This window comes from Mytilus trossulus, chromosome 7, assembly GCF_036588685.1.
Source record: "Mytilus trossulus isolate FHL-02 chromosome 7, PNRI_Mtr1.1.1.hap1, whole genome shotgun sequence".
NCBI classification, from domain to species: Eukaryota; Metazoa; Mollusca; class Bivalvia; order Mytilida; family Mytilidae; genus Mytilus; species Mytilus trossulus.
In genome coordinates this window covers 64,947,427-65,019,515 of record NC_086379.1, presented here as the reverse complement: position 1 = coordinate 65,019,515, position 72,089 = coordinate 64,947,427, and the positions used below count along the sequence as shown (strand labels likewise).

Sequence of the window (72,089 nt, the reverse complement as noted above, 5' to 3'; positions counted from 1 at the left end):
ATGACCTTTTTTTGCACAGTAAATATTTGAAATTATCAGGAATCTGAAATGTCTTTGCGATAATTGATATTTGTTAGTCTTTCAAAGGAGACGTGTTTCGCCTTCTGTCTCCAATAACTTTTTATGCATGTTTGTTTTTAGTCAATTTTGTTATTAGTTGTCCTGCATATTTTCGCTGTAAATCACTTGTTTTGATACAAATTCAGTCTTTGAGTTGACCGAATGGAATGACAGAGTCATAGTTGTATTTGTTTCATGCATGTGAAACATACCAGTTAACAGAGGAATATAAAAACAAAACAAGCAGGACTGACTGGTTCTTTTTTGGTTTTTTTTTTATGTGCCTGTCACTAGTCAGTAGCCTGTTATTTAGTGGTTGTCATGGAAGAGTATTCACGTACTTCATCTAAAGAGGGGGGATTCTGGAAAGTTTGGTGTCATTTATGATACAATGTATCTCCTAGAAGCATTCGTGTACTCCATAAGTCCATTTATTTATATAGTTAATACTTTCATATATTCATACTATATTTTACTTTGCCAGATAGTTGCAAATGAGGTTTTGTCACATCATTATCTAATCTGTTTAATAATGAATGAAATTATCTGCAATTTAACAAAAAATAAAATATACACATCAAGACCAGACAAAACATCAAATATACATCTATAAATTCGTTTGAATAAATAAATTCGTAATTATAAATTATTTGACACTTGATCAGTGTCAAGGAAATAAACTCATCATAAATACCAGGATTTAATTTTGTATTTACACCAGACGCGCATGTCATCTACAAAAGACGCTATATCAGTGACGCTCGAATTCAAAAATGTTAAAACAAAAAATCCAAATAAAGTACGAAGTTGAACAGCATTGAGGACCAAAATTCCTAAAAGTTTTGCCAAATACAGCTTCGATTATCTATTCCTGAGGAAATTTAACATACCCTATCTCTTTTTATCTTTATTTGGTATGTGTTCTGTCGATCCCATTTTGACCGACTTTTTGTTAGGGCATTCGGTATTAAATCATCTAGTTGCTATTTTTAGTTTAACTAATTGACAGAAAATGCTAAAAACTGCGTTATAAATCGGGATGGAATTCAAGTTCGGAAAATAAAGACAAATAAAAAATGTAATGAATTTAAAACAAAAAGGCTTGACAATATCGTACATTCTAAGAACTATTGTATTCTACTCTTTTGTCTATTCAGTATAATTCAAATATAATCACCCAGATCCACCGTTCTTGGACAATAATTTGTTATAATCATGACAATATTATGACAAGGAGAATAATATTATGGCAGTTGTGGGTGTAATATGCATGTTACTTTCATTGCTATAAAGCTCTTCTGTCAATTCATGAATTATTTTAATCTGTAACTCCAACTCAGTATGTTTATTGCTTTATATAAATTGATATTTAAAATGAGTAGTGGTCCGCACTTGAGTCTATTTTTAACATTGAAAAAATTCAACTCTATGAATTAACTTTCTGCAATTTTTTTAAATTATGTTTTATGTTTGATCAATCTAATTAACATTAAATCATTGAAATGATCCTGTTCTGTTATGATGCCCGACATATCAGAACAGAAACAATTCAGTGATTTAATTTTAATAAGTTAATTAGATATTTGATAGATAAGTTTTTAACACTTACAAAACAATGTGACGATAGATTAGGGAAAGTAGAAAAACAGCAAAGCCGGTCGATCTGTAACCCGAATTTGTTTTGCTTAATCGATTAAGGTCTATTGAACATCGATATACTTTTGTTGCCTTTTAAATACTAACAACGTTGACTTGCAGGCATTCAGAATTGGTATAAACTAATTACAGTCAAGTTCAGACATATGTTTTGCTGTGTCCGATGTCTATTTATAGACTACACTTCATCTAGAACACTTACAGCCGAACGAAGTTGCAATAAAAAAGGTATACATACAATGGGATTGTATAACCCACTAGAAGCTTTTGGATCATGAACCACTATATGTATAAATATATACAACTTATCATATGTATCTACCACATGAAAATAGTGTCTGATAAATAATATTCAGATGGCCTCGCTTTCAATAATTCCCTTCTTGCATATTTTGTAGAAGTACTACATATATATAATAGATTTTTTAACAAACATTCTAGATTTAGAGCAAATTTGCGAGCCACATATCGACAGAAAATTTGTATTTTGATCTTTACGTTTACTTTACTCTCTTATTGCGTTAGGTGGATGTTCCAATAAAGTATATACGGATCTACTACATCTTTTAATCATAACCTTTCAGAACTGTTCTAGAACAGCCTGTTGAAAAGATCTTTAGATACCACACGACAGTCGTTAATCAAATGGTAAACTTATAAACGTTTCGGAAGATAGGTTAATTTTTTACTTCTACATAATATGCAAGAAGGGAATTATTATCATGTAAACATTAAATTGATCATATATATATAGTTAACAATTTTTTTTTCTTTCTGTGACGTATTAAATTTAAATTCAGATCCATTTTGTTACATCTTGTGATCAATTTTATTTGGCAATCGTCAATGGCAGTCAGCAGGGTTAAAGAACATCAGTTGTTCGACCTGTTAGTCAAATGCGTTTTGTTTAAATATACTTTTTCACGTTTTTGGTCTTTTGGAAAATGTTGTTTGTGCTGTTTTTAGATCCTTCTACAACGAAATTTGTTTGACATGCACACGTATAAAAATTGCGGTTTTTATCCAACGCAATCATAGGTTTGAACGTAGTTTTCAATTTAGACTCGTATATATATATATAGCCCAGGTGGTCGTGTGGTCTAGCGGGACGGCTGCAGTGCAGGCGATTTGGTGTCACGATATCACAGTAGCATGGGTTCGAATCCCGGCGAGGGAAGAACCAAACATTTGCGAAAGCAAATTTACAGATCTAACATTGTTGGGCTGATGTTTAGACGAGTTATATATATATGATTAATTTAATGTATACATTTCATCGAGAACTTTTCCAATAATGCAAAATGTTACGTTCTATTCGTTTGATGTGTTTGAGCTTTTTATTTTGACATTTGATTATGGACTTTCCGTTTTGAGTTCGATATTATTGTGAATTTACTTTTTGCGTTTTGTAATTGAGCGATTTGATTTACAGAGTAGGTGATGCTATCATATCTTTGTTCTCAGTTTTTGCGTGAAATCATATAATATAGCACTCGGTAGAACGGTAGAATAAACTGTACTTTCTATATCTGAACTAGATTAGCATTTTTGATTGCATGATCTCGTAATTTTAGGTTGATAAAGTTGTTGTCTGTGTGAAGAATTTCCTATTGGGATTATTCTGTAAACTTACATGACATAATGGAATGGAATAAAATCGAAACAGTATCAAAATAATAATCATGGATATTTATGTCTTTGTCCCAGATGAAATCAACAAAATGCCTTTAAAGTACAGCCTCGTAACATTAACATTTAATACAATATATAATGGCAATGACAATCGCACTACTATTGAGATATTTCAAAGCATATAGAAAAGCTGTTTAATCATCTGCATGCATATTTTGATTTTTTAAATGCCTTATTTACGTCATCTTCATCCTTTTAAATAAATTAAAACTCTATTCATCAATAAGCAATCTTTATTCAGATGTTTATATTTCTTGCCTCCCTCATTAAATGTGATAAAATAAAGCGCTTATTTACAAATTGAATGCTTCTTTTATAGTTTTATTGGGGTGTAAAAACGAGTTTAAAATTATAAAAAGAAGCATTAAATTCTTCTTATTACGTGTTTTAAGCTATAACCATGAAGTCAACAGTTTTTTTTCAAGCTGGTCCATTCTTTCTATGAATTGTTTTAAAATTGTCACGTATAGCAAGTGCAGTTACAGCTGTTGTAATTTGTACGGAAATAAAATATGATACAAGAGTGTCTCGTGAATGTTGTCAGCCAATCAAAATTACGGATACTAATGAAACATACATTTATTGTAATTTTAGGGAAAAAGATATGATAGTGTAGTGCATTGCCAGTGATTTTATCATATTCAAATAGCGAATATTGATAAAACATACACGTTAATGTTATTATTTTCAATTATCTCTCAAAAAAAACTCCGAGGACGTATTTAAGTTTTCATGTAACATACGTGTACTATGCATTACCAAAGATGTATACGTAACTTAATTTATAATAAAAAATACATGAGCTTTAGAATGAAATAATATTTTTGGTCAAATGTATTCAAGAAATAATTGATGCAAGCTATACTTTATTGTAGTTTTAACATGGGAAGGCACTTTACGATAGTGATTGCTAAAATAACACGAATATAATGCCGACTCATGTTTAAACTACAATGAAGTAGTAGCTTGTATCAATTATTTCGATTCTGATTAGGACAATTAAGATAATGTCTATGTCCGATTGTTATAAGTGAATTGTGTTTTTGTAGGCTCTTCCATGAACCTCCCTTTTTTGTTTGTTATTCAGCAAACGACTAGCAATGGGTTTTTCAGAGGGTGTTTGAACAGTCAGCATGAACGGTTGTCATATCCAGATCAAATATGTCAATTTCCAAATGCAACACATTACATTCTTAATAAATAAATTAGTAAAAACATGTGCATCATTTTAGAGTTTTTTTTTCTTTTAACTAATAAATATTATAAATGCATGACAATTTGATGAAATTCATTTTTCTGCAGTAGTCATATACGCATGTGCGAACACATTTTATTAGATTGAGAGCATGGGTTTATTCACAAAGCGAAAGAAACACGTCATATAAGAATTTTTCATAATCGTGGCCTGCCTGTAAAGCAATCGTCTTTATCTAAAGCATCATGTTTATAAAAACGACTAATTCGTGCGATTAATTGGCCGGATTTGCTTATTAGGTTAATAAACTCCTGGTTCGACTAGTACGCTACTGAGACACGACATGTGTTTTTGTCTAAAGAAAGTTACTAACAGTCTTATAATTACCTAAAATTAGATTTCTTTCTGTAGAAACTCCAATCTTACCATTTAATAATCATTAACAACAATGTATTGCTTAGGAAACTTACAGGATTTAAAAAGACGTCGCTATTATTGGCTGGGTTTTAAAGTAACAATTCATCTACTAAGCTGTTGAAACTTCATATTTTTGGATTGTGTTTTTCCTTCATGTCTGAGAATGACCATCCTATTTGAAGTACAAAATTAAACTCATTAAAACATATTAGAAATCTCAAAATATATATGCATACGCAAAAACGTTTTCAATTTTTCTACTTTCTGTGGTAAAAAAAGATACGAACGATACCTAGGGTTCATTCAAAAGAGAAATCATTAACGCAATTGCAAAAAAACAAAAGACAGCGAAGAGTCAACGAGTCCAAGAAACGCTACAAAGAAAAACTAGAGACTAAGCAACAAGAAGCAACAAATTACCTGTGTGATGTCAGGCAGTCTAAAAGGGTAAGCCTACTCAACTACTGGCACCTATCATGTTGGGAATGTCACAATGAGGAAATATAGACAGGAATGTGGAAACGACAAAAGGAATATATCTGTGGTCATTTGCGACACAAATATTTCATAACTGTGCCAACCTCTTGAAGGGAAGATGTCCCCCTGACCATAAGAAACTCTAGGTTCGATAGAAAGTAAATGCAGATAAACGTTTTGGACGCTTATAATTTGCTTTGCCTCTGATAAAATTTAAAACAAGCATTTCTAAAACAATGAACCGTTGATAAACTAAGAAGGAATTAAGCCGGAAACTAAGGTCCACTGCCATTAGGCAGAGTTGAACCTTATTGGTTATTGTTTTAAAGTTTGTTTTCAACACAGATCATCGCAAATATTTATGAGTACTTGTCTTATGATGCTATTAGTTTTGCGTGTTCCTGAAAAAAATCAAATCCATTTAAGTGCTTTTCATTCTCACTTTAATTTTGACGCACAAAATATATATATAAAGTGTTATAAGTTATTGATGTTGAAGGGGTAATTTGGTGATAATGACAATTGTTTGATAAGCTCTTCTTGTAAATGTTTATTTCATTTGGTTTCTGGTGGAGAGTTGCCTCATTGGCAATCACACCGCATCTACTTTTTTTTTTATATCTTCTACATTAATTGACATTTTTCATGGCTCGGGTAGATTTAAAGCTTGACCAGCTGTTTATAGATTTGTCTTTTGTTGGAGATTATTTATCGGTATCGTAATTTCCTTCTTAAATTTTAATCCCGCTGTGTTGCCGTCATGGCATCTCCATCTATCAATATGGTCTCCGAAAACAAATGATAAAAGTTTATCTTTTTGGCCTGAATAAATACGTTACAAAATCTAGTCAGGATGGGGATTTGAATTCCGCTGCCTGGTTTAATAATGTTATGTACGTTCTTTCTAGGAACTATGGAACTCGACGAGGGGTTTGTATCAAACCACATGGCCAACTTTACCCAGATTATCCTCTTATGAATTGGCAAGCTAGTAGTCAAGCCGCTTCCATCCTGGTCGACTTGCATTATTACTACTACACTGGACGTAAGGAAGACGTCAATCCGTACTGTCAAATCGATTTTCTTTGTATTGTTATTTACTCTCTTATAGGACGCTAATAAAAAAGGTAGGAACGGCTACTTCTCCAAATAAAAGGGAATCCGGTACACTCTGACTGACTTGATAAACTTTTTCGGAACTGCGTATAAGTGTCATCAAGTCTCGTCATTACCGTTATAATATATTTAATTAGTAAGCATTGACGCCTATTCCAACAACAACAATGAATTACTGAGGGAAGGTTTCGAGTATTTTATTTCCAAATTATTGTTTTGACTTCTATAGTTTTCGAAATGATATCCCTAAATCAACCAAACAATAAAGTCCGAGTGTTTACCTTTTATCTATTATATTAATGAATATGGGGTGTGTGCTGTTTGTCTGCAAGACATGAATGGAAACTTTGGTTGGATTTCCCTAGAGAGCAGTTGGGTTTTAATTTCAATAATAGTCATATCAATTTACATACTACTTTCAAATAAACAATTATTACTGTGAACTTGACGTCATTCTTTAGACAATACATTTGTTGGTCTACTGTTGATCAAACAAGCACGTTCCATTGACAAATTCGATTGCACGCTCTGAATACACTTTGGATCTGTTGAGAATTACATACTAAGTTGTCTGACGCAAATCTATTCCCAGTCCATTAAAATGAACAATCAAGTTATAAAAGATATGGACTATCACAACGATTCGATTTCAAAATCAGATATAACATTCTTGTTGCACTATATAAACTCACTGAAACAGATAAAGGACATGATGGTATTGCGTCTGGTAATTTTACCAGCAACATCACAGTATGATCTGTACAATGTTGCTAGAATGAAAATTTATAATAATTTTTATAAACGACTAAAATATACAAATTGCTGTGTAAATAGTTATCAAAAGTACCAGGATTATAATTAGTACGCGTCTCGTTTCGTCTACATAAGACTCACCAGTAACGCTCTTATTAAAATAGTTGAAGAGCTTTGAGGATCCAAAATTCCCAAAAGTTGTGCCAAAAACGGCTAAGGAAATTTAATCCTGGGACAAGAAAATCCTTAGTTTTTCGAAAAATTCAAAGTTTTGCTAGGAGTAAATTAATAAAAATTACCATATAATTGATATTCATGCGAAGTGCTGACTACTGTGTGATACCCTGTGTAAACTATGAAGTGGCTAAAAATAACCAAAGTCTTTATTTATTTTTTTCCCCTCAGTTTTAGTTTGTAACCCGGATTTGTTTTCTCAATCGATTGATGAATTTCGAACAGTGGTATACTACTGGTGTCTTTTTTTAGTGTAGAGATATAGAAAATAAGAAAATTTGAAAATTAAATTTGCATGTTTAATGAAATTTTATGAAGTAATCGGTTGGAAATTTCTTATTTCGTTAAATACTTTTTTTTGCGTTACATTCTGCAAGCAGTCTTTGATACAATATTTGTTAATATTTAAATGAGGAGATACTTTATGAATGCAAATGAGACAACTATCCACCGGACGTCAAATGAAGTGGTAGTAAGCTTTTATATATAACAGTACGGAAGGAAAAAACGAAAGGTGTTAGACGCAGAATGAATAGTTTTGAGTATGCTCATTTAGTTCTCACTTAAAGCATATATAAAGGGTATTGGTTACGAATTGGAAAAAAAATATGAGTTTATTTTGTTTCAAACAATTTAAAGAGTAGAACATAGAAACTTCTTTATCTATAAGTAGTGTCACCTTCAGTGGAGATACCCATGTGTTCAGTGTGTTGTTAATTTCATTTAAAAAATGCCAACATCAAAAATTAAAACACGAAAGACAACAGGAATAAAAATTGCTTTACAAATCCGTATCAGAACTAATGTTCTTAAACTACTTAATAAAGAACCCAAAAAAATGTCAAAAAGACGATGAAAGCAACCGATTCGTTCAAAAGCATTGCTACATTATAGTGTACATAATTTGCCATGAAGACAATATGGACCAAATGCAAAGTTACAAGCAATATTTACAAAATGAGATTCAATATGAGAGTATATTGATTTTGTTTTATAATTGTATATTACATATTGTCAGTATCCTTTCATTCGAAGGCAAGAATTTGTAAAATGTTTTTATTAATTTGTAAATTTGTTTTATTTGCACTGGTTCGATAACCTTAGTCTCCGATTGTATAAATAGATCAGTAATCAGTGATTCGGCACTGTCTGTTTATATGGTTAAGTTGAAATCATCCCTTCGTAAATTTTACGGACGCCATCACGGGTTGGTTGAATGTTTTGGAATTACCGATTCACAAATGATATCGGATATGTTCCTTACGTCGGAACTACAATCCCCTTACCTTTTATGAATGTGACCTACCGAATTATACTATTTACCGAATTTGATATCACATCAGCAACACGACGGGTGCAACATGTGGAGCAGGATCTGCTTACCCTTCCGAAGCACCTGAGATCACACCTAGTTTTTGGTGGGGTTCGTGTTGTTTATTATTTGGTTTTCTATGTTGTGTCATGTGTACTATTGTTTGTCTGTTTGTCTTTTTCCTTTTTAGCCTTTGCGTTGTCAGTTTGTTTAAGATTTATGAGTTTGACTGTCCCTTTGGTATCTTTCGTCCCTCTTTTACAATACATTCTTCTAAATTCTCCGTTAATAATTTTGGTAATAATGAAGAAACGTTGGGTTCAACTCCTTTAGCTATTCCTTTATGTCCCTTTTGGCCACATTGCTGTACGCATGTTTCTGCGTTGCCCAACCTTGAAATTCAAATATTTTATCCTTTGAATATTTACTTGATTGTGAAGCTTAAAACAGTGTGGCAAATAGCTTTATAAATTACTGTATCTTAAAGATAAGATTGATAATGTACTTTAACAACATCTTCACTTTTGTGTCCATAAATGTCGGAGACAGGGAGTTCCACAGCAACAATTTTCCATAGTACATAGAGGTACGGTTAATATAATTAGTTCTATATTGTCAAAGAAGTATATTATTTTGAGAAGATGATCGTAGTTGAAAACACTTGATCAACATGATAATTGATAAATATTCAGTTCTAAATTATTCATACACTTGTATATCATCCCTGTCATAAACTATAATAAATCTTTTTAGAAAAAGGTAAAATAACAAAAATACTGAACTGCACGGGAAATTCAAAACGGAAAGTACTTTATAATTGTCAAAATCAAAAGCTTAAACCATTCTTCCTTACTTTGTACATGCATTTTATTATGTAGAAAAGCTAATCCTATCCTCTGATCCAGGTACTTTTGATAACTATTGTATGCACATTGAACGACAAATTTATGTGACGTATATAATTTTTCTGACGTCAGACACTCAAATCAATCAATGTGTTCGTAGATAGTAGATGTTGTTGTGTCCTGTTAAATTGTTATACGATGATGACTGATGTTCCCATATTTTGACTATTTTATTGATTGTGACTGTTTATTTAACGCATCATGTAAATGTAACGGAATTTGATGAGACTGTTATTAAAGTGAGAGGGTTTGCGCTATAGAACCAGGTTTAATCCACCATTTTCTACATTTGAAAATGCCTGTACCAAGTCAGGAATATGACAGTTCTTATCCATTCGTTTTTGATGCGTTTTGTTTTTTGATTTTGCCATGTGATTATGGACTTTCCAAATTGATTTTCCTCTGAGTTCAGTAATTTTGTGATTTTACATTTTTTTTTTAATGGTAGTCATATTTAATGACGGAAATGATTTTTTTTCTGTGAATCCGAAATAACCTAAATAAAGATGGTGCACACTTTTAAATAATTTGCTACTCGTGGTACACAGTGTGCACCACATTTTTTATGTTATTATTCATAAGCAAAACAATACAACAGTCATTGCTTAAATAATAAAAAACGACTAAAAAGTAAAGGTTCAAAATATACAATGACAAAACAGATGTTTAACGTATTAACTAGAATCTTTACTCTAAGACCATCGTGTATTATTTGTGGATTTGATACGGAACATTTATCAACAAGGTTTTGCACCTTTCTGTTAACTTTTTAAGAAAAAGAATGAGACGTTATTTTGTTATTATCTTGGCCTATCAACTTTCTACTCAGATACTTGTGTCGTTTTATAAAGTCTGAATAGCAAAAGAGTTGGGAAATGTACATCAAATTTGCAGGTAAAGTTGGTAGCTGCTAAGGTGGGTAATATTTTTAAATTCAAAGTAAAAATCATCTCGCTTGTCATAGATTCTGATATTGAGATAACCGCCTATGTCAAATTAAGATATAATAGCTACTTTTTCTTTTTGTAAAATCATTTAAGTGTAAAAGCGTTGACATAACACACTCTGTATGAACGAGGGACACAAATGCCACAGTTATGACTGATATACCCATATTTTGACTATTTTATCTATTGTGACTGTTTATTTATCGCATCAATGTAAATATAACTGAATTTGATGATACTGTTATTAAAGTGAGAGGGTTAGCGCTATAGAACCAGGTTAAATCCACCATTTTCTACATTTATAAATTTGAAAATGACTGTACCAAGTCAGGAATATGATAGTTCTTGTCCATTCGTTTTTTAATCGTTTTGTTATTTGATTTTGTCATGTTATTATGGACTTTCCGAATTGATTTTCCTCTAAGTTCAGTATTTTTGTGATTTTACTTTTTACAGTCAGACTTGTAGATTGAAAATAAATTGACAACGCCATGGCTAAAAATAAACAGGACAAACAGACAAATAATAGTACAAAAGATACAACATAGAAAAACTAAAGATTAAGCAACACGACCCCCACCAAAAACCGGGGTGATCTCAGGTTTATGAAACGCGAAAGCAACCATCCAATGCGAGGTACAGCTAAATTTTTCGTTTGCTTCCCTTTGCAGTGTTGTACAATTGTCATGAGAGGCACGTGCAGTAATGAATGTTAAATTTCATTGAGAAATACAGTCAGGTATAGCTTTGTTGGAATGCTTTGAAATTGCTTTCATGAAATTAAAAGAATGATTTTTTATGAAACACACATGTTATATCATTATTATTCTATTTTAATTCTTTGAAAATAACAGACGATGAAATGTCAAAATGATAAAACGGTTGATCAACCTACAATGTACATATGTCTTGTCTTTTCTGGTTTAATTTTCAAAATCGTTTCTTTTGCTAATAAATGACATTTCTATAGAAAAATACGTCGTCAAAAGTTAAAATGTATTTCCATTGAAACAATATCATCACAGGGCGTTTTATGAGAAACGCGTTGCGTAAAAAGTAGTAAGCTATCTTGACAGCCGTATCGTATTAAATTGACAATCTGATGAACGTTTACATGGTTAATAATATCAGTTATCGCCCTTGAAGATTTTGATGATCAGATTTCTTATCTTTAGAAAAAAGATTAATGGCAATAAAATGGTTATCCATGTCGTATAAACCTTCAACTTCTACAAATATATAGAACAAAGTTTGAGTTAAGGAATCAGGATTCACATTTGTTTAAATTTCCTTTGTGAAGAAATTTCTTATCTTTTGATGAAATACACTTTAACCAAACGAATTGCATAATAGACTTTATCATATATTTAGTACAAAATACAGCTATTTTGTTTTTATAATAAAGGTTCTTTTTCCAGTCTGTATCACCTACCCTGTATCGCATACCCCGTATCGCATGGCTAAACCCGTATCGCATACCCCTTATCGCATGGTAAAACCCGTATCGCATACCTTTTTTTTTTTTTTTTTTTTTTTTTTAACTAAAGTCAGTTTTTTAGGGGTTTTTTTTGGCTTAAGAATTTTTTTTCTAAAAATATGCAATTTTTCGGATGACGTCATTGTTTGGTATGTAACGTCACGTACATCAAGTTTTCATATTGTATGTGACGTCACGAACATCAAGTTTTTACAACATATTTGTTGGCACACTCAATGCAACTATAAAAAATACAAAACACTTAGATATATACAATAATAAACAAAATATTTTTAAAACAACAGATTGTAAGGTAACCTAGGTGCTTCGTATAAATAATTGAGCAGTTATTTTAAAGCTTTGAAACAAGACAAAAGCAGAACTGAAGGTAACCCAGTGCTATGGATTAGAAAACAGTTCATATACTATAATACTCTTCTGTTGAAATATATGATAAAGCGTATAATACATGGCAAAATCCGTATCACATGCCGTATCACCCTCGACCAATATCATCCCTCGGGCCTAAAGGCCCTCGGGCTGATATTGATGTCTCGGGATGATACGACATATGATACGGATTTTGCCATGTATTATTCTCTATATATTATTCGGTTTCAATAACTAATAAAATTATTCCCCAACGAGTTTTGACTTGGAGAATTTTCTCGCAATATTTTAGTAAATAAGAATTGTTTTCAATAAATACACTTAGATTATATTATTATAAAAGTGGCATTAAAGAGACACTATCTACTAGATTAAAAAAATACACTTATGATTATTTTGTTTGCTAAATCATTCATGAAAGTGAATTAGTGAAATAATTTGCTTTTAGCAACAAGTATGGTTCATTTCTCAAATTATGCTAAGGAACATTGATGATGAATTATTCAATTGTAAGTGAATCCATATTCATATGAAATTCAATTTAACTCCTTACCTAGAGATGGATAACGCATAAAGTGTGTGTGGTCGGTTATCTTTTAAAGGAAAAATGTCAACATTGAAAGTGATAAAAAGGTCGATCATTCGATCCATAAAAAAAATATTTTTATAAAGATAAAAAATGAGAATTTAAAAATATTTTTTTAATCTATAATATGAAATTATACAAACATGGAAAATACAATTGCACAAGTTTGATTTATATGACCATCGGAGGTCTACGGAGGTCAACTCGATAGTTAATAAGATGGTGTCAAGAATAGAATACACACAAAGCAAAGCTAACTATTACAGAACCCATGCCCTGTAAATTGTTTATTTTAGACACTTTTTTTTTTATAAATTTGGTAAAATGTTTTAAATGGTTATAAATCAGGTATGAGAATTAGAGTCAAATCGGTGAACATGAATTTGACAGGTAGTGCTCTTTTAAGTATTTAGAATGTCGATAACTTTTGACTTCTGTTCTTGCACTTTGAAAAACGTATTTATTTATTTTGTAAAAAAATATTTTCCGGTACTCAATGAACAGTCCTTACAACAAAATTATTTCATTAACCTTTGTACGCTATTTTATGGAATGGTTTTTGGTTATCTTTCTGATTTTGTTTCCTTATCATTCCCCTTTTCTATTTATTTTGTATCTATATTGTGTCATAGATCAAAATTCATTCGTTCACTGTATGTTTACTTGTTTTTGTTAATATGTCTTTTGATTGAGTAGGTGATCTTAGGTTAAATTAAATAAACTAAGAATTCAAAATTAGTACTTTAAGCTGGAAGAGTATTTGATCAAAATAAACTAACCATATTGATAGGCCAGGAAGCTTCTTTTCGAGATATTCTATTTATAAAATATGGTGGGAAAAGGCTGACTCGGACTTTTACCTTATATATGCATTTGTATTACTTGGGTGTCAAATCGAAAGAAAGAAAATCAAGACGCTGCATAAATTTGGTCAAATGACCTATTATGAGCTATTAAGTCTATGTCAAACGATAAATAGATGTTTTGGGCAAAACATTTTACCTTGTATCGTATGGAAAAACACAAAAGAGTCCGAACAATTGACACTTATTTCAAACCTCACATACATACATCATTATGCCATTTCTATGGCTTATGTATAGTGTGTGTTTCTATGTCTACGGATCGATCTTTTTATAAAAAAAAAATTCTATATAAAAAAAAGTGCATTTACTCATTTCTCATTATGAACTCAGATAGGAATTTTATAAAATCAAAATTGTTGTATAAAAGTTTATCTGTATTGCTTCTATAAATGAATTTTATTAGTTTCATTCGGGCTATTTATGCTTTTTCCTAATAATGTTTTAAATATTTATTGCAGCATGATTTATTTTATAACTTGCACGTGTATATAAACTTGTTAATGTTAATCTAATTCGGATAAATATATATAATCATTGAGGTTGTATCCATACCTGGTGCAAGTTCGTGATGTATGTATTTTTTTTATGAATTTTATAGGTTTCTTTTAATGAAGGTATTATGTTTAGATTTTCTAAACGCGATTATTATTTCAAAGTTTGATAAAATATTTATTCTCCAAAATGGAGTCTTCCAAGCTCTATGTATTCAACAAATATAAAAGAGGGATCACACTGGGAAACTCACAAGTAGCACTATTTCGTAATTTTCCCTGCATCCCATTTTTCCTTCTATTTCTAAGACCCCACTTTGTTTCTCAATATCAAACACATCTCCACTTGTTTACCCCCTATAACCTACATCTCAAACATATGACAAACCCTTCAATATGACTACAGAATTTTGACTTTTTTACAACGAATCAGTACTGTATATTTATTATCAAATTCATTCATTATTTCTTTCGTCTGCTTTATAATATGTGATTAAAATGTACATATTACAAATATCAGAGTTTTGTCAGTACTAGTTTTCCAACAGAACTTTATTTGAATATGGCACTTGATTGTCGCCATGGTATAACCGGATTTAACTGTACATGTCCATTCATAAACTCATCCCGATCTACTAATGTCTACCCTTGGAATCTTCCGATTCTAAAACAACTGAAGAGTCTAAAGCGAAACAGAATCAATTCTAACGAATCTGATTCGTAAAACCTGGCCAATAAACACGAAGTACATAAGCAATACTGACTAGACTATCTTGGATATTTTATTTTTGCTAGTACTATCCTGAATATATTTAACAAATACTGAAAACCTCTTTTCACCTGTAGTAATAAAAGGGTTTTCTTTGACATATGTATTGACCTATCTACTATTTTGTATACTACATGTATATTATGTTGCCTTTCTCTCACTTACAGGTAATATGATACATTTATATATATTGCCTTTCTCTCACATACGTGTAACATGATGCTTGAATTGCATTCTGTCACCTACACGTAACATGCTACATATATTGCCTTTCTCTCACGTACATGTAACATGATACATATTTCCTCTTTCTCTCACTAACATGTAATATGATGCAGATATCGTATTACTCTCACGTACATGTTATATAATACATGTATTGCCTTCTTTCACGGATATGATGCAAATATCGATTTTCTCTGTCGTACATGCAACATGAGAGATTAATCGCGCGGATCGCATCTCTATTTTCTTCGAGTCTTCGAGCTTTTTAAGGCAGTTCTTATATACTATGATTAAGTGAACAATTACATTTTGTTTTTTTCCTAAACATTTGTTTTTAGTAACATGGTTATTGGTTATATTTTGAACAGTACTTTGTTCCTACTTATCTTGCCTGTTCTGTTTTTATTACTGTATGCTGTTTGTTATACCTTTCGGGTGGTAGGTTTCACACCAATCAATAATTTGTTTATGATATTTTGAAGTCCTTCTTGATTTACTGAATTGATAATAAGATCATTTGCTCCTAATAAACTGCCTGGTGTCATCCAATTAAAAATGCTTGAACAGCACTTAAATTACCTTTGTCATATTTGTTTTTTTAATGGAGGCCCTTTATGAGTTTTTTTATGGACACATTTTTGTAATGTACTACATGCAGTATATACATTATGAGTCCCTTGAGTTACACCTCTTTGGATGAAGGCTCTTTATAAGTCCCTTGTGCGACACATTTTAGTATTCGAAAAGAATTTGAAGGCAATTGAAATAATTTAGTCTGCCTAAATTGGTTTAATCTATATTATATTTTTTATTTCCAAAATCCCCTATGGTTTTTAATTTGTAAAACAAGCCATTCATCATTAGAATACCAGAATTTTCATATTTCATCAATGAATTACAAGTTATAATAAGAAGAAATGGCTTCTAGAAAATCCGATTCTGGACGAAGCTCTAAATGAATACAAATATCTCGGTATTTATTTAACCACTTCATTAAAATTTACTTTCCATATAAGTTATTACTTCAAATATAATTTCTAGCTCAAACTCGATTGTATATATAAGCTGCTAAATGTGCACTTATCTTTTTATTTCGCTATTTTTCTGGGTTGTTCTGTGGAATTTTGCCTTCTTTATACGGTCTCTAGACCACGGAAAATGTCATATGCATGCCTCCAATAGCTTCACTTCTATTAATAATTGAAACATATGTCACAACAAAACGTCAAAAACGATTTTATTTCTATAAATATGAGGTTCCCCGAATGGATCTTTTCTTAGATTAAGGTTGGGTTGTCAATAAATGATTTCCTTGCTAAAGGATATCTAATAGTTCTAGAATTTATGACTGGCTTATTCTTGTTGAACTGATTAGTGTCTTATAAGGGTGGAAATATTCACAATGTATAATAAGTATGTTTTTATGGGTTTTTTTTCGACTTCGTTCGTTGATGGGAATATCATTACATTTGACGTCAAGTAGACAAGAATCATCTTTCAAAGTTGCAAAATTATATGACTTTAGGGCTTAAATGTTTATATTGTAAAAAGGCGAATCTTAGCGAGATATCTTTGTCAAAAGTAAAATCGCAAAAATACTGTATTCCGTGCAAAGTTTAAAAGCAAAAATTCCAAATCAAATGGCAATATAATAAGCCCAAACTTATCAAACGAATGGATAACAATTGTCATATTCCTGACTTTTTATAGATGTTTTATTATAAAGACAAAAATGGTGGACTGAACCTTGTTTTATAATAGCTAAACCCAAAGAGTTAATGCTTTGTCTCTCTAGATTTTTGCTTCACACTTATATTGTTGTTAGATAAACTACAACTAGTATAAGACGATTATTATTTCAATACGATTCACATAAAGATACAATCAGGATTCTTCTTCGTCACAATTATCTCCCCATTACGCCAGTTCGTTTTCACAATCGTAGAAGCGGAAGCCATTGTAGGGATGACGCGCTACCAATTTTGCTCTTGGAAACCGATAAACTTATCCACATTGAACCATTACGATCCTTATATGTCAGTTGTATTTTTAAAGACAAATGTATCAACTAGCTAGTGAGCATCAGTTAATAATCTTGTCTGCATTGATTCAACTTAAAACAATTGTCTGATCGGTTGTCAGGTGGAATTTTCGAAAATTCATAAACATTTAAAAAAATTCTGATTAAATATTTCGTGGAAGGGCAGACTAGATTTTGTTAGTGTGGGAAGACTATAAACTCTAGTTATCACACACAAAAAACTATAATTTTTCGAATATATGCATTTTCATCATCCAACTTGAAAGACTGTCGTCAAGTAATTTCAGTAAAAAATAGCTATTTGAACCCACTTTCTCTGTTGTTTTTGTGACTTATTAGATAGGTATTTCACTTGACCCATATATTTCATCTTTTAGTACTGTGATTTTTTTGTGTTATAAAGTCAACCTGTAGCTTTAATATATAAAAATGATAGAATCTGAAGCGAGACGATGTATGAAATATTCTTACTTTGTACGATATCAAGACAAAATATTCAACTCAAACACGCCCTAACATAAAAAGGTGCACTCGATTTTCTCTTTTCGATACATTTGTTACCCATTTTTTCGGAATTTTTTCTTCAGTCACATAATGGAAGGGCAGACACGAAAATTACTGAACTAATAGATTGATATGTTTTCCGTCCGTGGTATTTTTTTTTAAATCGGAGGTTATGCATTTTTTTCATCCAACTTGAAAGATACCCATGTCGTCGACTTGATATCTATTTTTTCTGTTTAACTATGTACTAGATAAATTGCAAACTTATGCAAATAGTGTTTTTAAAATAAAACACTTCGTAATTGAGAAGAAAATTGCAATTTTGTTTGTTTCTATCAACTTTTAAAAATGTTGTCACTATAGTAAACAATACAATAAACATTTATCGACTTCTCTAACAAAGAGCTTCGATTCTTTTGTTCTATTTCAACCTGGTTTCCGACTGTATAAGTATGTGATTTGTTTGTTAAATATGCTTTTTGCATTAAGTAATATAATTCTTCAATTGTGTCGTATTTCATGAAAACTGATGTGTTGATTTCTTTTTAAAGATAACACATTTTAAGCATAATAATGTCTTATCATTTTTACATGTTAGTAGATATTAATGAAATATGATATCAAATACGTGTGTGGGTACTCCGTCTGTAAGTGTACCCGTTTTAAAGCAACATATTTTTATATATTAAGACAGCTTGTGTTCTGTTACCAAGGTATGCAATAGTATACATTACTATTGTAATTTCAAATGACAGATCATGTTTAAAACCTGTTGGTGTAATCCAAAATAAGGATAAAATGCTAATGAAGTTAGTTACAAAACAAAGGTTAAGCTTCATAAAAACTATATTTTCGAAGATATTCTTTCAAATTGTCGCTCGATCTTTTGGAAGAAATGAGGTTCAAGACGTACAGTGAAGACGTGACTTCTTGCATTTTTAAGTTGTTTTTAGTAAATTACCATGGCCATGAACTATAAGGATTATTTACGCAGGTTTAATAAAAAAAAAACGTGATATGGAATTATTCAAACTGCTAATGTCAGCTTTTTTTTTGTATTAATCTGATACATTGTAATCATGAGCAATATCAAGATGGTTGGTTATCCAACTTCGAACCTGAAAATATTGTGATAAAAATAAACAGTTTAATTTTTTTTAAAGGAAAACTTTTTGCATCTCATGTTAATGTCCTATGTATACATGCAAAGCATCACAACCCTTAAAGCTACACGATAGTCATATTGAAAAGAAAGATTTGCTATGAAGGTAAACAAAATCTATTAGAACTATGATTATACAAATAAACAAATTTCACTTATAGACAATAGTGATGAGTATTAAGTACTCTTTCTGTTAATGTTTTCATCACTATTGTCTATAAGTGCATGAATTAAAATAATTCGGGAAAAAACTTGAACACAAGGAAACGTTTTTTTTTTTTTATTTAATGTACATTTATATATTGCGTTGACAAGTACACCTGTGAGCCGTATAACATTTCATAAAAACAGTTACAGCAACAATTCATAGGAATATAATCACTTAAATTTCTTTCATTCCATTTTCATTGTATTAAACATCTCTATAAAAATACAAATTTCTGCCATAAAGGTGATTAAGAATTGTGTAACGTTTTGAGACCCAAACAAAATGGAACAATTAAACTAACTATGTGTTGAAAACGAGAAATAAATTCGAACTTTTACCAGCGGGATACATATAATAGATAATAAAAATACTTTTTTCCATGTTGGTTAATAACTTTATTTACAAAATTTGGAAATGAAACATGACAAATGGTATCGAACTATTTTGGGGTTGGTTTTTTGTTTGTTTGTATTTGATCTTTGTTTATTCGTTAGTTCTTTTTTTCTATTTACAGATTTCTGCTTGTAGGCAAATCAACATTTTTTCTCTTGGCATATTGTCCGAAATATAAACCACTATGAATGCACGAATTGCTGTTATTGGTATTTTATGAATATGCACCCGAATTTGTTCATAACCGTCACCCTGGGGAGGATTTTTCATATGTACGTTCACAAGGTAATATGTTATGACGCAACGTTAGATATTGCTACTACCACGAAAAATAGCGTTAAGTAAATAATTCACGGGATTTTTTTTTTAGAAATGCTGAAATACATTTTTCAAATTAAACATGAAAATAAAGATCAATTCTTTTCATATTATGATAGAGAAAGAATAAAAGTATAATATTCATAGCCTTTGGAAGACACAGATTATCCGAAAAAACGTTTACTTGGCGTTGTCCCATGTAACAAACTCGAAACATTAAACTCGAACAATTCGCGAAATGTTCACGCAACTCTTAGAAATTTTGCATGAACATTCTATGACGTGATATTTTTCAGTATTGGTTAACATGGTTGTCTCCATTTAAAATTTGCATACATATTTTCCAAAAAATATAATGTACGGAAATGTCCCATCGGAAATTTGATTTGGAAACTTGAAACATTTCAGCTCAAAAATAAAATTTTGACAGATAATTTATTAAACTAAAAGCACGATCGTTTTGTACTAAGTGTAAGCTCCCGACATTCGAACTGAAAAATAAATTGAGCTGCATATTCAATACAAAACAATAAATTTGCAATGTCTTGCGGAAATGTCCAAGTTAAACTTTCATGCCTTCACAAAAATTTTACGGCCAAAAAAACAGAGATTTGATTTCGTGAAGATTATTTTTCGGCTTTGATAACTATACCAATAAAAAGTACTTTTAAAGTTGAAGATGGTACACCAAATAGCATTAAGATTACAGGTTTATCTATATAATCAAATATAAATGTCCTGCTTTCAACAAAACGAGTTGATGCACACATTACAAAAATACACATCTATAAGACGATCAGAAGTAAGAAAACTTCAGTATCATAACTATAAGCTATTGTATGTCACTGCCTGAATAAAATCATACTCGGGTTGAATATATAATGCAGCAATATTCCTCCAAAAACACATAATTACTAGCAATTCAATTGAATATCCTATTTTAATTATAAAATTAATATTGGCTTGGATTCTCATTGAATTTATACTTGTGTGTTATATTTTACATTTACCCAAAAAGAAAAGCAGGAAGAATTAGATAGTGCGCCTTTCCAATTAAAAGTCATTTTTCTGTTACACTAAATGGTAGCAATATCTGACGTTGCGTCTATACACTGTAACATTATTATGATTCAAAGGGGACACATATTCGCTGTTTCTTCAGATTGCCGTGCACTTTACGGAGAGGCACCAAATTTTTTTTTTCTTTCAGCTAGTGATTTTACCCTGCAGGGAATTGACTCTACAACTTCCCTACTCTCAAAGGCATACAGTGATGTAGGCTAACTACCAGTCGTACTATGTGTGGTTCTACGATTGCATTTGGAATGCGGGATGCATTAACTATAATATATGATTTGGTTCGTCTCATTTATACATCTCTAAAAAAAACACTGGCTCCGGTATGTCCGTAATTTCTAATTGGTAATGTTAACTACAAAGACGTAGAAAATTGAATTTGTAAATAATTCTCCTTCAAATTTGAGGCCATGGCCAATTATGCTCTTCATTTCGTACTTTATTTAGCCTTTCTATCTTTTTGGGATTCGAGCCTCGAGCCTTGCTGATGAGTCTTGAATACACGAAACGCGCGGCTAGCATAAATACAAAACTTAATCCTGGTTTCTATGATGAGTCTATTTACATGCAAAATTTCTAAAGTAATCGTTTTAAGAATAGGAATACCACAACATATCGTCAGAAGCTATAAATATATCAAGTCAGTTAAGATATTTTAGACCTAAACATTATAAAGATTACAATTTACGGGAAATAAATGTTGTCCTACGATCATTCAATATTAAAAGATGATACCTGGGTTAAAATTGTGAAACATGGTTTCTGCGATATATTGTGTAATAGTTATTAGGAGAATTTATTTATCTTATTTCTGTGATTAACATGTTATACTAAAATTGTACCGACAATCAATCTAAGAGGAACAACTCTGTTTTTTCACTTTTTCTTTTATCACGTTCTGATTTTATTAAAATAAATATTGCGTTCATTTGTGCTGCTTTTGTGCATATGTGAGTTTATCAGGTATACTAAGTCCAGGTTGTGGAATCTTAAATTTGCTCCAAGATATTCATTCCCTCATTTCATTTATTTTCACTCCATTGTTATATAGCGCATATGTTCCAATTGGGATCATATAAAATTGATAAATGGTACAAACAAACAATATGGGTCATATACCAAGATGAAAAATACTTCTGTAACCACACATTATTATCAGGCATCAAATATTTACATCTAGCTTGGGGAAAAAACAAAGGTAGAAATTTGTTCTGAAAAAGTTTCTATGGGTGTATGAAAAACTAATTTTCTCTTTTTTTAATATGGATAATTGTAATTATAGACACCATAGGAACGTAAGGAGAGCTTATTTCGGTAATGAAATGAATACCCTATTTCAATACTCATGCAATTTTTACCCGTTTCAATAAAAACGAACTAAAACAATTGGCGTTTCAATGTTATAACTATAGTAGAACTTCCGTAAATAACTATTGAATTATCCCCCTTTATACATAGGAAGAGGATAACCTCGAAACATTTGTTTGACTATTTAAAAAATAACTGTAGACATTGTTGCTTTCATACAATCTGCATCTCTACCAATTAAGAAATATGACATTTTATGTACCATCGTATTTTGGAGCTGTAGATTTATTCATTTGACTTTCCGTTTTATATTTCTATTGAAGTTCGGTATTTTTTACTATATATGGACAAACAAGAATCAATGATGCATAAATAGGCAAACAAATAGTGGAATCGAGATATGCATACATAAAAAAAGCACTAACCGATGACATCTTGACTCGCCATAAGGTATTCATTTATGGTCAAGCGCACACACCATAATTAATTTCCAAACTAATTCAAGACAACAGAACACTTCATCAAAGCTTTAACAAAAATTAACAACTGGGTTTATTCATATATCATACAAGAATTGACGTGCTTCACATATAGATGTTCTTGAGAATTTTGGGACATACTACTTTTAAGATGTTTAACCTTTAACTCTACTTGGATCTCGGAAAACAAAATTTCTTTAAGTTTGTTTTAAGTTTTTAAACTTTCTCAATTATGTTTTTAATAGTTTGAACCTATAAAATCGACAACAAGATTTTGCTAATTATAAAAAGATAAAAAAAAAAGTTTAGTTAGAGTACAGTACCTTAAACCCGAATCATATTTAATCTGTGAACTGCTTTGCTTATCTTGTTTACAAAATGCCGATGTTAGATGTATAAATACCTTTTGAATGTATACATATCATGCATATAGGAAAATATCCTCCAGAACTAGAAATTAAAAAAACACCATACACTTACTCCTCTGTATCCTTTTAAGATTTATACCTTGAAGTCATCTCAGTACAAAAATCTGTGAAAAATGAGACCACTTTCATTTTGAAATTATCAATTTCCTCCACCTTAGTAGTAATATACCAAACTTCAACTACATATTGGATATGCATTTACAAACTCATTCGATATTCCAGAGCTTGCGGCTACTACTCAAACTTTGTAAAACGTCATCAGTGTCTGAGCAGAAAGTTAATTAACCAGGGTTATGTCAAAGAACGTCTCATAATTTTTCTTCGAAAGTTCATCGGAAGAACTTATAGAAAATTATTCCGTATCAACAACACAAATAATATACGTTGATTCTTGACACTGAAATTGTAAATCATCTTAATATAGTGTTCTTTCATTTGTCTTTGTATATTATTACTTTTACTGCTAATATTTTTAGTAGTATTCATTTGTACTTATAAATCACGTAACGTGCAATTTTTATTTTGTATTTTGTTTTTGCTTATGCGCTTTGTCTATATGCCTTTTGTGGATATTTTGTTGCCATATTTGTTTGTTTTATATTGATAAAGATTATGAAAGAATGTTGACTGATGTATCCCTATGTTTGACATATATACCTGTGATGTATGTTTTATATTTCACACATTGTTGTCAGTACATCATAATTGAAGTTTATGCGACTGTCATACAGAGAGAGGTTTAGCTAGCTTTATAACCAGGTTATACTCCACTATTTTCTAAATAAGAAAATGCATGTACCAATTCAAGATTATAACAGTAGTTATCCATTCGTTTGATGTGTTTAAGCTTTTGATTTTGCCCTTTTGATTAGCTTACGTTTTGAAATTTCCTCAGAGTTTAGTATTTTTGTTATTTTACTTTTTCATTGAAAAAGGTCAGCTTATATGGATAAACTCGTCATAACATATAGACTAGGATTAAAATCGTGTACCCCAGTTGCGCGTTTCGTCTACAAACGACTCATCAGTGACTTGGGTATGGTTTTTTGGGAATATACCTTGGACTTTTTGTTTTTGAATTTTTTGCTTATTATTATCTACATATATTCTTACGGTTTGTCTTTATTGCTTCTTTCTGTAGGGGTTAATATGTTGCGGTCATTATCCAGACAAAAAAATTATATAAATCATATAGTTGACAGAACGCATGCATTGAAAAACATATGTGAATTATCAGATATGACTGAGCACTTTGAATAATTTTGATAACGACTGCTCTCAATTTATGCTCATACATATAATTCTTACATTTAAAATCTAATATTGATTTTATTTTATACACAAGAAACATTTTTTCTAGAAATAAGAATAACTGTCTTCTACCGTTATAGAATGCACAATACCATCGCGAGTATTGAAAGCAAAAAAGGCAAAATGCCATGGGTCAACGGAAGTGTATCTTATTCCTATTGACTCAATATTGCAACAATTTATTTGATTTCTGTCTTAAAAATTATTAAAATAAGCTCATAATTAATACTAGGATTGGAATTTTGTATTTGCGCCAGACGCGCGTTTCGTGTACAAATGACTCATCAGTGCCGCTTGAGTTAAACAAAAAGTAAAAAAGACCAAATAACTTTCAGCTAAGCAGGGTCGATCCCGCTTGTCATTTTGTTTCTAGTACACATGCTTCTATGAATCTATTTTTGCTGTAAAGGAACATATAAGATTTTGTACATAAACATTCAACAAAATTTGCTAACATATATTACCATATAACATAGTGAAATGCAGACAAGTACAGTTTTAACATAATATGTGTGTTTATAATTTTAACAAATGATAGAAGCTGTAAAATACAACAAAGCATTTAAAACGATAAAATATAATAAATGGATACCAAAATCTGAACAAATGAGACCATTTTTCTTGTCCGAAGAATTTGAAAGGTACATCATGTATTAAAACAGTGTCAGAGTCAATGAAGGTATTGATTGCCCATGAACATAAATTGTCAACTGCAAGAAATAGACACAAATATTCGATAGACCTGACGGAATCAATGTTCATAGTCCTTTGGTAATGCTTCATTTGCAGAATAAATACTGTTTGAAGATATGTGGAAACCATACGACTGATATCAAGCAATATTTTCATTTTATCAGTATCTGATTCGACCTTGCTCAGACTTGATATTCTAGCATATAATACCACTGTGTAAAAGGACATAATACCAAATGAACTAAGAAGGAGAATGTACTGATTTACTCTACTTGTGTAGAGTTCTCTGCGTATTTCACGAAATCGAAGCTCGCACTGGCTTTTCATCATATAGAAACATCTTAAATTTAGATACAAGATGACGAATTGTTGGACTATATTGTAAATTGTAGAGGCAAATTCCGTAATTGATTCTTCATTTATAATGTTAAGTATATGTAAAACTACTGCTGGCATATTTATAATGACAGCCAAAGATATACTAATAAACTTCCGGGTTCGCCTGTCAATATCGTTGCTGGAAGTTGTATTCAAACTCAAAAGGATGACATCTGTTTGATTTGAATCTCGTTGTCTCTGTACTAACTGGCTCGATTCTCCGCAGTCAATACTCTCATAAACATTTTCGTAACCTCCCGAAGCTCTTTGAATGTCGTCGCTACAAGATTCCCTTGGCCAAACTTTAGAAAGAAATATCATTGTTAGTAATGAATATTCGAAGAGAGCTGGGTGCAAAAAAGGCTTCGATTTCTTAAGGATTACATATGTGCTAACTGACATGTTGTGACAGTTATCCGTTACCGTAGAATTCCAGTGTGAGTGTGACAGTGGGTCGTGATAAAGGATAGCAAATTCACGACAAAATATGGAAAGATTTGTTACAACTATTATTAATAATCCATAGTAAACACCAATACGATGCTCAAATCTATAATGAAGGTATCGAGTAAAAAATCCTGTCTGAAATAAATAAAATAGAAAGAATCCTATATCAGTGGCGATTGATATGGAAGCATTTACACGCTGGTGATTTATATGAAAGCATTCAATATGAAAACATAAGTTTATAATGGCATAAGTCAGACAAGCTAAGCTAAACAACCAGTAAAATCGGATTTCAAGAGCAATGCTAATATTCCAGTCATGTGTGTTTCTTCGCACGTCTGGTCTTGCCTGCGAATAAATTGATATTGCAATGCAGGATACTACGCTGAGGAAAACAAAAACGGTCATTAATGTCAGTACACTGTTGTGTGATGGATGTAAGCCATTGGAGCTAAGGGAAAATATTTGACAAAGAATTGCCAAAGCTGTGATACACAAAACTGGTCCAGTAACAGTACCATCAAGTCCAGCTGAAGCACCATCATCTCCGGTATTGTCATTTGTCGACTGTTTACCGGCGGTTAAAGGAAGCACACATACAGCATCCACAAGATTTTTTAATAATTCTTTCATTTCTGAAAAAAAAAAGATATGATCAGGAAATTGTGTGAATGAATTAATAGTATTAAAAACTAAATAATAAATTTAAATAACTTGTTTATTTTTTATGAGTATAATATTGCTGTCCTTTTTATTAAATGCTTACCATATTAGTAGAAGTTTGAACATCTGTATATATATATAATTGAGGTCCTGTGTAAGTCCGCGTTTTGCTTTTATATTTATTATTGAATTGCTATCTAATTTTGAATTAAAAAGTTTACTGATATTGACATATTAAACTGATTTTAGTGTGCTGAAAACGTTTGCACTTAAAACACTGACACAACTTATATTGTCAACTTTAGCTTTAAATATTGCATATCGCATCCTGATTTTTATGGTGTTTTTTCCCTGATAGAATCAGTGTGGTACTCTAAAAAATGAGATTGATTATAACCAAAAACAAGAAATTTGTATCTACGATTTCCATTTTTATAGAAAGCAAGTTCGGTTTAATGAAATGGTGAAGTCAATCTTACAATTGGGCAAATAGGAGTGTAAAGCGTAGAAAATTCAAAGACTGTATAAATCAGGCCGTTAGTTTTCTCGGTTGAATTGTCCTATATTATTTATTTGTGTGTTTTTCTGTGATGAATGATCTTGAGAGTCTTTTGTTGTATTTCTGTCACGTTGTGTTGTCATTTTAGCGATACGTTTTAACATTGTCATAAAGTTAAAGGTTTGGCTAGACATTAAACCATGTTCAACCCACTTTTTTTCTAAAACGTTTTATTCCAAGTCAGTAATATGGCAGTTGTTATCAAATAGTTCGTTTTTCTGTATATTGACATTTGTTTTGTTGCACTTCGGTGTTCCATTTGTTCCTTTGTTTTCCTTTTATTGATGATGTGTTTCCAAGGATTTAGTTTGTAACCCGGATTTGTTTCCTCTCAATCGATTTATGACTTTTGAACACTGGCACACTACTGTTGCCTTTGTTTACATTAATCTTTTTGATTCTGATTTTGTGGAATGGGTTGTCTCATGATGAAGGCCGTACGATGACTTATATTTCTTAAAATTCATAGTCATTTTGTCTCCGGTGGAAAGTTGTCTCATTGGCAATCATACCACATCTTCTAATTTTAATAAGTGTTGGTACTTACCACAGCATATCACCTGTAAACTTAAACTGCAGCATATCCTTACTGGTATTACTATTTCTTGTCTAGTATCTAACCAGTAATACTTATAGCAAAATTTAAAAGATGAAAACTTTCAAAAACAGTCTCAACTCTTATTCTTTAAATACGGAAACTTAACACACAAAAGAAAATTGTGAGGAAGAGGAAATAATTCGTTGGATACACATAAGAATTATGTTACACCTGTGTATCATATCGATTGAAAACAATGGTAAATTAGATTAAGATTTCCTTGTGTTGATGTTAAATGGGGAAGCTAAGATGTACATTGTGAGGTGTTTTATTTATTTTTTCAATCAATTGTGTTTAAATTTATTCATTGGAATTATACCATATATAGTATCAGTTTATTCTTCGTATATTAAATAAACTCATTATAGTTATACATTCCAAAGATCTTTTGATTACATATAATCTTTACCCTTCTTTTAAAACATTCGACACAAACACTGCTCATTCTAAACTGAGAAATGAGTCCAATCTTTATTTCATAAAAAAATCTTGCTAACGAAAAAAGAATTCTGAATCGAATAAAATTCACACATTTTGTGTTTAAATGGACATCAATAAGGTGGTTTATTTTGTTATTGATCACATGTTGTTTTTAGTTTGGTACACTTGTGAACCCTCTCCCCGACTTGCATTTATATCTAAGTATATGTTCTTAGTGAAAATTGTATGATAGCCTATAAATGTCTTTTAGTTTTCCTTTTGAATTGATGAAAGGTTTTTTAAAGGTCAATTTGGAAAATGGTCTAAATTTGTATTTAAAATAATTTAAAAGCTTCTTTGGAAATATTTATGCAAAAACATATCAGACAAAACTAAAAGAATTTACGTTGTACATATACAAGATATTCAGAAAAACCGATACCATGTTTCATAAATAAAAGGAATATCTTCTACTATTATTACACATAATAAAAGGAATTAACTGACATCTATAAGTCTATCAGTGTGTTTTTTTATTTTTATATCCTAAGAAGCAAAGTTTAACCTTTAGATTTAAAGAAAATGAGCAATTAGAATACCTGAAACTTGACGATATTATATTTTGTTGTAATATTGTACATAAATATCATCAAGCAAAAAATTAATAGCTATAATCGTATTTGTGCATATCCCATTAGTGTTGTTATTAAAAGTTTTATTACTGTAAAAGGAATGTTTAGCATAACAGATAAAGTGACATCAAGATTTATCGAAAAACAATTTGATCAAATTGTGACAATTTATGTTTTTACTAGATTGTGATATAATGCCGTGTTGCCTGGAGGGAACTACCACGACTGTCAACGACAACAAACTGTCTTTCAATGGAACGTATTTCATCAAAGACTTCCACAGAATATTGAAAACTTTAAAGTAGTTAATATCGTTATTTCTATATCTTTTATTACAAAGAGGTAATATATAATTAATTAACCTAAGTAATATATAGGACCATTATATGTTTACACCTTATGGTTTTATGTTGCATAAAAAGTAGCGACGTTGTGTTGACATTATCAGAAATGATACTTCCGATACGGATAAATCAGAAGAAGTTCGTCAAAATAAAACAAAAAACATTTTTTTTTTCAAGTATAAAATGCAATCAAGTTCAATGTGTGTTTATTAGCAAGACATATGACAGTTTGACGTTTGTCAAGTTTCAACTGATATATAATTCGTTTCGTGTGTATTTTTGTTTTGACGACATTGAATTAACTATCGAGATGACATCCGAAGACCTCTGATGGTTATATAAGCAATATAAACATAAATATAGATAGAAATAGAAAGCGTCCTCGTGCAATTGGATTTCATTAGGTCTGTTTAATTTATTTTATAGATTAAAAAAAATTGATAATCATCGATTTTACCTCTATAGAAATAATGTTTTTGTGGATCGAATCAGTCAATGAAATGATTTCACAAGTTTCACTTTTATTCTTTTCCTTTAAACAACCAAAAACACACAATACATGCGTTATTCATTTCTAGCTAAGGCTTGATTAAAGTTCACATGCATACGTATTCAATTAGGCCTAACTGGCTGCTAAAAGTTTTTTTAATGATTAAACAAAATAATTCTTAAGATTTTGTTATATATATCGTACCTTGTGCCCTTTAAAAAACGTTTAACCTGTATACGAACTATTTTTTGTGTGCTGGAACACTCAACAGAAAGTTCAATTCTTGGTTTCTCCCTTGTTAAACTTTGTCATACAAGTGAGAGGTTTAGCTAGTTTTAAAACAAAAAGGTGTAATCCAACATTTTCTACATAAGAAAATTATTGTACCAAGTCTGGAACATGCATTTGTATCCATTTGTTTGATGTGTTTGAGCTTTTGATTTTGCCATTCAATAAGAAACTTTCCATTTTAAATTTACTGCGGAGTATTTTTGTGATTTTTTTAGTGTTGACATTATTTTTATTTTTAAGTGAACAAACATGTATCGATGAGAGCTTATTTTAATATGAATTCAACACAAACTGTGTTGTTTTAACATTCAGACAATGGTACATTACACTAAAACAAAATTACTTGTTTATATAAAAAGGGATATAAAAACTGTTTAAAAAAAACAATTCGTACCACAAATTCAGATTTTGAAATATATTTGAATTCAAAAACAAAGATTGTAAAGCTTGGACTAATATTTGATAAATTAAATTTTATTATAAACATTGAAACTCGAAAAATTCGGACAGTCAGTTACAACATGTTTTCGTGTGTATTTGCAATTACAACGGTTACACTTACGCTGTATTTGTGGTGTTTTTTTAAGATACTATTGTGTTACAATAACACGACCAATTCGGCATCTAGCAATAACACACTGATATTTTGCTACACAATAAAATTAAACTACCTGAGGTTTATCGTTAACTAATTTTATTTCATGGAATTTATCAAATTTTACTACAGGCATTTAACCATAAATTAAAAACATGTCTTCTAATACTTGATAAAAAATCAGTTTACAAAATATCACATTTAGATATTAGTTCATTCGGGACAAGTTTAAGTTTCTTGATCTGCAACTATGTTTCAGTGAATGCCAAAATGGCTTGGCACCAACGAAAAGGTATACTTAAATATCCGATAATGTACAGATATTCAAATATTAACGGGTTTTTAGATTGGCATTTTGTATAGCTCAAAGACATGAAACTGATTCAGAACATATAATCAATATTGAATTGTCTGAAGAAGCAATTAATTGCAAGGTCATCATTATTGCATTAGCTTCTGCAGCAAAGACGGATGAAATAAAATCCCCATAGATACTAGGTTTCAAATTTTGTACACCAGAAGCGGGTTTCGTCTACAAAAGACTCATCAATGACACTCGAATCAAAAACGTAAACAGGCCAAAAGTTGAAGTGCATTAAAACCCAATATTTCGAGAGGTTTTGCCAAATACAAAAAAAAAGAACAACTTCTGGGCTGACATGAATTATCATTGATATGGTCATATTTATAAATTAACTGTTTACAAAAATTCAGAACGTTAGAAATACTTAGGCTTTTCTACCTCAGGAATAGATGATTTAAGCTGTATTTGGAAAAAAATTATGAATTCTTTAGGCATTCTGTTATTGACGAAATGTGCGTCTTGCAAAAATATCAAATTTAATCTTAGTATCTTTTATGAGTTTATTTATATCACTGTATTGGATACATAAACTGCATAAGTGGCCTTACAACACTTATGCAGTTTATGTATCCAATACAACAGAGGTATAGTTATAGGTCTTGCAAGTGCAAGAAACCTCTTTCTATAAAACATCTACTTTATCAGCAATCAAAGTTATTGTCAAACTGCCCAATTGTGAACTTCCATTTCTATGTAGCAACATTCTAGCAGCGCCTGCATACGGAGTATAAATCCCCAAATTGATACGATATTCCCGGGCTTATATTTCCTATCATGATTTTCTTGAAAGAGAGTTGTTGCTCACAAAAAATCTCTTAAGCCCAGAGTTCAAATAGGTGAAGTTGAAATCATCCCTTCGAAAACTTTACAGACACCATCACGAGTTATTGTAAAGTTTCACAGATGATATCAAATATGTCGTATCTACTTCCCTTTTTACCACGAATGTGCCCTACGAATTGAACTATTTACAGGGTTTGTAATAACATGAGCAACACGATGGGTGCCACATGTGGAGCAGGATCTGTTTTCCCTTCCGGAGCCTATGAGATCACCCCTAGTTTGTGAACGATCTGTGAAAAAAAAACCAGACACAGTGTGTAAAAATGTCACTTATTGTCACCGCATGCAAGATTATGTTAAGTACATTAAATCAAACAAATATGTACCAAAGAAGCCCTAAAAGGGCATAGAAACAAAGCACATTAGTAAAACTAAGTCCTACCCCCGGTTCATCAACTTTCTGCTCAGACACTGGAGACGTTTTATAGAGTATGAGTAGCAGCTGCAAACTCATGAATATAAAGTTGGAAAATATATATCCCATATGCAGGTGAAGTTGGTATATTGGTACCAAGGTGTGAGGAAATTGATAATTTTAAAATTTGAATCGTCTCGTTTGAGTACTGGAACTGAGATGTTAATTTCGAGGTATATAGAAGTCTAAAAATGGATGTAGGAAGCCGTGTCTGTTTGTTTTTTTCTAGTTCTGGGGAATATATTCATGAAACCATAACAGAAAAGTTTGGATTGTTTTGAATGGGAAGAACCTCATCAATATCTAATAATGAATGTGAAATTTAATGACCAGTCTTTTAGTGTTCTTGTTTTGAGTGTTAAAAGGTAAATCCGACTCATATGAAAATAAAAATAGGTCAGTAAGAAGTTGCGCACAGTTCGTTCCTATACGGATGCCGACAATTTATCAACAAAAACTACCTTAAAATCACTATATATGCTGTCAATATGATACTGCATCACACTTGTGTTCTTTGTGAAGTATGTTTTACCTTTTTGTTAAGCATTAACAATACATGCCGTATGGCAATCGAATCAGGCAAGTTTACATTAGAAGACTTTGGTTGTTCCATTCATACCTTTTTGTTTCTGATGGTTTTTTTTATTTATTCTATTCTTCTAATTTGTATTTGACCTTTCAAAATTTTGTGTAGAACAAATCAGCTGTAGATCATTTCACATGTTGTGCGCAAGCAAATGAAATCATTTACTATCTAACGTAACTGTCTGGAATATTTTTTTTTAATTCGGACCTCAATCCTTTTCCTTATAAAAATATAAAGGCATAACCGATATTTTTTTATATTTTCAGTGCGCCTTCCTAAGGTATGGAAATGGCTTGAGTGTGTAACTCAAATTCCTCTATATTAAGGATAATGATTTTAAGTATGACACACAAAATAAGATGTTTTCAATTCTCGTGAACAATCTTAAATATACATAATAGTATCAGACATGTCGGTAAAGTCAATGACTCTTTATGTTGTTATTACATTAAGGAAGTTTTTTGTTTAGTCTATAGCATATAGAAGAAAAGCATTGCATCCCATTTGTTTATGCTGAGACACTTTGCATCTTAATTCCAGTCTCTGTAGACAGGTTTAGTCACTGAAAGCAATAATTATTTTCTTATTGACGTAAATTCAATTGCACTGAACGTTTAATCATGCAACAACATATATCATGTTTAATAGCGTTTTATTACCAGGGAATTTATAACGCTGCATACCAATACTATATCTTGCAATTAGATATGCAACTCTTGCAGGAGATTGAATCATAAACGATTTATGATCTTTTAATGACAATCAGTGTCAGATCTATCTTCTGTTTCAGGTTTAAAACATCAACTTTACAAGAACAGGCATTTCTAAAATGTATAATTGCTGACCTATAAAGTGATGGATATACAAACTTTTTCTTGTAATATTCAACTAAGCAATTATTTAGAAGATCAATAGTTGATTAACTTTATCTTAAAGTATACAGTTTAAGTAGTGCATATATTTCTAATACTTTGATAGAAATAATGTTACAATTAAAGGTAACCAATAATGATTTACAAGTACATAAAATGTATGCAACGTGCACTTGTCTCGTCTGCTTTGATTCAGGATTGTGCGGTTTTGTATATACACTTTATTGAAGCAAAACTTATAATCCTAAAACGGTAAACATGTTATTAGCTAACTTGAGATCAATCGACTATAATAGGCATCAAAAGTTTACTGATGGTCAAATCTCAGGAATGAGAAATTGCATAAAGGAGTGAATCCGATGCGTCGACAGAGTATACACGAAAAACTCCCTATGTGACTCCAGACTCAAATTTTCAAATTGTCCCTATCAGGAAAAGATGGAAGGTGGAGTCCTTCGTCTTTTTATCATTTTTCTTACAGCAATTTAATAAAGAACAGAGCACCATAGTTTAATTGATAACCCTGTCTTTTATGAAATGTGTGACTGAAGCCTGATCTTGTGACATAAGACTTTTCTTTCATATTTTCACACAATTGTAGTGACATAAGATATTTACTTTTTACCTTCACTTCATAAACATCTGTTCAAAGACAGATAATAATTACGGTTGGGTATAAAGATGTTTACCACAAAATCACATCCGGTTGCATATGTAAATAGGTCGAAAAAATATTTCCTTGAATTTGACAGTTGTAGGTAATTAGTCCTACATTTCAATGCAGTAAAACATTTCTATGTCATAAACAAATAGTTATCAAATGTACAATGATTATAATTTAATACGCCAGACGCGCGCTTCGCCTACATAAGACTCATCAGTGAAGCTCAGATCAAAAGAGTTATAAAGCCAAGCAGGTAAAAAGTTGAAGACCTTGGATATTTGAAAGCACCGAAACAAAATTATTTCGGGGTTTTTGTGGAATAGTTTGGAAACTTGAGGTTACATGGTTTCTAAAGCTTGTTCACAGGTTAAAAAGGGGGAAATTTGATTCGTTAACCTGCAGTGATGGTTATATTCTTATATGTAATGAAATATTATGTGACATTTATTTTGTTTTATTATACTTCAAGTCAAAATGCCAGATTTTGATTGCCTAATACGAGGGTGTCAATTTACTCTATTACCCTTCATAGAGACGCTTGATCAAATGTGCGCTTTATTAAATACGACTCTATCCTATGACAAATACTCTATCACCCTTCACAGAGACGCTTGATCAAGTGTGCGCTTTATTCAATACGACACTATCCTATGACAAATACTCTATCACCCTTCACGGAGACGTTTGAGCAAGTGTGCGCTTTATTAAATACGGATGGTTATGTACAAGATGTCACAGTTTATTACTTTGAATTTTAAAAAATCGACAGTAATAACAGAACATTCAGTATAATAAATTAAATAACACATAGCTGAGAGGGCGATAGAGCAGATTGGAACCCCTCGAAAAGGCATTGTCAACCTTGGCTTCGCCGCGGTTGACAATGTTTTCTCGGGGTACCAATCTGCTCTATCACCCTCTCAGCTATATGTTATTTATAAAATAGTACTGAACAGGATAAAACTTCACTCATGCCAAGTATATCTTATTTGAACCATAGATAAGTTCGGCACACTTTGCTTTTGGAAAAGGGCAAATTTAACAAAGACTTATAATGGAAATCAATGATGGTATTACCCCTCAAGAGAATTTAAGGGGACAATGGGCCTGGGCCACCTTTTTGTGTGAAAATATTAGGTTGATTATATAGGGTAACAATGAAGAGTAACTAGGCAGTGAGTGTCCCTTTGTGAAAATGTCTGGATCAGCCACAGGGTATCTACTGCAAACACAACTACGACGACAGTTGTTTTAGAACCGCTAGTATTCTTCTAAACAATTTGCATATTAAAATCCTAATCAAAGTTGCATAACCATCTCTATATAGGTCAACAATTATACAATGCCAGTTCTATTAAGATTGATGTTTAAATCTGGAACAAAAAAAAAAGAGCTGACACTGATTGCCAATAATAGATCAAAAATAGATGCCCTGAATGATAAAACTATGATGTTAAACATTATATATGATTTTCTGTATTTATCTGCATCTTTGATACACCAATGTATTAACATCGTATGACATTCTCTGTTTTTTATAAAGTGTTAAAAAAGACCTATCTGAACTGAACAATGATAAAAGGCTGATAATATAGCACGCTAGGTGCCTGTTTGGCAATGGCTACAAAAGACTCAGCAATTGCGCTCTGGTCTAAAGAGACCACATCAAATACGAAGTTGATGAGAAGTAAAAATATGCGATAGTTCAGAAAAATTGTGCAAATGTGAATAAAACAACCAATGCCTGAAGGGTGGAAATGTTAGAGTTTCGATATTTTAAATTAAATTTTCAATGTTTCGTTAACGTTTATAAACTACATATTGATATGTCATATCAATACAAAAGAGCAGACATTATCTTGACACCTGTCTCTTTGTTTCTTCGCTATGGTCAATTCGATAATTTAACTAAGAACCATTACAAAACTTCCTTATTGTCAACGATTCCCAGGCGTGCTTATAATCAGATAATGGGGAAAATATGTGTGTATCCCAAACTTTATTCTTTATAAATAGTAAGATAAATGGTTTGTGGTAAAGTAGTTCAACGTTCATATAAGGAATTCTAAATGTTCTCAAATGAATTCCATTTTGTATGTTCTTTTTCGAGAAAAAAAAAGTGAACATTTTATGTCCTATACGCTTTGACGGGAACTGGTAGAAGCTTGGACAAGGCCCTGAAACTTAGTGGTTTTATGTAAAAAGGCAGGTATTTCACCAGGACCCACAGGGCGTGTAGTTTCAAATCGTACTTTGTACCACTACTTATCAAATGTTGCCATACAATATTTCCTACGATATGCTATAATTGAATTGCATTGGAAACATGAGTTATGTTGGTATCATACAGACAATTTTTCAGCAAGAGTGTGTTATAAATGGGGTTGTTTTACAAGAGAGAGGGATTTGCAAACTACCACAGTGGTATCGACCGAGATAAAGAAATATCTAAAGTAAAATATCAAACTACTGAACTCCAAGGAAAATGCAAAACAAAAAGTTCCCTAACAAAATCTCAAACAATAAAACGCTTGAAAAAAAATGTCACATTACTGACTCGATACAGGTATTTCCTAATCTAGAAAATGGTGGATTATACTTGATTTTGTACCTAGCTACACCTCTCACTTGTATGACAGTTGCATAAAATTTCATTATATTGACAACAATGTGTGAGGAAAGCTGATAAAAACACAAAGAAACATATCTGAAACAACTTAGAAAAAAGGAGCATAAAAGGGACAATCAAGTATCATATCGAAGAAAACAAATAAACAATTATAGCCAAAGATAAAAAGAGAAACAATCACTACACAAAAAACACATTAAGCAACATGATCCTAACCAAAAACATTAGGTGAACTGTGAAGCTCAGCTTTATTTTTTTCGTTTCTACAAGTGGCATCCGTCTTGTTGATAATATCACGGTTACATTCGAGTGATAGATTTCATCAATTGGTAATGTTCAGATCGAGGAAAGAAGACGTGTTATTGCTAAAGACAATTGGATTGGAAACAGATCCCGCATATAGAAATTTCACTTACAGTATTAAAAACTCTCAGTCACTGGTAAATGAGGATGTTCTTACCCATCTTGTGCACCTCTGTTCATCCGCATTTTTCTTGCTTCGGTTTTCTCATTCTTTATTTGCTGTATAATGTTTTGCAGACAACTGGTTTTCTTTTCTGTTTTTTCCTTATTTTCTATAGTGGTGTTGTCTGTTTTCTTCTACATATAGTTTTTATTTGACAATTAGTTTCTTTTCCATCTTCTTATAACCATATTATTCTATTTCTAAAGTTATCGGTAAAAATACATGTTTCATTATAAGAGATACTTAAAAGAGAACATTTAGATTTTGAAACTAGAGGCCCTAAAGAGCCTGTGTCGCTCACCTTGGTATATGTGAATTAAACAAAGAAAGCAGACAGTTCATGAGAAAGTTGTGTTTAGGTGATTGTGATGTGTTTGTACATCTTACTTTACTGGACATTCTTGCTGCTTAAAATTATCTCTATCTATAATGAACTTGTCCGTGTAGTTTCAGTGGAAAATGTAAGTAAAAATTTACAAATTTTAAGAAAATTGTTAAAAATTGTTTATATAGGACAATAACTTCTTAGGAGGTCAATTGACCATTTTGGTCATTTTGACTTATTTTTGAGTCTTAAATTACTGTACATGATTAAAAATTTAACCCCATGTCAGATTTGCTCTAAATGCTATGGTTTTTGAGTTATAAGCCAAAAACTGCATTTTACCCCTATGTTCTTTTTTTAGCCATGGCGGCCATCTTTGTTGGTTTGCCCAGTCACAAAACACAATTTTAAACTAGATAGCCTAATAATAATTCTGGCTATATTCGATAAAATTTAAGTTAACTAAGATTTACGAAAAATTGTTCAAAATTGACTATAAAGGGCAATAACTCCTAAAGGGGTCAACTGACCATTTTCGTCCTGTTGACTTATTTGTAAATCTTACTTTGCTGAACATTATTGCTGTTTACAGTTTATCTCAATCTATAATACTATTCAAGATAATAACCAAAAACAGTAAAATTTCCTTAAAATTACCAATTTAGGGGCAGCAACCCATCAATGGGTGGTCTGATTTATCTGAAAATTTCAGAGCAGATAGATCTTGACCTGATAAACAATTTAACCCCCATGTCAGATTTGCTCTAAATGCTTTGGTTTTTGAGTTATAAGCCAAAAACTGCATTTTACCCCTATGTTCTACTTTTAGCCATGGCGGCCATCTTGGTTGGTTGGCCGGGTAAAAAACACAATTTTTAAACTAGATACATCAATGATGATTTTGGCCAAGTTTGGTTTGATTTGGCCCAGTAGTTTCAGAGGAGAAGATTTTTGTAATAGTTAACGCTGGACGACGGACGACAGACGACGGACGTCAAGTGATGGGAAAAGCTCACTTGGCCCTTCGGGCCCGGTGAGCTAAAAAGGAAAATCACAAAAATACTGTACTCCGAGGTAAAGTCAAAACAAAAAGTCATCAATTCTTAACTTAATTTGACAAAATTGAACTATATTGGCTGCTAAAAGCAAATTTATGTTTCACAATTTCACATTCATAAATGATTAAACAAAAAAATCATACTTTAGATTAGATCTGTATTATCCCTTTAAAAAAGGGACGAAAGATATTAGAGGGACAGCCAAGCTCATAGATTGAAAATAAACTGACAAGGCCATGGCTTAAAATAAAAAAGCAAACAGACAAATAATAGTACAGAACACACAACATAGAAAACTAAAGACTTAGCAACACGAATACATCCAAAAACTGGGGTGATCTCAGGTGCTTCGGAAGGGTACGTAGATTCTGCTCCATATGTGTCACCCATCTTGTTGTTTATGTTATTACAAATCCGGTAAATAGTCTGATTCGGTAGGTCACATTCGTGAAAAGGGAAATGTATTGTACTTACGACATAAGGAACATATCTGATATCATCTGTGAAACGGTTAATCCATAACAGTCAACCAAAGAGATTACAATTATTCGTTATAAGAGTTTCGTTTTGTATTTTCAAAAGGAAAAAAAAACGTTTGTTTTATTATTATTTTTTTATTTGTTCATAAAAACATTGTACTAAAACGTGTATGTGTTCAAAATCAAATTGAGTTTTAAAGAAGCAGAAAATTCGTGGACTGACATTTGGAATATTATCTTCTAATATTAAGATACTATTAATGTACTTGACATGGGCAAAAAACTACTCCAGAATGTTTAAACTTGTATAAATAAAGCAACAGTAGTGTACCGCTGTTCGGAAGTAATAAATTGATTGAGAGAAAAAAACATTCGGAGTACAAACTAAAACCGTAGGAAACAAATCAACTACAAGAGGAAAACAACTATACAACAACAGACACACTAAAGTGAACAAAAACAAACGGTAATGCAACACTCACAGAAACAAACTATAAGATAACAACTGCCATTTTCCTGTCTAGGTACAGGGCATTTAAGAAAAAAATAGTAGATTGAACCTGGTTTTGTGGCTAGCCAAAACTCACACTTGTATGGCAAAGTTAAATATAACACTAAAATGACACTATTACCTAAGCCGTATTTGGCACAACTTTTTTTTTAAATTTGGATCCTCAATGCTCTTCAACTTTGTACTTGTTCGGCTTTAAACATATTTTGATGTGAGCGTCACTGATGAGTCCTATGTAGACGAAACGCGCGTCTGGCGTATTGAATTATAATCCTTGTACCTTTGATAACTATTTACATTACAGGAATACCGTACAACTAGATTCAAGCACATTTAGGACCGAGACATTTTCAATTAACAATTCCTTGCCAATATTTTCCTACCAATATTCAATTATACAGCAGTGTTATACTTTGTGTTTTATTCAGTTTTAATTATAATTAAACCACACGCGTTCCAATGTTATATATATATATATATAGGACGGCTGCAGTGCAGGCGATTTGGTGTCACGATATCACAGTAGCATGGGTTCGAATCCCGGCGAGGGAAGAACCAAAAATTTGCGAAAGCAAATTTACAGGTCTAACATTGTTGGGTTGATGTTTAGACGAGTTGTATATATATATATATATATATATGCGAAAGCAAATTTACAGATCTAACATTGTTGGTTTGATGTTTAGACGAGTTGTATATATTTATTTATATATAGTCAGTTTTGTTCTGTACACATATTTTGCAGTGAATTTTTACATGGACACAAACTAAAAAACTAATCATTCGAGTTACTTGTATTTATTGACGAATATTTCATTCATACATTCTCACAGGCAAAATAATGCCAGAATACACATTTAATGCAAACATTTTTTAAATTATTATCAGCATTATTGTTCAAACCCTTCATATCTTTCTTTAAGCACGACTTTAAGTTTGTGGATAACATATATTGTAACACATTTCGTCACCAAAATGTTATGTATAGACTGCACAGATAATAGAGACACTCCTAAAATCTTATGTAAAGAATATTTAAAAAATATACATATATTATGCTTTTTCATACTAGTATAACTTAATAAATAAGTATAGGTTAAGCAACTGTTAAGTTTTAAAAGATAGATAGTGTTCATCTTGAATCAGGTGAAGGCTAAGATTAAACAAATAATATTTCAATTCGGAATATGCAAGTTGGGTTTTAAATTGTTCCTTACAGGCTTTTATCCAGAGTTTGCTTTATATGTATATTGCCTTGTAATTGGTTCTGGTATTGTCTGCCATTGTTACCTTGAAAGTGTATTTGACACTTGTGGGTTTCTTCTTGCATATTACGACGTAGCTGAACACTTCTATCCATATATTGTTATCACATAAACCAATTATATCTATTTGCGTTCGCTCATCCTTCTCAGTTAAAATAACGAACACTTACAACTGTCATGAAGTGTGAGGTTAAGCTAGCTATAAAACCTTGTTTAACCTCTAATTTCTGCGGTAAATGCCAGAACCATAACGGAACATATTAGTTGATATTCATTTATTACGTAAAATTGAGAATGGAAATGGGGAATGTGTCAAAGAGACAACAACCCAACCAAAATTAAAAAAACACAACAGCAGAAGGTCACCAACAGGTCTTCAATGTAGCGAGAAATTCCAGCACCCGGAGGGTCCTTCAGCTGGCCCCTAAACAAATATATACTTGTTCAGTGATAATGAACGCCATACTAATTTCCAAATTGTACACAAGAAACTAAAATTTAAAAAATACAAGACTAACAAAGGTATATATCGTTTGATATAGTTTAACGTTTGATTTTGTAAGTTGTTATGGAATTCTCTGTTTTCTTATATAACTTGGAGTTTGGTATTTTTGTTAATACTATTTCATTGTGACGTCGTTGATACGTTCTGTTCCAGTTTGTTTTAGTGAAATGCCAATATGTAGTTCTAAATTGCAATATGATAATTACTAGTATAATATATTACAGTAATTCTAAATTAATTTAACAGTAATTTTCAATATGTAACGAATAATTTCCCACATGTATGACCTAGCAATAAAACTTTGACTAGTAAACGCCTAGTCGATGGATATTTTATGTATGTAATTTCGCTCAAAGGGCGCAAATGGGATGAAGGAGTAAAATCACTTTGCTGTACTTTATCTACAACAATACTAAGGTCTTACTTTTACTAAGCTTGTGATATGCTATGAGTGTCATACATTAGAAGATTAATTTTGCTATACTTGAATGTGCTTCTTTATACAAAGAAATCAAAACTATGGTGAGTGGCATAACTGAAAATGAATATTCATAATGTTTATTCTTTGTTCTCACATTTGTACAATTCAAACACACAAATATAATCAAAAATACAAATTAATTACAACACCTAATATACACTGACGACATCAACAAATGTAAAATCTTGTTTCGAGTATTTTTATCAAATGTGTGATCAAGAGCATTTAATGTTTTAACATATACAGGTGGGCTTATTTATTTCCCCCGAGAGCTTGACTAGTTGATTATTTATAAATGTATGTTTCTTCGTATAAAAAATGATTAATATCACGTAAAAATGTATCCGGAACTAATATCTATTTTAGTATGATAAAGGTTTTTCAATATTTGCAGGTAACGTCATATTAAATTGTTTTAATCATTGTAACTAAATTGGGATAGATTATCCAAAGTAAATCATCATGTTAACGCGGTGTAGGTCCTTTGAAAGCCTAACATATCTGTTTTCTTGTCTAAAAAGAAAATATCAAATTAGTTATGCGCTCATGTAACATTATATTAAAGATTATTTTAGCCAAAAAGGATATTTTTTTAATGTTATACGTTTGTCTTTACTGATAAGATAAATGTCTTCTGGGGAAATGTAATGAAATCCCACAAGTTGGACAGATAGATAATAGTTCGAATGAACTAAACAATTTAAAAAACAACATTTTATTTATGCATACGTCCAAACCGCTTTTCTGTGTTTAACTTCATCAGAATCGCGAAAAGCCGAATATTTGAAAGCTACGTTTGTTTAAGAACTGAAACAGTTACAGAGATATACTACCAAAAAGGACGTTTAAACAACAGTCAATGTCAACTTTGCCTGAGGGAGTTGAAAAATACATGAAACAACTAAAGACTTGGTTTATTTTTTTGACATATTTTTTATATTTGTGGGGCTCTGAACAATACTAAACTAAAGAGTCAGTAAATGCATTAACCATAGGAATGTGTTCATATAAATCATATAATATAATTCCCCTTTAAACAGGGAAAATGTTCGCCATTTACATGGTTTGAAGTTGTTAAAACAGTATGGGGTTGACCCATAACTTATCATTCTACACTTATAATATCATATGTTCTCTTCTGTACAGTTAATAATCATAGTTCATTAATACCATTAGTAATAAATGCAAAAAAAATCAGTTAACCCGTTTGATTTGTTCAACATCCAACAAATATTGAAACATTGATAATCTTCTCCTATCACATGTTCAAACAAACGCACACGTTAGTCACTTTGCTGCCTTTAAAAATACCCGTATGAACTGTAACGTACCTTATCACTATTAATCAAAGGTTTGGGTTTGATCTTTTTCATCTTCAAAAATTATCCTTAGTAGCATGTAATGAGAGTTAATGACTCGTTTAACCCTTCTCTGTCTCCTTGTATGTGATGTTCTTTTTATTACTCATGCATACACATTTTACGGTTTTTCATTCTGTTTTATAATTTTGTTGATCCAACGAATATAATGTGAAACGTTTGTATAAATACCGTATTTACCCTTCTGACCACACCCTTCCCCGTAACTTGTTACACCGTAGACAATCCATCGCGTTGTACCGTTGATATTCTTTGGGCATAAAAGTGGGCCCCCACTGTCACCAGCACACGAATCTATCCCGCCTTTTTTGTAGCCCGCGCATATCTGTTTCTCAGTTATTTTGTAGTCGAATGCCTTCCGACATTTCTTCTTGTTGACAATAGGAATTTCAGCTTCTTGTAAAACAGTCGATCCAAAAAGACGCGTATTTGTTTCCTTTCCCCATCCGACTGTCATACACATTGTTTGGTCTGGAATGTCTTCTCCTTCCTCTGGTAGACATGCGTACTCAACGTTGTTCTTTACTTTTTCCGGTTTCTTGAGTTTAAGCAAAGCAATGTCGTTGGTTATTGTTTCGTAATCAAAGTTGTGATGTGGGTAATCGCTATCAAGACGCAGGTCAACTTCTCTTCCTTCCACTAAACGCATATGGTGTTCTCCTATTCTGACAATGACCCTCCTTCGTTTGCCGCGTTTCCGAATACAATGTGCTGCCGTTAACACCCATCCAGGGGCGATAAGTGTACCTCCACAATATTGTTCTTTCCATCTTGTTAAAATTGCAACCTGTAACATTTTATTTAGGAAAGTTAATACATTTAATATTTTAATATACAAATATTGTTTTTATTCTACAACTCATTTTCGGCACTTGCGTTTCAGTTATAGTGGTGTAGTTTATATCCAAGTCATTGTTCAGAGACATCGTCATAGCGCGAAGAGCAACCCACAATAATTTTTTACGCAGATAAATTATATTCACATTTATACCGCTTACTCAACATGGATGTACTGTAACAGGAAACTTAGAGGTAGAAACAAGCAAAAAATAAATAAATTTGAAATTGTGTAACTTTTACTTGTGCAAGAGTTTCTAAATATAAGTGATTCAAAGAATCTGACCAAGTTAGAACGAGAGAAAACACTGGGGTCAAATTAATATTGCGGAAGTTTAACAATAATAGGCATTCAATTTTAAAGATGATATTTTAGTATTGAAATATATGTTACGACATTCAAAATGTTATTCCTACTATATTTATGTTTCGAGTTCTGATATTTGATTTTTTTTCTAAGAAAATGATTTTTGAATCAAATAAGATTGAGATGGCTTAGTATCGGGTATCCAATTCAATTTAATAGGATAGGCCTATACATTGCCTCCCGTTGTTTCTTAAGTTGAATAGTATGAAAATAATAATATTTATTGTTCCAAGTAATGGCCCTTGATAGGCAGCCTGACGTTGACATACAAAAACATTTCACTATGATTGCTTCAAACATTTTCACATTGAAATGATATTTGGTGTGGTATATTCTATTAGAACATTATTTCATATATAGTCTATACTACTATTTAAGACAAACAGTTTCTTTATCGATGCTATAAGATTACAATATAATTTTTAAGAGAGTTAAAAGTATTACGGTTTTATTTTCAGTTTTAATAAATATAAAAAAAAAATGTTTCCTTCAGATCTCGTTGTGCACCCTCGCTTACAATCTGTGTGTGTTAACGCTTGCGCTTTCTTGGGGTGTTGTCTCATTTTCGTTTACTATTTTCTCTTTTTGATTTTGAAGTAAAAATAATATTATCCTTATATCCTGATAAGGATCAAATCGGGTGTTTGTTTCCTTTACACATAAAATTAGTTCCGACTTAAGAAGAAGTGTTAGAATACAATATGAATGATGAGTAAAATAGATTTTCAAGATTAACGCAAATTTTTAATGCACGTTTCATTCAAATTTTTAATATTTTATCTATCATGTATCTCTAACATATACAGATTTTCTAACCACTGTTCAATGTATACCGAATGAAATGAAAAAAAATTAAAAAAAAATATAATAATGATTGGCGTAAAAGTTTGGTTTTTTTTTGTGGTTATCATGCAAACCGTGTAAATTTATGAGTATTTTTGACAATATCATGCTCTTCATCTTTGATAATGATAGTTTTATCATAATGATTTACCTGCCACGGCCAGCTGTAAGGTGTGGCCTCTTTACCCCCTACTATTCTGTAAGATCCGCCACTACGTACTCCGCACTGACCTTTCATGTCCTCTAACGTTGATGATATTATAGTGGAATGGCTTTTCGACTTGTCACCTTCAAAATGAAATGTACATACTATTTTATTTTTTAAAACAATGTAAATATTCTATGTTTTCGTGAACAACTGAGAAAATATATCGTAGCGTTTTCTCAGTCAACATATGCAAGTACAAAACAAAATGGTTTTTTTTTTGTGACAAGCAATTGCGTCATCCTTTTAACACCTTTTAAAAGCTCTGTGCAGTCTATTTTAAATATTTATGTATGTAAATAACTACACAGATAGTTATACATCATAAAGTAGATGACAATCCTCCAAGTCGACGTAAAAAGACATCATGCAACTAATGAAATCTAACCTGTTGGTTTAGTAGTCTAAAGCTTATATTGTTGCCTTTTTTTGAATCCCAAAAGAGAACTAAACAAACCAGTTTCGACATTGTTAAAGTGAACGAAAAATGTATATATGATATAATACGGTTTATCTCATTTATAAGATAAACCAATTTAATTAAAGAGAAATGATTATTGCCTCATTCGGATCCGGTTCTTGTTTCCCGCCAATCAACGTCACAAAAAGTCATGACTCGTCAGCATTACATTTCACTAGCCAATCTTGTAGATATGTAAAAGTTTCAAAAACCCACCCACCTCCCCTTGCAATCTGCCATCTAATAACAATTATTGTGTCTGCTGCTGTTTATTTATCTTTTCAGAATGACCGGAACATGCCAGATCTATAACTTTTTGGACAAAAAAGAGGAGACAATCAAGCCGATGGATTTGCTAGCTGAATCATACGTTCGAGAACTATAATTATTATGTCAATGCTAATTTTCATGAATAGCTACCACCTTTATCTAAATATTTAGACACAATCAGTGTGAAAATGGAAATACCAATACCTGGTATTATAGTTCTTTGCCTAGATGCATTTAACTTTTGACTTTATTTGGATAAAAATCATGCAGCATTTATTCTAATTACTCGATTCTAATTGTTCATTGTTTTGTAATAAAATCATTCGTCACAGTCAAAAAGGATGTCGGGATCTGGCAAGATTAAGGGGTTATGATCGTTTCCCGTAATTGTACGTCGGATCATATTAGGTTTTTACTTTCCTGCGGTACCGCAGGAAGTTCTGTTGAGACCATCTCATGTCTACCCTGAGTGGTCGGTTCTGAATTGGTACCAGTTCGAGCTTGACTGTTAATGATACATAGTATGGCCTATGTATTCAGTGTTTTATAATATAAAAAATGTTAATCTTTACTCCCCTGAAACCAGGGGGTGATGCGAATAAGACCCGACGTATTTGTGGATCATAACCCTCGTTCTCTTTAGAATTTAACCTGAAGGAACTTGAGCATCCATTGCTACCAATGGTGCACAGATTTGTCAGTTAAAACTAGCATGTCGGCATTCTGTAATCATGTCAGACCTGGTCATTCTAAGTGAACTGTGGCCGTTATTTCTACATTAGTTATTTGTTTGTTATGTTTATGCATGCCTGAAAATGGATTCTTTGATTAATTGTAACAGTTGTCTCGACTTCTCGTGAGTAAACAATAAACTTTGCACATCCAACAGTGTTAGGCTGATGTGTTTGGTCAATTCTGACATTTTCTCAAGGGAGATCATACTCCATCAAGCTTGACTGCAGTGTTTTAAACATATTCATAATCAGACCAAGATGTACGATAGAGACTTGATTAAAAAAGACAAAGATCATCTTGAATCTTCAAAAAAAAACTTAAATGCCACTCATATAAGTTAAAACATATACTAAGTAACCATTTACTGTGAATTCAGTAAAATTCGTTGGATACCAATTTTCGTCGAATTCACGGGTACAGGTGTACAGGGGAACCACGAATTTAAATGATCAACGAACTATAAATTTTCTAAAACAAAAGAAAAACTTTATGTATCCAAGGTGTTTGTTTTTTCAAATGCAAGCAAACAAAAAATGCTAAAAGTTCTTATATTTCTTAAGAAAAAATAGTTGTTTCATCATTATATAATTTTAACACTTGCATGCCCCTTTTTTTTCATGGTATGCATATCTTTATGTTAAAAGTGTTTGATTTCTGCATAGTTATAGTTATCACACATCTCATTTTGAATTTGCTGAACAAAATTTCTAGGAATGTCTCATTTTCGTATTTACTTGGGACAAAATCAAGTCTTAATTCCTTACCAAAGCAAACACGATTGTAAAGAACAAAACGTCACTAAAGACTCTTTCAATCGCTCCAGGTTATTAAAACAGCATTTTAGAAAATGCTACAGCTATCAGCAAACAATATGATCATTAAAGATATTGTGGTAGATAATATATAGTTACTAAATGCATTTATTTTACATGTGCAATTTTTGAAACATGTATTTCAGTGGGTGACGTTGTTACTTAATGATGTTATCGCATTTAGGAATCTGGTATTTATAACAGATCTTCTGTTTCGACTGTAATAACTTCATTTTCAATTGTAGCTCAGATTCTTTGTACTGGCATGAAAATACAGATATTGTTGGGTTGGTTTTTTTTTAATTTGCTGTTATATATATTTAGAAAACTATTTCAATTCAAGAATGTGTCTTCCTCATGCATAGCAGATGCTTTTCCGGATCATGCTAAACATTTCGGTCTTTTTTTATGTTATCTCAGCACTCCATAATTTTAATTAAGTTTTGAACTTTCAAATATTTTGGCCTTGAGCATAAATGACGATACAGTTATTGTTGAAATGCGCATATGGTGCAATAGAAATGGCATGACTGGTGTAAATCTAGACCAGAACCAATGTTAAACCACTTGAAATCCGCCTCCTTATCATTAAAAACTGTAACTTCGAAATGTTCGTAGAACATTATGGTCGGTTATATACTTTTCTAATAATGTTCTCCAGAAGATTGAATTTTAATCCGCTTTCAAACCAATTGTACGCAATGAAGTCCTTGAAATAAAATACTACAAAGGTACCCATGACTTTTATTCCCAGAATAACAACTACTAAAATAATCCCTTTTTTTGTTCATGTGTTTTATACCCCAACAATTGACCGGGTTTTTTTTCTTGTTTTTTTTTTTTATCAAAATGCCATTTATCGCTTCCACACGGGAATTGTAATACTGCAACTACAGCAACATTTAAATAAGACCCAATCAATAGCAGCTATTTGATCGTTAAATCATCGGTAGTTTCGAATTCCTTGTGTATGCTTGCCGTCGGTTCTTCCTGTTCTGTATAGTAGGTATAAAAAGACGATTAACAAAACCTTCAAACGGATTACTATTATATAATTGTTTGATGCGGTTTTAAGCATAAGATATAAATAATTTGGTAATTTAAATTGACGTTTTACATCAAACATCATCTTTTAATTACTTTCCACCTTCCCGTTATTCTTAGCAATCTGTACTGTTATTAATTACTTTTTTTCTGTATTCAATGATAGAATTTTGATCTATAAATTTTAACATTCTTGGTTTGTGTAATGAAAGTTTCTAAGCACTTTAAAGAAAGCAAGGTCTTTGATTTTTGGCTTTTCGAAATCACAACAAGGTCTCTAATTCCTGGCTTTTTGTAGACACAGGAAGGTCTCTGATTGCTGGCCTTTGTAAACACAGCAAGGTCTCTGATTGCTGTCTTTTTGTAGACACGGCAAGGTCTCTGATTGCTGTCCTTTGTAAACACAGCAAGGTCTCTGATTGCTGGCTTTTTGTAGACACGGCAAGGTCTCTGATTGCTGGCTTTTTGTAGACACAGCAAGGTCTCTGATTACTGGCCTTTGTAAACACAGCTAGGTCTCTGGTTGATGTTTTTTTTTGTAAACACAACAGGGTCTCTGATTGCTGTTTTTTTGTTGTTGTTTGATTGCAATTTACAAAGAACATGTATAATCCGGGTAAGACTCTAGCATACTTTAGTAATTTGAAACTCATGTGTCTGATTGCTGGCTTTTTGTAAACACAGTAAGGTCTCTGATTGCTGTTTTCTGTAAACATAGCTAGGTCTCTTGTTGTTGTTTTTTGAAGGGTCTCTGATTGCTGTTTAGTTTTTTTGTAAACACAGATAGGTCTCTGATTGCTGTTTTTACTAAAAGAATGTCAACACAGTAGGGTCTCTTATTGCTGTTTTTGTTGTAGGTGTTGCTGTTCGATTGTAATTTTACAAGTACATGACTTTGTATAATCCGGGTAAGACTCTAGCATTAGACTCAAATATTTTTGCAAAAAATCCCACTGAAGCCAGTCGTACTTCAGAAAGGTTCGTCTTGAACTAACAGTGAAGTGAGAGTTTATTTGGTCCATGTTAAAAAAAAAAGAGGGACGAAAGATACCAGAGGGACATAAAAACTCATAAATCGAAAATAAACTGACAACGTCTGGCTAAAAATGAAATAAGTTAAACAATAGAACACATGACACATCAAAGAAAACTAAAGAATAAGTAACAAGAACCCCACCAAAACTAGGGGTGATCTCAGATGCTCTGGAAGGGTAAGCAGGTCCTGCTCCACATGTGGCACCCGTCGTGTTGCTTATGTTATAACAAATCAGGTAAATAGTCTTATTAGGTAGGTCACATTCATGAAAGTGATGGAATTGTAGTTACGACGTAACCATATCCGATATCATTTGTGAACCGGTTATTCCATAACGGTCAACCAACTCGTGATGGCGTCCGTAAAATTAACGAAGAGATGATTTCAACTTCACCATTTGGAACACTTGGTTTAATAGCTCGAGGAACACCAAAAAAGCGTTTTTTTGCGAGTTTTTAGTTGTACATATGATACATTAATTTTGTGTCATGAATGGATTCCCTATATCCTTCCTTAGATTGAAAAATTCTGGTTTAGAACATTTTTCGGTCCATTTTTCATTTTTATCGGATGCGTTGATTCTTTTAAAGAAGGTATACAAACAGAAAAACAGTAAAAAGCAACGACGCCTTTGCCACTTTTTGGGCAGTTTTTTTACAGAATGTTCACTGAATGTAACTGAAACCAAAGTTGTCTTATGGAATCGTTATAGCAATAACGAAGAACAACATTATTACCGCCAAATTGTTATGAACGTATACATACAAAAAATACTGTTTCAAATTTGAATTCAGATAAAAAAAAAATAAGCACAGCATTGATTTAATTTAGTAGCAGGTACAATTTTATACTGATTTTTAGTCAGCCAGTCCCTCTTATATATCTGTAATGTAATAAATAGCTATTTGTATATCAAAACGTTTTCACTCAAGACATACCAACGTCGTATGTCTATAAATCTCCAGTTTATTAAATAAATCGGGTCAGACATTTATAGACATTTTACCACGTTATCTAACACAGGACCATACGTATTTGTTTTAGGGTGATCAATCATAGGGTATTTTTCAATTTCAGATCAATATCGAGGAACTAGTTATTACCGAGTTAATAGCGAAAAGTCATCAACGTCACTTTGGCGAGAAATCATTTATCTACAATTAATATTATGAATCGGAGAAATAACCGGTCTGACATTGCCGTAATTTAATTTTCTTTGATGGTATAAGTTATTAAATATAAACAGCAATATGCCTGAATATATGAATTACTTTTACAATTAAAGGTGTGGCACTTACGTATTGCGTTCCATTTATATGCCGTCTGGAAGTTAGTTTGTTAAGACTGTATATTTGTGTTTTATGCAATACTGAGGATAACAAAGGAAATAATTATCCAGCCCATTAATACCTGCATTGTCGCAGACAAATTATACAGATAAAATATAGGGCGTGTGTTGCTTACATGTTTTATAATAATAGGTATTCTTAATTTTATGTACTTAGGTATTTTTGATTTGTTAAATTCACAGGATAAATGCTAATTTATCAACAAACAAATCTATCTCCGAACAATAACATTAACGGTACCATTTTTTTCTGCACCAAGTTCCAGTGCAAACTTTTGCTATATATATAACATATATAAAACATAGCACACGACTAGCCTTTAAAATCTATGCTACTAAATTCTTAGTTCCGCCATAATTTTTCACTGCTAGCTGTACATTGTTCGATACTAGTGAAGTAAGGTCTTCAAAGAACAAAATGTAAAACTATTTGACATGTATATAGCAGACTGTTTGTTTAATATCTATGTCAGAAAAAATATCTTTTAAAAAAAATTTCAGGGCCTTTCCAATAGTGTATAGGTTATAAAATCAGTGTGTTGCAATCTAGAACCGTAACCTTTCCCTATTCGATTGTACGACTGGAAAGGGGGTTGGCGTATCAAGCGTAATAATGGATTGATTTTAATGATGGAAACTTTGAGTCTTCTGCTATGAACATATCACCTGTCATCGGAAATCACCATCGATAAATTTACAGCAGATCAGACGACTTTTCCGGTATTTAAAGATCGAAGATCGCGATAACATGGTCCGAGTACACAGTTATTTCGTAGTGCATTTCTTTTAGACAATAAATGTAAATAAAAAAAATCCCACCAGTGCGCTTTCTCAATAATATTTTTACAGTGTGTTGTACTACTTTTGGGACAAATTATATCAAAATTATAGAAAACTTCATCAGCTCTAACTTAAAATATGGACAATTTTGTGTTAAGGGGGCCATGAAATCTTTTGACAGCTTCCGAAGTGCTAATTTTTGACCTTTTTCAGCTGGACCTAATCACTACTTTACCTAAATATTTATTACCCAAATTTTTTTACAGTGTCATTTCATCCCCCAACTTGCTATATGAGGCATAAAACATGGAGAGTTAAATTTGGAAGGGGTATAACAAAAATTGGCAAGTAACACACTGTCCACACTAAGGACTATATTCGAAAATCAAAGGACGATAACTGTGTACTCGGACCACATGTCTACACAAAAAGGCGCAAGCCAGGGCCGACCGTGCAAGGACTGAATAGCCAGTCAATTTCGTTAAAAACTCTCAATTTGTTGTAAAATATCGCTAGTGATACAAGGCCACAAACTCATCGTTTCGGTCGGTGCACTATAGTAATATGCCCGAAAAGTTCGTAATTAAACGCAGATCGATAGTTTTAAAGAGTCTGTCTGAAAAATTTCACAGAGAATCGACACTGAAAGCGCTTTTGCACCTATACATTTCTCATTTGAGTTTAATGAAATGTATGTAAAAAATTTACATTATCCATATGTCGGCTGAGCGAAACATTGCTGCATTACACATTTGGTCCTCAATGCTCTTCAACTTCGTACTCTATTTGGCCTATTTAACTTTTTTGGATTCGAGCGTCACTGATGAGTCTTTTGTAGACGAAACGCGCGTCTGGCGTATATACTAAATTTAGTCCTGGTATATATGATGAGTTTATTTACATGCAATTATTTGGGAATATGTAACGCAATTACCATGCATTACAATTACAATAAAATTGAGAATGGAAATGAGGAATGTGTCAAAGAGACAACAACCCGACCATAGAATTTGCTTTACCCCATGCCTGCTTGAGATTAAAAAAAAATAACCATCGATTATTTTTGAGAGAGTTGTGCCGTTTCGAAATTTAAACATAATATTCGACACAATATTGCAAGTCTTCAGATGCCTACATATCTCCTTGGTATCAAATTACCACGGTTTATATCAAAGATATTTTAATAAATCTAGGAATATGGCTAGCACAAAAGTTGATAAATCCTGAGAATCGCATCCTGTTTCAGTTCATCACTCGTTAAAAAAAAAGAAAATGCATATAGTTTTTGTTTCTTATTTGGTCCATTAAGTCAAAGCATATGTATTCGACGGTACTGTATGTTGTTGGTTCATGAAAAGGTCTCAAACCAATACATATGTTGGCCGAACCCATGGTGAATATACGGATATATAATACACTACAATGTTTCCCAAATATGTTTGTAGGCATTGGATTATATGCTATGCTCAACAATTTTAATCTTTGAGAATTTGTTCATCTTAGTGATAGGTATGTGGGCCGATCTGGAACAGCTTGAATTTCATTACTTTTCTTATATTTTGGATATTGCGTTTTAGATGAAATAAACATTGGTGGTTGGTTTTATTTTCATAACAAAATCAGCGAAGTGGAACAATATATATATATATTCATGTTTCAAGTTAATAAAGTTCCTTAGTTAATTACTAACCCATTTTTGTTTTCGAAATCCAAAAGAGAGGACAATATATAATATACCTGCCATATAAATCTACGTACCTTTCGGTCTTGGTCTTGATGGCTCGCGATCTTTAAAACCTGGTTTACGTCTATGTTTACTTTTTTTTTCAGATGAAGAATAAAATGGATTAAGAGTTATTTTTTTACAAGATGTCCTTCGTGGTTTGCATTTCTTTTCTTCTTGAATATAACTACTACCGCATATATCGGATTCTTTACATTTTCTATTCCGTCTTCGTTTACACGCACGAGTACACCTTCCCCAATTGGACCATGTATCATATAACAAGTCATATAAAAGTTCTTCTATCAGTCTGTTTCTCCTTCTGTAGCCTATAACTTTGTACGATAAAGAGTTACAGGTACCAGTTTTTCTTATACACTTTTGTTTGTCTTTGACGATTGTATCACCACATACTTTGTGATGCATACATGTCCGTTTCCGAGTTTGTTCGCACCTTCTGTTACATCTAGACCAAGCAGACCACGTGCTATAATTGTCACTTAATAATTTACTGGACAGAAGATTGTCTAAAGAAGTATTTGCTTTCTGGATCATTCTGTGAACTGTTGTTCGTTTGCTGTCTATATCCTGAAAAATAAGAATATTAATATTAAAAAATTAGAAGAATGCAACCGCAGAACATTGATGTCCCCACCAAAGATTCTAGGGAGCCTAGCTATGATTGTATTTATAAGAACAAAGCATTATTCATGCGCGAAATACCGACCGTGCAAGGGCTGTATAGCCAGTCAAGGTCGTTAAAAACTTCCATTTGATGCGCGAAATACTTGTGTCTTGTGAACTGTTGGAGGGTGTTATTTCAACGATTTGTAATTCTTAAAACTGCTATGATTTTCGAATTAAAGGGACAAAATTGTCTTTAATACCATCACCAGTTGACATTTATAAAAACCCTTTTAAATCAATTTTAAAAACCAAACAGACATGAGCTATATATAGACAGTATAATTATATTACGTTAATCAAATAAGTCTAGTTTATTACTACCCAAATGAAAAACTCGTTATTGCAAAAATTGAATTTGACTTTTAAATATCTTTTCAATAAAACTGGTGTTTGATTTTCGATAAAGAGGTAATTCTACAATTACAACTAAAATCGTTGTGTTGTGCCTCTTGACATTTTGAAGTAATTGTTAAAAATATCACCATAACTGTTTTTTGTAATTAAAACGTACATTCAAATAGTCTAATAGCATTTAGAAATTTAATTTTAGAAATTGTTAATGTATACGCATTCACGGCTGGTTATTTAACTGTTAGATTTCATCTGATATTATTTTAATTCAATTAGGAACACGATAGAAAGCTAAGAATAAAATGGCATAGACAGAAAAGTGTATACCTTCGAATTTCCCCAAGGATTATTTTACTTCTAGTCACGAGAGGTTTGAATGCCAGAAGAATGTATAAGTCTGTTGAGAACTTTGAAGTAGATCCCATCTCGTCCTATACCACCTTATAAGGTGACTAATAGATGTTTATTTATGTACATGATGTCCTTCTGATGGATAGCTGTTTCATATTTGTTGACTTTAATCCCATATCTCTCTTTACACGAAAAATATAAATGTGCGAGTCAAGTTTTCCATTCTTACGATTTTTTTCTATATTTAAACTTCATTGAACGATGTTTTTCATTATATGTGGCAGTCGAAATTCACACCCTTCATCTCGTTCGATCCACTTTGCAGAATATATCTATTGCATCAATTATTAATTTGTTCTTGTTCCAATATGCATAATATGCAAATATTTGTCACTGGACATTTACAACAATCATTAAACCAATCAAAATTCAGAAAGTTCCCTTTTGAAATAGAATAAACAAAATTCATACAGTTGTCTATCTTCTTATAATATGAAAAATAATAAGTTGTGGTATCGGATTGCCGTTGACACAACTAACTTGGCATTGCACAAGGTCATGTTTTCCTCTGACTGTTTATGACGTCTTTACACTAAATCCATTGGATGTTGGATGTGTACGGATTGATAATTTAGTCATAAATGCATGATTTTTTTATGAGTTGTTAGTGGCTTTGAACTAGCTGTCAGATAACTGCGAGTACTCTTTTTATTGTTGGGATGTACAAGTTCCCGTCCACGTCCACTTGTATGTTTAGGCCTTTTTTTAACTGTTTTTTATAGTTCGTTCTTATGTTGTACTGTTATACCATTGTCTCATGTTAGAGAGAGGGTTTGTATCCCGCTAACATGTTTAACCCCGCCATAGTATGTAAGTATGTGCCTGTCCCAAGTCAGGAGCCTGTAATTCAGTGGTTGTCGTTTGTTGATGTGTTACATATTTGTTTTTCGTTTATTTCTTTTTATATAAATAAGGCCATTAGTTTTCTCGTTTGAATTGTTTTACATTTTCATTTCGGTGCCTTTTATAGCTGACTACGCGGTATGGACTTTGCTCGTTGTTGAAGGCCGTACGGTGACCTATAGTTCTTAATTTCTGTGTCATTTTGGTCTCTTGTGGACAGTTGTCTCATTGGCAATCATACCACATCTTCTTTTTCATATCCATCAAATTTCAAATGAAGTGGGTGCAATCAATTATAGGCAACCGTTCGGCCTTCAACAATGAGAAAAAAACTCGTACCGTGTGGTCGAATACACCAGAGATCTTTTAATTTGTCTCTAGTTAAAACTAAACAAAATGAACTAGTGATCTACCATATCTTCTTGTTTATAGTTTATATTTGTTCAGGGGCCAGCTGAAGGACGCCTCCGGGTGCGCGAGTTTCTCGCTGCATTGATGACCTATTGGTGACCTTCTGCAGATTTCTGTTCTATGGTCGGGTTGTTATCTCTTTGGCACATACCCCATTTCCATTTTCAATTTTATAAAATGATTATCAAGAAAAAGCCCTTCCCAATACCAAATAACTTTTATACCTAGTCAAGCTCCTTATGTATTGATATATTCATAAATCCTCGACGTTCATTTATTAGGGTGGAGTGTTCCTGGTGGAGAGAAATCAAGAAAATCACTTCGGACGCACGAATTGTGTTTAACAACTACAGAGTGTCCACTTCATTAATATGTCATGATCAGTAAATATCTTTTGGGACAATTTGAATAATATGTTTAAGGTAATAAGGTATCTTATTCCAGAGTTCAAAGCTATTATTTTTAATTAAACCGTCATCATCAAACTATCTGTATAAAGCAAAGGTGTTTTCTCACTTGTTCATTTATTATCAGAGATGTAAAATAATAACAGTGAAAATATGTCATTTTCTTTTGATTTTAACTAAAAGAAAGCAGATTATGAGAGACACGCGTCCTCAGGACAAATTCCTGACATCTACAGCGAAGTCAGTTGATATTAATCTTAAAATGTCGATTTCTTGAGGATAAAATATTTCATTCATAAGCTGAACTTGTAGATTTTATCATCGACAAACACATGTCAAAGCTATTTTAAACATATCTCTGCGTTTAAAATACGTTAACATGTTTTCCGAAATAAGATTCAAACTAATTAGCAAAGGAATTGAGACCTGGAAGGAAATGCTAATGTATATACATATTTAAAGATGAAACATCTGGAAAAAATATTGATTCCAGTCAACAAATATCTATAGCCTATGAAGTTGTAATTATATAAATAAGTAAGAGTTTTACCTTCATAGTCGCTTTAAATATGCAGCAATTAATACCTATAATTATCAACTCCGGTCGTTAACATCTAATAATAAAGTAGTTCAAATAACTATAATTATCTTAACATTTACTTTTGGGCATTTTAGTTTTAGAAAAGAGTCCCAAACTTCAAAAATCGAGCAGAAATCGACAAAACCATTGCCCAAAAAAAACGAAAGCAAAACGACGAAAGACATACAACAGTCTACCAACTCTTTCCCATAAAAACTAAAGACAGAGAACCAGGAACCAAAAAAACAGGATCACACGGCATAAAAAAACTCACACGTCCCTAGCTTATCTCAAAGTCCCCAGTCGCACATGACATAAAAAACTCACACGTCCCTAGCTTATCTCAAAGTCCCCAGTCGCACATGACATAAAAAGCTCACATGTCCCTAGCTTATCTCAAAGTCCCCAGTTGCACATGACATAAAAAGCTCACATGTCCCTAGCTTATCTCAAAGTCCCCAGTCGCACATGACATAAAAAGCTCACATGTCCCTAGCTTATCTCAAAGTCCCAAGTCGCACATGACATAAAAAGCTCACACGTCCCTATCTTATCTCAAAGTCTTCAGTCGCACATGGCATAAAAATCTCACAAGTCCCTAGCTTTTCTCAAAGTCCCCAGTCGCACATGACATAACAATTTCACATGTCCCTAGCTTATCTCAAAGTCCCCAGTCGCACATGACATAAAAAGCTCACAAGTCCCTAGCTTATCTCAAAGATCGCAGTCGCACAATTATATGTTGATCCTGATGAATTATTATTTTAAAACACAAAACTTGTGTACACGAATTCGTCATTCAGTTTTACTGAATTGCAGTTCAGATGGACTTGTATAAGTGATATAAGACTTGATAACAATGAAAACAACATGTGCCAGAGCTGTATAATATGGGTGTTTTATGACCTTACATCAATATGACAATGAATACAAATAACATTTTATACAAATAAATTTAATATGATCAAAGTGCTTTTCTGGATTTCCCTTCAACAAAAACGAATAAAAAAACAAAACAAGGATACATCAAACTTGAATTAAAAAAAGAGGGGCGAAAGATACGAAAGGGACATTCCAATGAACGATAAGCCGAAAATTAGCTGACAGTGGCCATGGTAAAAAAAAAGGTCAACAACAAAATAAAGAGAAACAACAGTATAAAAACACATATAAACAACTCATGACTGAGCAACAAGAACACTTCCAAAAACCTGGGGTGATCTGAAAAGACTTGTTTTACTACAGATCCCTCAAATTGATTTATTAATTGTTTGTTGCTTAACGTCCTTTATCCCTCAAAAGTACTTATAATGTTGTACTTTTTTAAATAAACAGGTCGTAAACTAGATAGCTATTAATCAGAGGCGAAAGATACCAAACGGACATTTATAAACTCATTATAAATACCAGGATTAAAAGTGTGTACGGCAGGCGCGCGCTTCGTCTATAAAAGACTTATCAGCGAGGCTTGAATCAAAAGATTTAGAAAGGACAATTTAAGCACGAAGGACATCCAAGTGTGTTACGTGTTCGATTAGTAGTCTATAAATGACGACTTGACAGTACTAGTACACTAACCAGTAAATAGGTCATCGACACTGCTGTGTGTAGTGTTTGTGTAATTTTGAGAATGCACTACAAGACGGATGTATGTCTTACTAAATAATCTACATCAAATTAGTTTACAGAAAATGAGCAGTAATGCAACAACCCGTCAAAATGCCAAAAATTTCGGTTAGAGGGTTAACTACAAAAATCAATCACCATTTAGCTGACTATTAAAAGTATGCTGGTCGCATTTTTTTAACCTCATGTATTTTTATTCATTTCAAGTGTTGCCTCTTGATATCAGATGTTTGACATTTTGCTCTAACATTTCGTTCAAGGCACTTACAGAGTGTCAGACTAAGAATAGTTTATAAACTGTAAATCCTAAAATTCTGGCCTCGACTGTAACTATCATGACTATTGGAGCTTAATTCCTCACAGCAATATTACTAATAAAGTTCCATTGATACCAAATATACGTATAGTACTTCAAATTTCTTTCTATGAATTAACTACCCTGCCATCTTTCTAAATGCTATTGCTATATATGTGTGTTACATATATAGTCAAGTATTTCCACTTTTTCATGACAGTTATGTAATAAAGGTGCTTATTATTGAACTAACACAATAAACTGTCGACAAATCTTCATTATAATACCGCTTACCAAAGATGCACAAAATACGTTAACTTTTTGTCACATCATGTAAAAAAATCTAGTATTATTTGCATGAGATAACTAATTTTAATTATGTTCGACCACGAATTCAAACTGCCAACGGAAAATTAATAGGGCATAATTGACAGGGTTAGAAATGTTGCCTTGTAATAGGCCACAGTCCGATTGAACCTTCCTAAGCATTTAGTCGGTTCTGCTAAATGTGGCTGCGCACTTATACTTTCAGCAGAGCAATAACGTTCTCTCCTTCAAAACATGGGATTGACTTTCAAATGGGCGAAGTACAGGAAGGGGTTCTTTCAAAAAGATATTATGTTTTAACATTACATGCATGGATTCAAACTATAATAGATATGTTTCATGGGAAATTATATGTTGACCGTTTGTAGTATAATTCACTATAATATAAACCATCAAACACAACAGATAATAATGGTGTACTATAAATAAAAATAGGTCTTTGATTAAGTAGTATCCTTGAAAGAAATCCTATTTTCAAACAAGTATTAATTTTTTAAGAAAATAAGCGTTAACCAAAATTGAACTGAATAACTGAAATATCAAATTTAATAAAGCAATAACTATGAACTATAAACACAACTATAAAATATTATATATCAACTAGCATTACATTTATTCCGTTAAACTTAGAGTGATTATTTTTGAGTATAAACCGATGTTTCTAAGGGAAATCTTCTCTAATTTTCTTTTTTTTCTTAAACGGTAGTAGTTCTGTGTGTTCCGTTGTCATTAAATTCATACTTTCTAAAGAAAAGAAACATTCCACTCCGTTTGTATACAAATAGTTTTTAAAATGTACTTCGAAATTATTCATTGAGCTGTTCCTCTATTCAGATGTCTCGGACGTAAAAACCGTTTCACTAAAATTGAAATTGATTTGAATTGAAACGTAAATTAAATCCTTGAGCGAGGGAAAGGGTCATTGAGGACTTTTATCAATGAATACAACTTTGAGAAATGAGTTTACGCGCACGTACTATTAATGACGTCTGCTAAAAAGAAATAATAGTCGGTAAAAAAAAAAATCAAAGAGAAATTTCATTCCACCAGATATTTTATCAATAATTATTTTTAAGATATAGTATATTTTTTTAATCAATTGATGATGATCTGAAAATCAGACATGGTGGTAGTTCTTATTAGAAGTATTTCCTGATCATTTTCAAAGGCACTACACTTAAAATGGTTTTTGGGGAAATATGCTTCGTTAAAAATGAAGTAGAAAGTTGCTAAAACCCGTGACACAGCGTGAAGGTTAAACAGGATGTGTGTAGAGTTCCTATCAGTTTTACGTAAAAACATAGTAGTAGTAATTATAGACTAAGTAAGTAAACAAGATAATTAGTATAATTTCTGTAGATATAAGAAAAAACAGAACACGCGCAAGATGTTTTCTAAAAATAGTTTTCGCAACATTACCCTCAGTCGTGGTGTTAGTAAAACAGTTACGATTATCGCCAATTACACTTCCTGATAGTTTGAAGTAATGCTTCATATTTTTTCCTATTTTTTAATGATTAATGAGAAATGTCTACAGGATGAGCGTTATTTTTCATTCGTTTGAACTAATGACACCTAACCTATTCAGAAACAGCACCTGTTAATGAGTTTTTGACTGGAAATGTATTCGGAAGTCACGAACTATTCCAAAATAGCAAAAACAATTATACCATCACATTTACCAATAAACACTATCCTAAAATGAAATAATTATCAGTATCGAAGATTACCTTCGGTGTAATTAATTTTAGATTAAGATTCATAGTTTTCTGGAGATTACCAGGAAAAAACACCTAATTAATAAACACTAAATTATATATGTCGGTTAATCTGTACTGAGAGTTCGTTCTTCAAGTAAGCGATGCACACTCAAAAATTAAATATTTGTATGTTACTTCAAAAATTTTACATTATATTTACAACGCTAATTATCAGTTCTATGTAAAGAAAATAACTTACCAATTTTGAACTTTCAATCAAATTTAGAGACACAATTAAAGTTGCTGTGAAGGTTAATATTTCATGTAAACTCCACTGCATTCTCACTTTTTCTACATCCAGACAAATATAACATACATCCGTAATCTGTTGTAAAATCTCAACACGGGTGATTCCTTTAAGTATGCAAGTATCTAACAGGTGGGCGAAAGCATTGGAAATTATTTTCCACCCGTCCAAATAGTCAACATCACCACGAAATTTTAATATACATAGGAAATTACTTATAAATTAGAAATTGCAATCAGGCGTGCTCTATTGAATAACAATACATAAGTCAATCCCAAATGTTCATAATATTAAATTTGTCCTATGTAATTTTGATATAAGCACGCGGTTAACTCCTCCTTTATTTTTTAGTTGTATTATCCTACAGACAGTTCACAAATCAACTGAAGGCAATCACTGCAACTCTAATTACATACTGTTAGACGAGGAGAAAACTGTCAATATATTTTGATTATTGGCCAAATCTATCTAGATTCGTGACATACTTTTAATATTTGAATTTTAAAGTGTAAGTATATATTGACAAGGCAATGAAATATGAAGGTCGATGGACGTCTGATAAGCGACTTACACCTTCAGCGAGATGCTCTATATTTATGTTTAACCTAAAGCCATGTTTTACATTGTTATCTTGATAATGGGTTATTCTCCAGGTGTTATCAACATGCAGGAAGGTACAGATAACATTAAACATTATCTATTATTCATAATTGTCACCTAGGTCATTCGAACGAGTTATTAATACTTCATTTTCATTACTTGCCAATAAGTAATTTTCATTGAATGGTAACGACTTTTGTGTTTGCTTGTGAACTGTCTATAGGGAGTATGTGTATACTGTAAATGGTACATTAATTTATGTTAGGGGAAGGTACGTTAAAAGGTTGATTTTTCATACATCTTTGACAAGTTCAATGTGAACAGAAAAGCACAAAAACTTGTTGATCCGTTATATTTGCTTAAAGGTAAATAAATGAAAATTCTTTAGACACGTGTTTTTCTGAATTTATAAGTTTCGATCCTTGTTTATTCTCGTTTTGGGTAGTAGAGGAAGCGCTTGACAATAGGATTGCTTCGTTTAATTATCACAAGTTCGTACATTTAGGCGAATGAACTCATCTTACTATTATATCACGCTAATTCTTGCTAATGTAAACTTCAGATGTTTGTCGTTTTTGTTTAGATCGAAAGTTTTGACTCCTGTTTTTTGGAGCGTAACAAGCAAAAAGAGTGCAGTTTACGAGATTTATTTCAGTGAGGTATGATTTTGGAAATAACGCTGAGTAATTCATGTTTTCCATACTTGTGAGGTAAAAGGGGGGACATTTATCCTAAAAGCGTGTATAAATACCAACTTGATCAGACTGTGGACGTTATATCTATCATGTTTAGTCTTAGTGCTGGTGTTTGTTATGTCCAATTTATTGGCATTATGTTTTCTTGTCTGTGCGTCCGTTCGTCCGTCAGTTCGTCCGTCTGTCCCGCGCCATGTTAAAGTTTTTGGTCGTGGTAGTTTTTGATGAAGTTGAATTCCAATCAACTTGAAACTTAGTAAACATGTTACCTATGATATTTTAATGCCAAATTGAAGATTTTACCCCATTTTCGCGGTCCAATTAACATAGAAAATGATAGTGCGGGGCATTCGTGTACTATGGTCACATTCTTGTTCTTAACCTTTTTTATATGAATCTCCTATTGTTTCTAGTCTAGGGAGGTAATTAAGTGTCACACACATTACCTACAAGTATAAAAAAGAAGATGTGGTATGATTGTCAATAAGACAACACTCCACATGAGACCAAATGAAATCGACATTGACAATTATAGGTCACCGTACGACCTTCAACAATGAGCGAAGCCCATACCGCATGGTCGGATATCAAAAGCGCCAAAATGGCGAATCGTTCACCGGCTAACTTCCTGTACAGGGATTATCATTTAAAAAGCTCGTGTTAAAACACTTCACCTTTAACAGCAAATACATGCAATGCTGGATATCTTTTCCTTCCCTATAAATATATAACGATTCTATAAAAAAAAAAATCGGGAAAAGATTTCTTTCCACTACACGTTATCATATTCATGATTTAAACGGATACATACATTTGTACAACACTGCATACATGTACGTGTCCGTGAAACTGTATAAAAGATAAATTGTAATATTTATCAAACGCTTTTTAAAAAATATATATACGAAATCTCCGACGCTGCTATGTACATGTTCAAATCTTGAGTATAATCCTCAGAGCTGGACTTTATATATTCAGCGATGGAGTAAACGTCTGCAGTGCTAGATTCAACATCTCTAGCACTGGAATTTATACCAGCAACACAAGACAATCTCTACATCATTTTCAACGCAACTATTGTTATCTGCTGTGCTAGGCTCTCCATCATTAGTACTAGTGTGTTATTTTTCATCTATTTAGCTTCTCCAATTTGAGCGCTCTGCTAAAAAAATATCCCTATAGTAACTCTAGTACAGTCCACAAGTTAACATACGAGTTATATGTGTTACTTCTAATTGTTACTATTTGTCACAACGGTTATGAGTGCCTGTTCTACAGTTGTTGTCGTTTTTTGCTGTTTATCTTATTTGTATAGTTCGATTATACCAAAAAATGCAGAAAATAGGCTGTTAATTTTCTCTTTTGAATTGTTTTAAATAAATTTGTTATTTCAGGGTATTGTAAAGCTTGTTGTGCAGCATGGGATTTGATCATTGGTGAAAGGCTACCGGCGACCTATAATTGCTAACAACCTTCTGCGTCATTTGGTCTCTAGTGCACAGTTTGAATTCATACAACATATTTTGTTTTCATAGATTGCCATATGTTGATTTTTAATGTCAGAATATTCATTCATTGGGTAAACATTTAGTCGTTGAAGGAAAAAGTCTTCAGCCTTTTTGAAAATGGATAATTGGTCTCTAGGTCCTTTTTTTAAGAAATCCAATACTGAATATGACTTTAGATATCTAAATTACTTTTATGTATAAGAAACTGACCAATGAACTGGAGACTGATTACAGTATATAATTCTTATTATTATTGTAGAAGCAGTAGCAGTTCGTGTGCCTGCTAGTTATTGTGTGTATATTTGCGTTTTCCATATTTTTTATTTTAAATCCGGTATATCAAACTTCTCCTCAGTTTCATGGAACATGCAATAATATGTCAGTTGAGGTTCAATTTTACGTCATTCTATATATATTCCTATTCAAAATGATGCATGCCGTCAACGATTTTATCAACAACTACTAACCCTTTTAAAATTTGTATGCTGTCGTTATTCTCTGAATTCATAACTTTTCATTCCACGTGTATTCTAAGTGTTACTTTCTTCTTTCCTTCTTTCCTTCTTGCCATTTGTCACTTACAACTCAAACAATAGCGTCAATTTATATAAATCTCACAGACAATTAAATAAACATGCTTTTTAATACATTTTGCTTAAAGGGCGAAAATATCAGTTTAAAGTTCGACAATTACTGTGTGCTCCTAGTAGACTTTTACTCACTCCTTTTATAAATAGTCGTTGAAATGTTCTATGATGTTCATTTGCTATTCAACATGCACTGTTGTCTCAGTTTTCCGATTTTGTTGCTGGTTCATTTCACTATTTGATTTTGTTTTGCCGGTGTCTTGATATTGTCGGCTTTGACGATTTTATTTTTAAAATGAACGTTCACTTATGCATATATTGTTCCCGCCATTCTGTTATTCCTCGTTTTCATGAATTCTAAATTACATACTTGTCGCACCTGACAATCTTTGTTTGTCCTTTTATTCTAGTTTCTCTCGCGCTTTGTGGTATATAGCTGTCTCCATTTTTATTTCTTATTCTTACTTTGAAATTTTACTTCCCTCTGATGTTGATATCGAATTCAGACTTTGAACACATATCTAGTTATTTCCTGATACATTTTCCAATAGGTTTTTCATCTTGCCTTTTATTCATTTCCTTAGTGCTCTTGTCTTTGTAAGTTAAGAACTGTTATGAGATTATTTTTTTCTTGTTCGCATTGTTAATACATAACATACTATGATGCCCATTCCATTATATTTCGTCTAATTAATCATTATAGTATCTTAAAATTTAGGTTTTCTTATTTGATGCTTTTATTGCGCGTTCGATTTTCCTTGAATTCAAATCGGTAAGAATTTAGTAAAACATGGGCGATTTTCGTTTTTAATTTTTGTCTTTTCTCACGATATACACATAACCTTTTTCTAAAGCCTGTCATTTGGCTCCATTTACTTTCAATACCAACCCGTTTTTCACAAGATTGTAGACTGTGGATATATAGTTATCAAAGGTACCAGGATTATAATTTAGTACGCCATACGCGCGTTTCGTCTACCATGTCCTTATAATGGAATGGACGGTGGGACGTATTGGCTGCTAAAAAGAGGTAATAAACAGAGACAGTTATTTTACTTCACAAAAAGCCTTTACGGACCAACTGATCATCAAAGAGTTTTTTCCAAACACAATTTAATTCCGAACAATATCGTTTTTGAGTGTTAATTACATTACATAATCTGCTTTGTAACGGAATTAAGTATTGATAATTTACTTTGAAACTTAATACTGGTTCTCTGTAACCATTTCAACTCTAACATAGGGAGTGTGGCACGCATGGTCATGGATTTTCTTCAAACTTCACACATTTACTAGTTTTGATGAAACAAACAAAAAATGGCAAAATTTTGGTTGCTATGCACATTGGTTGCCATAGCAACCGATGACCGGTTTTACCTCTTCTCAATATCTATGAATTTAAGCTCAAAAAGGCTATTTTCAACATAATTTTTCATAATAAATGATTAAGAGAAAGAATGTTTTTTTATGATTTTATTAAATATATGCATTTTATTAATGTAATCGAATAACTGATATTTTCATATTCATTTTCAATCATAATCACATACACCCCCCTTTTTATGTGGTTTGCATTAGGTAAAAAATACCCTTTTGAGGTCATTTTTAAATGCTCACAAAAAAAAATTGCGGACACCTGAGTTAGAGTCAACCATCAATTCATAAAAACCAAAGTTTTATCTGATCAATGATGTGAAAAAGTCATGGGGAAGTATATCTCATTTTTTTGTTACCATGGATACAAAATGCCTAGTTTTCATTTTTTCAGAAAAAAAAAAATTTGAAAAATTTTGAAAAAAATTGTTTTAAAACCTAATTCTGCAAGTCAGAAAAAAAAAAAATATCAAATTTGTAGAAATTATTGTAATCATCTAAATTTTAAACATATTCATAAATAATGGTATTATGGTTTTAACTGTGTTGCTATGGCAACAATTTGATAATGATACACAAGTTTCAAACAATTTTGAAAAAAGTTTCAGTTTCTTAAATTTGCACAAAAGTAGGAAAACTAAAACTCTTATTTAGTTTCACTGTATACACACATGTGTATATATAAATGAGTATGCAAGAATATTATATCAATAAAGGTGTAACCACTTGGAGGAAACAAACACAATTTCTCTAATCTGGTTAAAATGCTGATTGTGAACAAATTTCAGTATGTTTTCATCATCATGAAAAGTGTACAAGAAAAACAATTATTCTTTCTTAAAAAAAATTAATACAATCATTCAAAATATTATATATATTCAATTGTGCAACATATTTGCCATTGAATTCGTTGCCAGGGAACATGCAGTCCATTTTCAAAATTATTGATGAGTGCTGATTTTTGCAAATTCGTTTTAATGATCCTCGATACATATATATCAATGAATATATACTTTTTTGTTTACATTATCCAGGTCTTCTTGTATATGGGAATTATCAATAATATTCCAGGCATGGTTAGTGATAGTGTTGCAATAGAAACAATAAATTATATGCATAAACTTGGAAAACACTTTAAAATAGAGTAAATCTCTCATACACAATCTCTCTTCTGTAAGTTTTTCAATTAAATGCAGTGTCAAAGGACAATGGTTTTTACAAGTTAGTTCCTTAAACTATAATTATTCAAATGCTGTAGTGAAGTTGAAATAAAAAAAGAGCCTGCAATAGGGGTACTAGGCTGGAATAAAGGCGGAATATTTGAAATATCACTGCTATGAAAATGGGGATCAATTAGACAAGGACAGAAGTTTCAACTGGTCAACTAGGGAGCCCATAAAAGAATCAACGCAATGGTTCTTAAGCAAACTAATAGCGTAACCATCCAGGGTGTGTAAAGTCGGCCGTTGATCCGATGGTCCCTACTATCCATCTGGCATATTTCTTGTTTGCCGTTCTGGAGAGGAGGAATTTTCGAGATTTTCCAAAAAGTTTTTTTTTCCCTACATGGACCCAAGGAAACTATCAACGGGTGGCCTCGGGTCTTACGACGAGCAGCAGGGGGTATAACATCCAGACAAATTTCAAATAAGGGGTGCCACTGACTGCCTCAAGAGAGGGCTCGCTACATACATGCTTCAGTGATTCCATATGTAATCAACCAAATGTTTCCAAAGAAATGAGGGGGTAGGCCCTCAAGGCCCCTTGGATCCGACTTAGGTAGCACTCTCTTAAGTTTAACATTATAGTAATAGGTATTGGATTATTGAAATTTGAGAAAATCTCGATTATCTTTATGGATTTTTAGCAGCAAATAAAAAATATTGACAATATAACTTTACACAGGGTAACGTTAAAAGAATTATAAACATGTACATATAATTTGATTTTCACTGAAAGCCCATTACAGAAAGATGTTTCTCAAAATAAGTATACTGTCTTTCTTTTAACAAACAAAAATAAGCTTTTACTATGAAACAGGACTCAATGTATATAACATATTATACATGTCACTTTTTTTCTGTGACTTTCTGTCCTACATTTTGACAGTTATCACGATCAGGAAAAATGACTTTATACCTAATTTTATGTAATAGGCTATCAAATTGCAATAAATTTATAGAAACACTTGGATTGAACCATTGATTTATAAATAAAAAGAAAATATAAAATGATATTTAAACATAATAGTTTACGACTTTCGGGAACATTTAAACTAACACAATAAGTAATACTTATACTTGATGAAAACGTTCAAAACTACCAAGATATTGTGCATACAGGGGGTCAGGCATACCTCAAGTAGTCCACAAAATGTTTATTTGTGTGTTATGAAAATATAAAACTAACAAGATATCCTGCACAAGGCTCGGGCATGCCTTCAGTAGGACGTGGAAATAATTATATTGGATTGATTAACTTACATGTATTTATGGCCTTCTTCACACATTGTGTGTGTTACTCTATATTTGTGATCAAACGTGTCAAATTATAACCGGTAATATACGACATAATTTACAACACAGTAAAATACAATATTATAAAAAGTTTAGATAACCCATGCTCGTCACAGAACCATAAACTGTTTTCCCCCAGGTTTTTATTATTATTTGATAAAGACTTTACCATTTAATCTTACTGTTGGTTTTTTTAATAAATTTTAAGCAAATCCTATAAGATATATACCATACCGTATTAGGAAGTACAACAAACAGGAAACAGTCAACGTTGGTAAGGTCAAGTGTTTTACCCAAAAACATATATTTTTCCTGTTTTTTTGTTTTTTTTAATAATATACCGTGAATTAACACAGAAAGTTTCATTGGTTAGGTCATTGTCAACGTTAGAAAGTCACTTTTTGGGAATTGTTTTATAATTTTTCCTATATTTATATATCAAATGATAAAATTTCATTATTATTTCAAGTTTAACATAAATCTTTCAAGAAAGAAAAAAGATCTTAGAATTTTCATTTAGTCCTATCATTGTCAGTTTTGGTCAGGTCAATTAAGTTTTATGAATATTTAAAAAAGTTTTCAAATATTTTTTCTTATATTTATGTTTTAAATGGTCTAAATTCATTACAATTCAAGTTTGACATGAAACCTTTGAGAAATAAAAGAGTTATTAGCGTTTTATTTGGTCCAGTTATTAGTGTAACCCACCAAAGGGAGATAATTCGTATTGTGAGGAATACTGCACGATGACCATTTTTTAGAAATTAATTTCACATGTTTCTAGGTAGATTACCCATAACTTTTTTTGATTTTTGACTAAAACAAGAATGAAATTAATTGTTTTTGTGTTTCTGTATAATAGATGTAGCCGCATGGTTTCACAGCACTACACCAAATATTGTATTTTTCTCCAAAATCGGTACTTTCTCCGCTGTTACCATGGTTACCAACCAATATAAATATCGGTTGGCATTATTTTTCTGACTAGTCTAATAGGATCTACATATCAGCCAACTTTTAGAAAGATCGGTGACTATGCGTGCCGAAAAAGTTTAAGTGGTTTCAGAGAATGAGTATTAATATATACTCCTACGACACTCGCACAGGAGGAAATCATGAACAATAATTTGTCTGTTCTATGTTCCTTTGGAAAGATAAAATACCGGATTTCCCTCTACGGTATTCTGGATATCAAAATTACGTAAGTGAAACAACGTAATATTGCTTGGTCTTCCAAGTGTTCCACGAAACTTTTTTTTCAACTACATTTGTATTAGCATAATTTTCATCAGCAATCAAATTTAAAGCCGTCTCTTTTGTTAAACAACCTTTAAACCGTGTGATTCAAATGTTGATATAAACATATTCCAAAGATCTGTTTGAGTACAAGTATACATGTGTTATAAATCTCTTTCCTCTTTTAACAAAACTTTTCAAAAAAGTTTGAATTATCTTCTCCAGGAATGACCAACGTAAATACACATACTTATCTTATTTTAGGAAGGGGACATAACTCATTTTTCAAAGATACACTTAGATTATTTGAAACAGACTTAATAAGATGCTTAGATTTTGTATTCAACATGTTGAGGACCTGTTTTAGCATTCATTGGAACCAACTTTGCTTTTCTTTTTTCGACTTATTCCTTTATTCATATATGCATACTTCATACACGAGCTTCTCATCAATATTGAGAAGCTAGCATTATGATTTTACTTCACATTCTGCTAGAGAGATAATGTCCTCTAACTAAACAATTTTAATTTTGGTGACAATATATGTTGAACGCGCATAACAAATTTCTTGAACTAATTCTATGTAGCAACATTCTTGAACGCAACAGCTGTATATTAAGTTCAAATCTCCAAGTTGATATTCTAAGCCTGTGTTTCCTATTTTGATATCCATGATAGAAAATTGCTGCTTACAATAATACTGTTTAATCCAAGGGTTTCAAGTGGTAAAATTGAAGCTCTCATTTCGAAAGCTTTCAAGACACCGTTACGGATGACCAAGGATATGTTCCAATTGTCGACGCCACACTTTTCCTCAATTTTAACCTCCCTAAACGAGACGTATCACCGAAATTACACTTACCATGATGAACGTTATGAGTAGATGAGGATCTGCCTACCATTCCAGAGATTTGATCTGCAATTGGGTCGACGGGAATACTGAAAGGAATAGAAATTTGGCATACTGGAAAATGATGATGTATAATTGGATAAAGACAGAATATAGCATTGCAACATTCCCTAAGGAACCCTTAAAAACTTGTAGCAAGTAGTTATCAAAGGTACCAGGATTATAATTTAGTACGCCAGACGCGCGTTTCGTCTACATCAGACTCATCAGTGACGCTCATATCAAAAAATTGATAAAGCCAAACAAGTACAAAGTTGAAGAGCATGGAGGATCCAAAATTCCAAATAGTTGTGCCAAATACGGCTACGGTAATCTATGCCTGGAATAAGAAAATCCTTAGTTTTTCGAAAATTTCAAAGTTTGGTAAACAGGAAATTTATAAAAATGACCACATTATTGATATTTATATTAACACCGAAGTGTTGACTACTGGACTGGTGATACCCTCGGGGACGAAATGTCCACTAGCAGTGGCATCGACCCAGTGATGTAAATAGTTATCAAAGGTA

General features: G+C 32.0%; 2 protein-coding genes across 2 annotated transcripts; both read right to left on the bottom strand.

Moving 5' to 3' along the window:
* Positions 1 to 25,280: 25,280 nt before the first annotated feature.
* LOC134727214 (uncharacterized) lies at positions 25,281 to 26,948 on the bottom strand. The gene has a single exon (XM_063591595.1). The coding sequence runs from the start codon at positions 26,946 to 26,948 to the stop codon at positions 25,314 to 25,316; it is 1,635 nt and encodes a 544-aa protein (XP_063447665.1). The 3' UTR covers positions 25,281 to 25,313.
* Positions 26,949 to 42,431: 15,483 nt separating this feature from the next.
* On the bottom strand, positions 42,432 to 62,716 carry LOC134725579 (kallikrein-8-like). Its single transcript, XM_063589514.1, has 4 exons — positions 62,107 to 62,716; positions 54,245 to 54,797; positions 45,948 to 46,084; positions 42,432 to 44,536 (listed from the first exon to the last, which is right to left on the bottom strand). The coding sequence occupies exons 1-4, from the start codon at positions 62,185 to 62,187 to the stop codon at positions 43,850 to 43,852; spliced, it is 1,458 nt and encodes a 485-aa protein (XP_063445584.1). The 5' UTR covers positions 62,188 to 62,716; the 3' UTR covers positions 42,432 to 43,849.
* Positions 62,717 to 72,089: the final 9,373 nt, after the last annotated feature.

Coding starts and splice junctions, on each gene's coding strand:
- LOC134727214 (XM_063591595.1), bottom strand. CDS start 26,948: ATGAAAGAATTATTAAAAAATCTTGTGGATGCTGTATGTGTGCTTCCT.
- LOC134725579 (XM_063589514.1), bottom strand. CDS start 62,187: ATGCAGTGGAGTTTACATGAAATATTAACCTTCACAGCAACTTTAATT. Junction 54,798..62,106: donor TGATTGAAAGTTCAAAATTG/GTAAGTTATTTT, acceptor CTTATTTTTCAG/GATATAGACAGCAAACGAAC. Junction 44,537..45,947: donor CTTACAGCTGGCCGTGGCAG/GTAAATCATTAT, acceptor AAAATGTTACAG/GTTGCAATTTTAACAAGATG.